The sequence below is a fragment of the Triticum urartu genome, chromosome 3A (genome assembly GCF_056163025.1).
Source record: "Triticum urartu cultivar PI428250 chromosome 3A, HENAU_Tu73, whole genome shotgun sequence".
NCBI lineage: Eukaryota > Viridiplantae > Streptophyta > Magnoliopsida > Poales > Poaceae > Triticum > Triticum urartu.
In genome coordinates, this window is record NC_141875.1 from 485,064,380 (window position 1) to 485,136,468 (window position 72,089).

Here is a 72,089-nt window from a genome sequence, read left to right on the forward strand (position 1 = left end):
ACACACGAATCTGAAAGGTTCAGACCCGTTGACTATAACATCTCTCACAAGCATAACATGATCAAACCCAGAACTCATTGAGTGTTAATCGCATGGTAATGTGAACTAGATTATTGACTCTAGTAAACTCTTTGGGTGTTAGTCACGTGGGGATGTGACCTTGAGTGTTAATCACATAGCGATGTGAACTAGATTATTGACTCTAGTGCAAGTGGGAGACTGTTGAAAATATGCCCTAGAGGCAATAATAAATTAGTTATTATTATATTTCCTTATTCATGATAATCGTTTATTATCCATGCTAGAATTGTATTGATAGGAAACTCAGATACATGTGTGGATACATAGACAACACCATGCCCCTAGTAAGCCTCTAGTTGACTAGCTCGTTGATCAATAGATGGTTACGGTTTCCTGACCATGGACATTGGATGTCGTTGATGACGGGATCACATCATTAGGACAATGATGTGATGGACAAGACCCAATCCTAAGCCTAGCACAAGATCGTATAGTTCGTATGCTAAAGCTTTTCTAATGTCAAGTATCATTTCCTTAGACCATGAGATTGTGCAACTCCCGGATACCGTAGGAATGCTTTGGGTGTACCAAACGTCACAACATAACTGGGTGGCTATAAAGGTGCACTGCGGGTATCTCCGAAAGTGTCTGTTGGGATGGCACGAATCGAGACTAGGATTTGTCACTCCTTGTAACGGAGAGGTATCTCTGGGCCCACTCGGTAGGACATCATCATAATGTGCACAATGTGACCAAGGAGTTGATCACAGGATGATGTGTTATGGAACGAGTAAAGAGACTTGCCGGTAATGAGATTGAACGAGGTATCGGGATACCGACGATCGAATCTCGGGCAAGTATCGTACCGATAGACAAAGGGAATTGTATACAGGATTGATTAAATCCTCGACATCGTGGTTTATCCGATGAGATCATTGTGGAACATGTGGGAGACAACATGGGTATCCAGATCCCGCTGTTGGTTATTGACCGAAGAGTCGTCTCGGTCATGTATGCGTGTCTCCCAAACCCGTAGGGTTTACACACTTAAGGTTCGGTGACGCTAGGGTTGTAGAGATATTAGTATTTTCAGGACCCCGATTCCAAGTCACATCGATCTAGCCGGTAACACCTCATATCACATTGCGGCCTCACGCACGGTATCCCACAGGTGTCGCCTTACCATGGCCCGGGACTGTTTGCGCCTTTTGGCTCACGTATATGATAGTGTCGCTAGCATCCATATGACAGAGAACCCGGGCCGACATGGCTAGTCGTGAACCCAAAGCAGCACAGACCTATGGAGACAGGCATACGTGAATCACATCGAGCATGTCGGTCATCAGCGAGTGAATCCGGGCTGTAGCACTGGGCTAACAGGACTCCGGGGAACCCGGGCTGTAGCAGGCTAGGCAGGACTCCGGATGTCACCGCGTGACATTTCCTTGAAGGGACATACATAGGAACGAAGTGAAACACATGCCGGCCAGTCAAGTGTCCTGAGCAATAGTGCTGGGCTAGCAGGACTCCGGTGAACCGGGCTGTAGCGGACTACTATGGCTCGAGGAACACTAGACTACATTTCCCCATAAGAAAGGCTGCCAAGGATAAACAACTAGATTGTCGGATCCCACTCATACCAAGCATTTCAATCATACATACAATATGCCCGATATGAGTACATACAACATGGCATCACAACAAAACTCTACAACTCAAGTACTTTATTTAAAGGCTCCAGAGAGCCATACATAACATGTTCATACAGGTAGGGGTCACATGACCCGACACTCAAGTCATACAAGCATACAAGCACAAGCGGAAGTAAATAGTCTGAGTACAGACACTAGAAAGCAAGAAGGCTTCCGAAGCATGTCTATCTACATAGGGCCCTCCATGGCCAGGATCACCACCTGGGTGGCTAGTCACTCGTCGACATCAAGGTCTACATAAAACCCATCGGAGGGGGCGGTGTTGTCATCTGAAAACAATAAATAAGCAAACATGAGTACAAGGTACTCAGCAAGTCTTACATTAGAACCTAATATACATGCTCATTCTCAAGAAGGTGGTGGGGTTATTGCAGCAAGCCAGCTTTGACTCTTGGCTAGGCTATCCTACGGAACTCCACTAATAAAATAGTTTTCGCACACGAGTCCACTACTCACCAACACAATACTCCACCGGGGATCCTCCCTCGTCATCCTACGAGAGGGCCATCCTCGGTACTCACACTTATCTTGAGTCTTTTAGTAGTAACCATTAACTTCTCTATGAACTGTATAGGCAACAAAGTAGTCCTTTACCGCGGACGCGGCTATTCGAATAGATGATGTTAACCCTGCAGGGGTATACTTCTTCATACACGCTTTCACCACTTACCGCCGCTTACACGACATGTACTTGGCAACCTTCAAGCGGAAGCCCAACGAGGGTGTCGGCCACGGCCTACCTAAACACTTAAGTCCCTAGCCCAGGTTTATCACCTATCCAGGTTCCATCCGCAGGGAGTCTGGCCGAGGTTACCACATACGACCCCGAACGATGTGAACAGGGTCCCGAGACGCCAAACGGGCGCCCGGCATACCCGGCCACGGTGTATCTACCACAACATAGCCCACCCCTAGGGTCAGCGCTACGCACGGCCGCCAACACATAACCTACAAACACCAGAAACTATTTGCAACTCCTGGACAGAGTACTAGGGTGATTAAGAATCCGAGAGGGTCCATTGGTTTCGGGCCCAACGTATGGTAGTAAATGCATCTTAAATCACACATACAGATCTCAGTTCTTATGGACGGCCTCAACGAAACAACCCACCATGTACTCCTACATGGCCTCTCATCGATACCTTTACCAAATCATGTTCATCACATCCCTCACATTACCGATATAACCATTTCACTCTAGCCCATCACCCAGATGGACCAGACCTGACACAACTCTAAGCATAGCAGGCATAGCAAGGTAGGAAACACATACATGGCTCAATCAACTCCTACACATGCTAGTGGGTTTCATCTAGTTACTGTGGCAATGACAGGTCATGCAGAGGAAAAGGGCTCAACTACCGTAGCACACAGCAGTTTGAATCGCGTTGTCTTAATGCAGTAAACAAGAGCAGAAGCGAGAACATGGGTTTGTATCGAAATGATCAATGGCTGCTTGCCTGTTGTAGTGGTAGTAGGGTACTTCCCTTCAGACGGATACTCGGGGTTATCCTCGGAGGCGGAACCTACCACGAAAGATACACCAAACATAATCAACACATGACAATATGCAACAGTATGATGCATGCTATGACATGGCAAAATGAATGTGTCTTGGCCTAATGCACGCTAAAACAGGATGGAATGAACTCATTTGAATCAAAGATTCAAATGTTAGCTCATTTAACATGGCCTTATTAGTGCATTTTCTTATTCTGCTTAAACAGCAAGGTTAACTTGTTTTGTCATGCATGAAACCATTACAGATGGATAGATTGAATTTTTCTGATCATTTTTCATATATAACTTGTTTGATTTGGAGCTATGGTTGATTTTCTATGATTTTTAGAAGTTTTGGCTATTTTCTGGAATTTCCTATTAAAGAATAAATCCAGTAATTGAATTAATGCGTCAGCATGACATAGGTGTGACGTCAGCGGGTCAACTGGGTCGGCCAGGTCAAACCTGACTGGTGGGCCTTGTCTGTCAGTGTCACAACTAATTAACAGAATTAAATTAACACTAATTAGCTGTCAGTGGGGCCTGGGCCCACATGTTAGTGACTAAACTAATTAAATTTAGTTAAAACTAATCCTAAACTAATTAGCAGACCGGCCCCACCTGTCATAGACTTAGGGGGGTCAACCTAGGCCCACACAGGGGTCAAACAGAGTCAAACTCGCCGACGTCTAGCCGCCGGCGAGGCCAAACGCGGCGGAGCAATGCGGGATTTGCACTCCGGCAACCAAATGGGCGGCGGAGACTATCTACGTGATGCGGGGAGGAAGCCGCGTCGAGTGGTGGCAGTGGGTGGAGCTGGGGTGGTCGGAAACGTCGCCGGCGACGAGTTTGGCGGCGGCCGGAGCTCGGGTGAGGTTGAGCTAGTCGCTAGGGGGCACGGCGAGGGGCGTGCGGGGGTGCTACGGGCTCCTGCGAGTGCGTGGAAGACGAAGGCGTGCTTGGTGGCGTCCCAATGTGGCTATGGCCACGACGACGACGTGCGGTGGCGGCGGCGAGCTTCGGCTTCGATGGCAGAGGTGGTTAGAGGACGCGGACGAGCGCGGGGAGAGGGGGAAACGGTGGCGGAGCTCACAGCGGTTGCAGGGGAGCGAACGACGAGCTCGGGGAAGGGCTAGAGCGAGCGGGGCGGCGAAGAGGATCTCTGGTGGCCGGAGTTGAGAACGAGCTCGGTGCAGCGTCTCCGGGGCGAGCGAGCGCTCGGGGCTCGGCCTACTTGATGTAGTCGACGACGGCGGAGCTTCCTGGCATATCGGGGCAACGAATGGACGGCGGTGGCTGCGGGGAAGCTTGTCGGCGGCGACGGCTGCGCTCGGCAGGAAGATGGGGAGAGAGCCAGAGAGGGGGAGAGGCCACGGGGAGAGTGGGAAGAAAGAGAGGGAGACGTGGGGGTCGGCGTGGCACTCATAGACGCCTCCAGGGCGTCGGCAGAAGCAGGAGTTGGCCGGCCCGCGGCCACGCGCTCCTCGTCCTCCTGGCGAGAGGAGGAGAACGACTGGCATAAGCCAGTGGACTGGGCCGAGCCGGGTGGGCTGGTGGGCTGCAACAGGTAAGTCCCTATTCTTTCTCTCCTTTTTTGTTTATTTATTTATTTATTATTTCTGTAACTTCAGGGCTTTATTAAAAATGCCAGGGCATTACCATAAATCATAAAATTAATCATGGCCACTGCTTAGAATATATCCAGCAGCAAACATTTTAGTTTATGATTATTTGAGCATTTAAAATATTTTATAGCATTTAAATGCCTAAATGCAAATACCATAAGGATTAATCCAATGACCTTAGATGTCCTAGAAAAAATGTGCACCATTTTTGTCAAAGGTTTTAACCCAAAGCAAAAAGGGTGGGCTTTTTAGAAGGGCATTTCAGGTTCATTGAAAAAGTTTTTAGTAAACCCTAGTTGTTCCAGGGGGGTGCTGGGGGTTCTGTCATCCCCATTTCAAATTTAAAAGGAATTTAAACATGATGCACACTCTAATGCTTGAACTAGCTAGGGTGTGACAACTCACCCCCACTCAAAAGAATCTCGTCTCGAGATTTAGGACCCTCCGGAAAGAAGGTGGGGTACTCGAGTCGAAGACGATCCTCCCTTTCCCAAGTGGCTTCTTTCTCGGAATGGTGTGACCATTGAACCTTGAGAAACTTGATATTATGACGTCGAGTGGTACGCTCGGCTTGATCAAGGATACGAACGGGATATTCCCGGTACGAGAGGTTATCTTGTAGATCAAGCGTTTCATGGTCCACTCCACGGATAGGATCCGCAAAGCAACGCGTGAGTTGAGAAACGTGGAAGACATCGTGAACTCTGGAAAGATGCGAAGGTAGTTCCAATTGGTAGGCAACTTCTCCTCGTTTAGCAAGAATGCGAAAGGGTCCGATGTAACGAGGAGCCAATTTGCCTTTGATACCGAAATGATGGGTTCCCTTTAACGGAGTAACCCGAAGGTAAGCCTTCTCGCCGACTTCATAAGTCATAAGCTTATGTTTACGATCATATTGACTCTTTTGATGAGATTGGGCTGTTTTCAATTTCTCACGAATAACGCGAACCTGTTCTTCTGCTTCCTGGATCATATCCGGGCCAAAGAGTTGTCTTTCCCCGGTTTCTGACCAGTTAAGAGGCATTCGACATTTTCGTCCATAGAGAACTTCGAAAGGAGCCTTGCCCAAGCTAGCTTGATAACTATTGTTATAAGCAAACTCCACGAATGGAAGGCAATTCTCCCAACCCATTCCGAACGAGATGACAGAAGCTCGAAGCATATCTTCCAGAATTTGATTGACTCGCTCTACTTGACCACTTGATTGAGGATGGAAGGCGGTGCTAAAAGAGAGACGAGTTCCCATAGCATTTTGGAAACTTTCCCAAAATCGAGAGGTGAAAAGACTCCCACGGTCTGAGTTAATTTCCAATGGAACACCATAAAGAGACACTATTCGGGAGATGTATAAGTTGGCTAGCTGGCTAGTGGTGATACTCTCACGAACAGGTAGAAAGTGGGCTACTTTGGAAAGTCGGTCGATCACGATGAAGATGGCATTATTCCCTCTCTTGGTCCTGGGAAACCTAGTGATGAAATCCATACTGATTTTATCCCATTTCCACTCAGGAATAGCCAAAGGTTGAAGGGTGCCAGCAGGCCGTTGATTCTCTGCCTTAACACGACGACAAATGTCGCAATTAGCAATGTATTGAGCGATTTCTCTCTTCATCCTAGTCCACCAAAACCTCTGGCGTAGGTCTTGATACATTTTAGTACTACCGGGATGAATGGTGAGAGGGGATTCATGAGCTTCCTTAAGGATCAGCCGCCTCAGGTTCCGTGCCTTTGGAACCACTAGGCGATTTCCAAAGTATACGACACCTTGATCATCAATGGAGAAACAATTCGCGACACTCTAATGCTTGACCTAGCTAGGGTGTGACAAGTATGCGGTAACCCGAAAGTTGTTCGGAGTCCCGGATGAGATCCCGGACGTCACGGGGAGTTCCGGAATGGTCCGGAGGTGAAGATTTATATATAGGAAGTCCAGTTTCGGCCATCGGGAAAGTTTCGGGGGTAATCGGTATTGTACCGGGACCACCGGAAGGGTCCCGGGGGTCCACCGGGTGGGGCCACCTATCCCGGAGGGCCCCATGGGCTGAAGTGGGAGGGGAACCAGCCCCTGGTGGGCTGGTGCGCCCCCCATGGGCCTCTCCCTGCGCCTAGGGTTGGAAACCCTAGGGGTGGGGGGCGCCCCACTTGACTTGGGGGGCAAGTCCCCCCCTTGGCCACCACCACCCCTTGGAGATTGGATCTCCTAGGGCCGGCGCCCCCTAGGGGTCCTATATATAGTGGGGAGAAGGGAGGGCAGCCGCACCCAAGTCCCTGGCGCCTCCCTCTCCCTCTGTGACACCTCTCCCTCTCGTTGGTGCTTGGCGAAGCCCTGCCGAGATCCCGCTGCTTCCACCACCACGCCGTCGTGCTGCTGGATCTCCATCAACCTCTCCTCTCCCCTTGCTGGATCAAGAAGGAGGAGACGTCTATCCGTTCCGTACGTGTGTTGAACGCAGAGGTGTCGTCCGTTCGGCGCTAGGATCATCGGTGATTTGGATCACGACGAGTACGACTCCATCAACCTCGTTCTCTTGAACGCTTCCGCTTAGCGATCTTCAAGGGTATGAAGATGCACTCCATCTCTCTCGTTGCTAGTATCTCCTAGATTGATCTTGGTGACACGTAGGAAAATTTTGAATTATTGCTACGATCCCCAACACGCCACTCCATCGCTGACCCCGGCCGGTTCTTCTTCCCATGCACGTCGCCCTATCATGTACGCACGGGCCGCGCTCCTCATGGCGCACGAGCTCCTGCGCTATCGACCGGTTGGCGACCTCTACGAGGACTGGCTCGACCGCATCACCGAGCTTGTCCGCGCCGCACAGGGCTCCCCTGCGCCCTCCCTCTCTCTGCCTCACCGTCCGCCAGCTACGGGCGACGTAGCTCACGGAGCGCCTCCACCACCTCTGCTCCAAGACGGCGCCCTGGTGTCAAGGCGCGCGGCCCCACGACGCGACCCGCCGCGTCCCACCCCCGCGCGTGAAGAAAGAAGTTGTCAAGAAATCTCTCGACCGCAAGAAAACGCTCCGTCGCTCCTCGCACCACCGTGCCAGGACCGGCTGTTGCGGCAAGACCGCGCGCCACCTGTAGTGGCAGGGCGCGGACCCCATCAAGACCAAGCTCCACCCCCAAGGCGGGCCCCAGTGACCACAGTCGGCTGCCACGCTTTCACCCCCGAGCTGCGTAGCGTCGCGTGGCCTGGCAAGTTCAAGCCGGATCTGCCTCCTCGCTACGATGGCACCCCCGACCCTGTAGAGTTCTTGCAGCTCTACGAGCTGAGCATCGAAGCGGCCAATGGCGACGAGAAAGTCATGGCGAACTGGTTCCCCATGACTCTTAAGGATGGCGCCCGCTCCTGGCTCCTGAACCTGCCACCGGGCTCGATCTCCTCCTGGGACGAGATGCGCAGCCGCTTCGTCTCCAACTTCCAGGGTACTCGCGACCGCCCGCCGGCTGCGGATGACCTGCGCCACGTCAGGCAGCAACCGGGAGAGACCCTCCAGAAGTACATCCAGCGCTTCAACAATGTCTGCCTCAAGATCCTCAAGGTGACGAACGAGGCCATCATCTCTGCTTTCTCTGATGGCATCCGCGACGTCAAGATGAAGGAAGAGCTCGCTATCCACGAGGAGCTGTGCACGTCCCTGGAGTTGTTCAACCTGGCAACCAAGTGCACAAGAGCTGAGGAGGGGCGCCTCTCCCTCCTCGAGCTCCCAGCCGCAGACCCGGAGAAGAAGAAAGCCAAGGCCAAGGACGTGAAGCGCAAGGGAGCAGCCGTGCTCGCAGCGGAACCAGACACCAATCATGGCAGAGACCAACCAGAATCATCCAAGAGCAGCCGTCCGTTCTGCGCCTTCCACAACCTGAATACCCACAACACCAGCGACTGTCAAGAGCTCAGAGCCATTCGTGAAGGACGCTTCGGTGGATGCCCCGAGCGCGGCGACTGGGGCTACGGCCGATGAGGAGGACGTGGTGGTGGATGCTGGGACGACCGTGGCCCGCGCCAGGAGTGGCGCGACCGGCCTCATGAGGACCGCTGGCAGGATCAGCCTTGCGAGGGCGCCTCGAGGGATCAGCCTCATGAGGATCGTCCTCAAGGCAACGCCGGACTCCCTCCGCTGCCACCACCGCCAAGAAGGAATGACGAACACCATCAAGACAAGGGGGCTGGGGGCTTTCAGGAACCGCGTGCTATCGCTTGATTCTTGGGCAGAGCCCAGGCCCCAGCATCGCAGCGTATCTTCAAGCAGTTTGCTCGTGAAGTGAATGCAGTCCTCCCCAAGCTCGAAGCCACACGCCCGCTCAGGTGGTCCTAGTGCCCCATCACGTTCAACTCGGCAGATCAGCTCAAGTGTGCAGCTACCGCTGGCGCCCTCCTGATGCTTTGCTCCCCAGTCATCAGCAACGTGCAAGTTACCAAGACCCTCATCGACGGCGGCGCAGGGCTCAACGTCCTGTCCGTCGACACGTTCGACAACCTCCAAGTGCCATATGACCAGCTTCAGCTTACCAAGCCTTTCTCAGGAGTGACCGATGGTTCCACCACACCGATAGAGCAGGTCTGCCTCCCTGTCACCTTTGGGGAACGCAAGAACTACCGCACCGAGCTCATCGACTTCGACGTCGCGCACATCCGTCTGCCGTACAATGTCATCCTCGGGTATCTAGCCCCGGCCAAGGTCATGGCGGTAACCCATCACGGCTACAATGTCCTCAAGATGCCGGGAAGCGGCGGGATCATCACGGTCCCATGTGAAGAAAGAGATGTGGTGTGCTCCCTCGAGCGTGCCTTCCAAGCCGCAGCAATCGACGACCCCAACTGCAAGGGCGAGGGCCCTCCTAAGGTCATTCCCAAGAAGAAGAAGCAGATGCGCCGTGCAGGACCTTAGGAGGGTGGTGTCACAGCCGGAGCCTCATCAGGATCAGCACCCGCTCCCCGGGTGCCTCCCTCCATCGCATAGGAAGGCGCGCCCGGCGCCCTTCTCGGGCAGGGCTCGGGGGCTTTCTTCTGGAAGGCCTCAGACCTTGCCTACATCATGAGGGAGGTGCTTGGGCACCACTTGGAGGCGTGCTTCACGACACGTTTCCCTCAGGAGGGCACGGGGCAAGGATCACCCACTGTTCAGGAGTTCATCACCAAGACCACCCAGGAATTGCAAGACGCAAGGGCCATGCGCGGCGACCGCCGCTCACGAGGCACATCTTCCCATCCAGGCGAGGATGTCGGGCTACGCGTCTGCATTGACGTTCCAGGGCTCAACAGGGCCGCTTCTCAGAAGCTTTTCTGGCCTTCGCGTGGGGGCCGCTGCGAGGTCCCACCGCACAGCTACATTCGCATGCCCTTCGGCCTGCCGAGCGTGTCGTTCGCCTACCAGCGCAACTTGCGGCGCATCCTAGCGGCTTAGGAGGCCATGCACCAAAGCGTCCTGTTGAAGATGGAGATGGTCCTCAAGGAACCATCTAAGCCCCCAAAGCCTCCTGAGGCTCAGGGCCCCGGTGGCTCGTGAGGAGCAACCCCTTCGCGGCGCACCATCAGCTGCCCCAACTCTCCTTCGTCAACATAACCAGGTGAAATTTTCCAAGTTCATTTAGCTAGGAGCGCCCCTTGGGCTGCATCATTCCCAGGCCGCGTGGGTCCGTCCCTGTGGCATGTATCCCTTTTTATGTCTTTAGTTTACCTTGTTGGGAGCGCCCCTCGGGCTGCATCATCCCCAAGCCGCTTGGGCTTGACCCACTGGCACGTATCTCCCATGCACTTATTTAAGCCTGCTACTCTCATGTTTGATCTACCTATGATTACTACCTGCTCAATCGTCGCCTCCCACGGGGCCTCCTCACGCCGGCACGACGCTGGTGCACGGGTCCGTCCCTGCCACGTCGAAAAACCTGAACAGTCGAGCTCTGGCTCGCGGCACGCTCCGCGCACGTCACCTCACCGGGCCCTCAGTGCCTTCACTGAAGGAAATATGCCCTAGAGGCAATAATAAAGTTATTATTTATTTCCTTATTTCATGATAAATGTTTATTATTCATGCTAGAATTGTATTAACCGGAAACATAATACATGTGTGAATACATAGACAAACAGAGTGTCACTAGTATGCATGTACTTGACTAGCTCGTTGATCAAAGATGATTATGTTTCCTAACCATAGACATGAGTTGTCATTTGATTAACGAGGTCACATCATTAGGAGAATGATGTGATTGACTTGACCCATTCCGTTAGCTTAGCACTTGATTGTTTAGTTTGTTGCTATTGCTTTCTTCATGACTTATACATGTTCCTATGACTATGAGATTATGCAACTCCTGTTTACCGGAGGAACACTTTGTGTGCCACCAAACGTCACAACGTAACTGTGTGATTATAAAGGTGCTCTACAGGTGTCTCCAAAGGTACTTGTTGGGTTGGCGTATTTCGAGATTAGGATTTGTCACTCTGATTGTCAGAGAGGTATCTCTGGGCCCACTCGGTAATGCACATCACTATAAGCCTTGCAAGCATTGCAACTAATGAGTTAGTTGTGGGATGATGTATTACGGAATGAGTAAAGAGACTTGCCGGTAACGAGATTGAACTAGGTATTGAGATATCGACGATCGAATCTCGGGCAAGTAACATACCGATGACAAAGGGAACAACGTATGTTGTTATGCGGTCTGACGAATAAAGATCTTCGTAGAATATGTAGGAGCCAATATGGGCATCCAGGTCCCGCTATTGGTTATTGACAAGAGAGGTGTCTCGGTCATGTCTACATAGTTCTCGAACCCGTAGGGTCCGCACGCTTAACGTTCATTGACGATATAGTACTATGAGTTATGTATGTTGGTGACCGAATGTTGTTCGGAGTTTTGGATGAGATCACAGATATGACGAGGAACTCCGGAATGGTCCGGAAGTAAAGATTGATATGTGGATAGTAGTGTTTGATCTCCGGAAGGGTTCCGGAATTCACCGGAAGGGGTTCCGGATGTTTCCCGAAATGTTTGGGCACGAGAACACTTTATCTGGGCCAAAGGGGAAAGCCCACAAGGCTTTTGGAAAGTACAAAAGGAAGTTTTGCGGAGACCAGAAGCTAGACGCCAGGAACCCTGGCGTCTAGGGGGTAGACGCCGGGAACCCTGGCGTCTAGCCCTAGAGTCCGAGAAGGACTCTTGCCTTTCGGGTGAAACCGACTTTGAGGAGGCTTTTACTCCAAGTTTCGACCCCAGGGCTCAACAAATAAATAGAGGGGTAGGGCTAGCACTAAAGACACATCAAGAAACACCAAGCCGTGTGCCGGCAACCCCGTCCCCTCTAGTTCATCCTCCGTCATAGTTTTCGTAGTGCTTAGGCGAAGCCCTGCGGAGATTGTTCTTCACCAACACCATCACCACGCCGTCGTGCTGCCGGAACTCATCTACTACTTCGCCCCTCTTGCTGGATCGAGAAGGCGAGGATGTCACCGAGCCGAACGTGTGCAAAACTCGGAGGTGTCGTGCTTTCGGTACTTGGATCGGTCGGACGTGAATATGTACGACTACATCAACCGCGTTGATATAACGCTTCCGCGAACGGTCTACGAGGGTATGTAGACAACACTCCCCCCTCTCGTTGCTATGCATCACCATGATCTTGCGTGTGCGTAGGAAATTTTTTGAAATTACTATGTTCCCCAACATTCAACCCCTCGCGGAGCAACCAGCAGCAGGCTGGTAACCATAACGGCAGATCATGTTCTTCCTTGTGCTGGCTCGCAGGAATCTCACGAGGATAACACCAGGTGGCACCGCGAGCTCCCACCTCTTCCAAGTAATCCGCGTGCACGTTAAAAGGGGGCTCCTGAGCATCGCGACTCAGGAGCTCTTACTGGCTCTCCAGCCCTCACCCCCTGGCCTTGACCAGGGCACGTGACCTGGCATACCAGCGGCGGCTGAGCTCGCTCGAGGGCTGGGACCTGAGGACATAGAGCACAAAGGAGAGCATAGGAAAGGGGAAGGCTCATATGGGCCTAACCTAGCTATGCTGCAGATGTTCGCGCACAGGTCTGGCGCATCGCGAAGAATCGACCATGGACCGCCAAGATAAGTCACGAGCTCAGATCAACTAATTGTTGGAACCTTGGGGACACGCTCGCCGCAGCCCTATTGAGGCAACGTCGCCTCCCTTTCTTATCTTACCACGGCTGCTTGAGCGCTAAAGGGGACCCCCTGAGCATCGCACCTCAGGAGCTCTTACTGGACCTCGGCCCGCTCACCTCCTGGCCTTGACCACGATACGCGATCTGGCATACCAGCGACGGTTGAAGCTTTCCTGGGGACCGGGACCTGTCAGCGTAGAGCAGCAAGTTGTCACGAGGTTGGAAAGGGAAGACCAAGCCTAAACAGGACTTGCTCTCACAAGGCTTCCATAATTGGGATAATATCAACAAAAGACATTGCAGACTCTTTACACGCCCCCATGGGGTACTTCTCGATTCCTTGCAGGGAACAAAAGATGAGAACCTAGGAGAATCCTATCTACACGCCCCCGCGGCCGACGTCATCATCAACAGTGGGCCGCGGGAGGCCGGCGCCAACCCCATCCAGATCAGCGACGGCGGCGGCCGGACTTTGCGGCCCTGCTTAGGGCGCGGCGAGAGCTTGGGGGCATGTACCGTCGTCGCTCGTCTCCAGAGTCTCGTAGAGATCGGGAGAACCGCTGGACTCCCAAGAGTCGCTGCTGCTGGAGCAGCCGCGAGCGGGGCGCGCCTCATCCTGGCGCTCCCCTTCGGGGCAACACTCCAAGCGGTGACCCTCCGCGTCGAAGACCTTGAAGAACATCATGGAGGCACCGTCGTACTCAAAGTAGATCGCGAGGGCGCCCTCCGCACGGCAAACCCGCGCGACCTCGCCCCAGTCACGGGTCATGAAGATCTTACCGGTGTAGACTACTTCAACCTCTGCTCCGGTCGCCGGAGCGTCGCAGTCGGCATGCTACAACCAGAATTCGAGGGGCCCCCTCGGCGGCATCATGTCAGAGAAGAAGCGCGGGAAGTGGATCCAGGAGCTTGGGGGCAATGCCGCCCACAGCACGAGCTCGCGTGAGGAGCCCGAGGCATTGACCCCAGGAGCGACGGCACTCGCTACCACAGCGCGTCGACCTTGGCCGTGGTGCGCACGCCGACGCTCGTTGCTCCTTCCTCCCGAGCCCCCAGCTTGGACATGCAAGGGCAGCGGATACCCAGGAGGAGGCCGCTCACACCAAGGCCTCGTCACCACCTGCATCGCCGCAGCATCGCGACGTTGGACCGACCTCTTCTTCGGCGGAAGCAGCGCCGGCATGTCGAGGGGAATCTTTCCCTTCTTGTCAGCTGAGAACCTTCGGATCGGCGCCATTGAAGTTGCTACTAGCAGTAGAGCGGGGGGGAAGCAAGTGGAATTGGAAGAAGTGGGGGACGGGGGCTCCGCCCCCTTCCTCATTTATAGCAGGAGAAGGCCAACCAGCGCCCCCACGATCACAGGTAATGATGGTTTTACTTGCATGTCGCAGGGACTTGTCAAGTCAGGCGGTTGCCGAGGCAGCATGGGGAAGCGGAGACGCCCATGACCAATCAATCGCCATGCGTCTACCGAGGTCGCGGGCTTTTGGGGCCCGCGGCGCTCCGCGCTTGACCTTTGGCTTCGCCTTGAAGCCAAGCCCGAGCGCGCCTTGGACCCGGGGGCTACTGTCGGCGTTCTGGGAACGGGGGTCCCCAGACTTGCCTGCCTGCGGCCCACGGCATGGCTGAGCTAGCAGGTCTGTACGACCCATCTTCATCGACGAGGTATTCAAGACCCTCGCGATGGGCCAAGCCTCGCGAGGTGGACGACGCAAGACCTCCTCAGGAGCGGCCTCGCCAAGCAGGCTCACGAGGGACGGAGAGATCAAGCCAAGGCAAACCTCGCGAGGTCCTCGTGACGTGATCCATGACGATCGAGACCAGGCGGGCGCCAGCGCGCAGCGTCCTTGTTTCCTCTTTGGTGCCAAGGGGGCAAGCACAGGCGCGGAGTACCGAGGCATTAAGCAAAGGTTTCCATATCGGTGCAAGGAGACCAAGACCAGCAGGACGGCAAGACGGAGGTCACCATGGAGCCCAAGACGGCGTCACCACCAGAGCCTTTTGTAGGCAAAGACTACGTTTGCTAGGATAAGTTGTACTAGCTGTCCCCTTTCAAATTGGCCGTTGTTGGCTCCCTTCCCGCTCAATATTCAGGAAGAGGACCAGGGCCTATATAAGTAGAACTAGCCATCACAGTAGAAAAAAAGACTCATTCAGAGAGGGAAAAGAAGGACAACGGGGGGGGGGAGAGCTCATTCAGAGGCATCTCACCCACACAAGTTCGCCAAGCACAAGAACACCTCAACCTCAGGAGGTTGTTCTTCCACTTGTACTGTTCATCATCAGCCCAAGAGGCAATCCACCACCACCACACTGGAGTAGGGTATTACAGCACAACGGTGGCCCGAACCAGTATAAATCTTGTGTCATTGTCATGTGAGTTCGTCGAGTTCATCCGCGAGATCTTAGCGAGTTAGGGCGTGGATCGATAGGGAGAAAACCTTCGCGTGCACCCGAGTGTTCGAACCTCGAGGATTTTGCCGGAACCCGTGATCCGACAGAATCGCCCTTTTCCGGTGGTCCGGCCGAAAACTCAGCCAGATCACCCAACAGGGATCATTTACCATTCCACAAGTAGCTAAACAAGAAATCAAGATTAACCAAAGTCAACTTAGACAAAAATCAAATCAAGGTTCTTATTATCACAGATAACTAAGGTTAAAAGTTTGAATTAAACCAGGAACAATGCCACCATAATCTGTTTAACAATGTCATATTATTTATGGAAACTGAAAATTGCGGAAAAGGTTAAAAAAAACTACTCATTTTGCCCGGTGGAAGCAGAAGTACCCGTTTTTCTCGCTGGAAACATAAGCTCAATAGGTACGCCTCCGCCGCCGCTGTCGATGAAGACTTAACATGCATACCTGCAAAGGAGTTTTCTCTCTCCGCCATTGGGACAGACGTCTCGTACCTGTCTAGGGTTTTCTCTCTCCGCGGCGGCGGCCAAGGAGACTACGTTCCTCTCCCTAAGTACAGATCGGATTCCTAGTAGATCTCGTCTTCAAGAGAGGTGATGGGCATCTGAATATGAGATCATCTAGGGGATGAACCAAACCCTAGGGTTGCGAGGTAAGATGACGAAGGTAAACTCATCTGGCTCGAGAGTTGATGGCGGCGGAGAAAAGATAGCGGGGGAAGCGGGGTGACAGCGGAGGTGGAGGCGGCTGAGGTCGAGGGAGGGAGTAAATCAAGTAGGGAGGAATCACTAGATGAGAAGTTGAAGTATCTGAATCTTAGGGAAGAAGAAGAGGAAGATGTGATCTTGGAGGAAGATATGGAGGAACTTGAGAAGGATGCAGAGTTCATGGCGCTAGCCCGGGTGCACACCTCGAGAAAATTCAGTCATGGGGCCTTCTATGGAACGATGAGATCAGCATGGAACCTTGCACAGGAAGTAGAGTTCAGAGCTATAGAAGATAACCTGTTCTCGGTACAGATCGCCTGCTTGGCAGATTGGGAGAGAGTCATGCTTGAAGGACCGTGGATCTCTCGGAACTGTCCGGTGCTGCTTGCTCCGTATGATGGATGGTCAGAACCCAGCGAGGTAGAGTTAAATACCTACCAGGTGTGGGTGAGGGTGATGGGTTTGAAGGAGAAGATGAGGAGTGCAAACATAGCTCGTCAGTTGGCAAGAAAGGCAGGGGCTATGGAAAGAGTTGATGAACGATCCGTTAAGGGCCAAGGTGGGGGCATTAGAGTACGTGTAACTTTGGACATACGCAAACCCCTCACTAGATGCGCCAGTTTGACGCTGAGGATGAAGAAAGTGTATTTTGACTTTGAATATGAAAAGATGCCGTGGTTTTGTGGAGTTTGCGGGTTTGTAGGTCACGTGGCAAAGGAACATGGGAATGGGGTGCATGAGGAGTCTGCTATTATTTACCCCATAACCTTGATTGCGCCGGAGTTCAGAAGGGAGGATCAGAGCTGGCAGGCTGGCACATATGGCAGAGGAGGAGGAGGTAGAACGGGAGGAGGAGGTAGAGGGGGTTTGCAGCGGATACAGACCCTAGTGGACCAAGGAAGGAAAATGATGATTTAAGCAGCTCGGCTAGCAGTCCCTTGAAATCAAATGATGCCCACTCGCAAACTTCAAGTGCTCTGAAGAGAAGACTGGAGTTTGAGGAGAAGGGGAAGGGGAATCAGCTGGCACTGATGCAGGGAATATGGGAGGATGGAGTAGAGGTGAGGAGGGAGGTAGAAATGAAGGAGGGGAGGGAAGAACACGACAGCACATCACAAGACTCTAAAAGGCGTAAAGCAGATGAGTCGACAGACATGGACTTGGCAACATTGGCGGCCTCCCAGCAGGAGGACCGCCAGGCCCAATGATTCTCTTAGGGTGGAACTGTCGCGGGATGCATCAGTCCCGGGCAGTTAGAGCACTCCTGGATATTCAGAAGTGCTATAAACCAGATGTGTTATTTCTTTCAGAAACTCATTTTTCTGACGCAAGGGCCGAACGGTTGATGAGGAAGCTAGGGTTCCAGGCGAGGTTGGTCGACCCGAGTGAGGGGAGGGCGGGAGGCTTATTGATGATGTGGAGGAATGGAGTGTCTGTCACCGATCATTGTGTAACTGCAAATTTTATTGATGTAACCATAGATGATGGAAGGAAATGGAGATGCACGGGCTTCTATGGGGAGCCGGCGAGGGAGAATAAGCATAAATCACGGGAGTGCCTGCGGGCACTGCACCAAATGAGAGATGAACCATGGATAGATTCGGAGACTTTAATGAAATTTTATTCATGCATGAAAAGGAAGGTGGAGCAGCTAGAGAGCAAAGAACCATGCAAGCATTTAGAGATGCTCTATCTGATTGTGAGTTGGAAGATATGGGAGCGACGGGAGACGTCTATACATGGAGTAGAGGAGTGATCAAGGAAAGGTTGGATAGAGCAGTATGCAACTCAAGATGGAACCAACTGTTCCCTAATGCAGGGGTCATCAACGGTGAAATGACCAAGTCTGATCACAGGCCGTTGGTGATTAACACTGAATTATATGCAGAGGCGATTCGGCCCCCTAGTGCAATGAAGAGATTCGAGGGGAGATGGCTCAAGGAGGAAACAGTTGAGGAGGTGGTACGAACGGCTTGGATGAAGGCGTCGTCATTAGGCCTTGGGCCGTTTAAACAAAAAGTAGATTCAGTCCATAATGATCTGCATAAGTGGGACAAAGAGGTACTAAAAGGCCACAGAAGAGAATGGCGAAACTGAAGAAGGAGTTAGAGAGTCTGAGAAGAGGGCCAGCTATGGACGCATCGATTGATAGACAAAAAGAAATACTTCTAACTGTTGAAAACTTGATGGAGCAGGAAGAGATTGATGTTGGGGAACGTAGTAATTTCAAAAAAATTCCTACGCACACGGAAGATCATGGTGATGCATAGCAACGAGAGGGGAGAGTGTGATCTACGTACCCTTGTAGATCGACAGCGGAAGCGTTATGACAACGCGGTTGATGTAGTCGTACGTCTTCACGGCCCGACCAATCAAGCACCGAAACTACGGCACCTCCGAGTTCTAGCACACGTTTAGCTCGATGACGATCCCCGGACTCCGATCCAGCAAAGTGTCAGGGAAGAGTTCCGTCAGCACGATGGCGTGGTGACGATCTTGATGTTCAACTGTCGCAGGGCTTCGCCTAAGCACCACTACAATATTATCAAGGACTATGGTGGAAGGGGGCACCGCACACGGCTAAGAGAACGATCTTAGAGATCAACTTGTGTGTCTAGGGGTGCCCCCTGCCCCCGTATATAAAGGAGCCAAGGGGGGGGTGCGGCCGGCCCTAGGAGGAGGCGCGTAGGAGGAGTCCTACTCCTACCGGGAGTAGGACTCCCCTCCCTTTTTCCCTAGTTGGATTAGGACTTGGGGGGAAGGAGGAGAGGGAAGAAAGGAAAGGGGGGGCGGCGCCCCCCCCTCCTTGTCCAATTCGGACTTGGGGAGGAGGGGCGCGTGGCAGCCCATAGGACACCTCTCCTCTTTCTCCACTAGGCCCATTAAGGCCCATTAGGTTACCGGGGGGTTCCGGTAACCTCCCGGTACTCCGGTAAAATGCCGATTTCACCCGGAACACTTCTGATGTCCAAACAGAGGCTTCCAATATATCAATCTTTATGTCTCGACCATTTCGAGACTCCTCGTCATGTTCGTGATCACATCCGGGACTCCGAACTAACTTCGGTACATCAAAACTCATAAACTCATAATATAACTGTCATCGAAACCTTAAGCGTGCGGACCCTACGGGTTTGAGAACAATGTAGACATGACCTACACACGTCTCCGGTCAATAACCAATAGCGGAACCTGGATGCTCATATTGGCTCCCACATATTCTATGAAGATCTTTATCGGTCAGACCGCATAACAACATACGTTGTTCCCTTTGTCATTGATATGTTACTTGCCCAAGATTTGATCGTCGGTATCTCAATACCTAGTTCAATCTCGTTACCGGCAAGTCTCTTTACTCGTTTCGTAATACATCATCTCGCAACTAACTCATTAGTTACAATGCTTGCAAGGCTTATGTGATGTGCATTACCGAGAGGGCCCAGAGATACCTCTCCGACAATCGGAGTGACAAATCCTAATCTCGAAATACGCCAACCCAACATTTACCTTTGGAGACACCTGTAGAGCTCCTTTATAATCACCCAGTTACATTGTGATGTTTGGTAGCACACAAAGTGTTCCTCCGGCAAACGGGAGTTGCATAACCTCATAGTCATAGGAACATGTATAAGTCATGAAGAAAGCAATAGCAACATACTAAACGATCGGGTGCTAAGCTAATGGAATGGGTCATGTCAATCACATCATTTTCCTAATAATGTGATCCCGTTAATCAAATGACAACACATGTCTATGGTTAGGAAACATAACCATCTTTGATTAACGAGCTAGTCAAGTAGAGGCATACTAGTGACGTTTAGTTTGTCTATGTATTCACACAAGTATTATGTTTCCGGATAATACAATTCTAGCATGAATAATAAACATTTATCATGATATAAGGAAATGAAATAATAACTTTATTATTGCCTCTAGGGCATATTTCCTTCAGTCTCCCACTTGCGCTAGAGTCAATAATCTAGATTACACAGTAATGATTCTAACACCCATGGAGCTTTGGTGCTGATCATGTTTTGCTCGTGGAAGAGGCTTAGTCAATGGGTCTGCTACATTCAGATCCGTATGTATCTTGCAAATCTCTATGTCTCCCACCTGGACTAGATCCCGGATCGAATTGAAGCATCTCTTGATGTGCTTGGTTCTCTTGTGAAATCTGGATTCCGTTGCCAAGGCAATTGCACCAGTATTGTCACAAAAGATTTTCATTGGACCCGATGCACTAGGTATGACACCTAGATCGGATATGAACTCCTTCATCCAGACTCCTTCGTTTGCTGCTTCTGAAGCAGCTATGTACTCCGCTTCACATGTAGATCCCGCCACAACGCTTTGTTTAGAACTACACCAACTGACAGCTCCACCGTTTAATGTAAACACGTATCCGGTTTGCGATTTAGAATCGTCCGGATCAGTGTCAAAGGTTGCATCAACGTAACCATTTATGATGAGCTCTTTGTCACCTCCATATATGAGAAACATATCCTTAGTCCTTTTCAGGTATTTCAGGATGTTCTTGACCGCTGTCCAGTGATCCACTCCTGGATTACTTTGGTACCTCCCTGCTAGACTTATAGCAAGACACACATCAGGTCTGGTACACAGCATTGCATACATGATAGAGCCTATGGCTGAAGCATAGAGAACATCTTTCATTTTCTCTCTATCTTCTGCATTGGTCGGGCATTGAGTCTTACTCAATTTCACACCTTGTAACACAGGCAAGAATCCTTTCTTTGCTTGATCCATTTTGAACTTCTTCAAAACTTTGTCAAGGTATGTGCTTTGTGAAAGTCCAATTAAGCGTCTTGATATATCTCTATAGATCTTGATGCCCAATATATAAGCAGCTTCACCGAGGTCTTTCATTGAAAAATTCTTATTCAAGTATCCTTTTATGCTATTCAGAAATTCAGTATCATTTCCGATTAGTAATATGTCATCTACATATAATATCAGAAAAGCTACAAAGCTCCCACTCACTTTCTTGTAAATACAGGCTTCTCCAAAAGTCTGTACAAAACCAAATGCTTTGATCACACTATCAAAGCGTTTATTCCAACTCCGAGAGGCTTGCACCAGTCCATAAATGGATCGCTGGAGCTTGCACACTTTGTTAGCTCCCTTTGGATCGGCAAAACCTTCCGGCTGCATCATATACAACTCTTCTTTCAGAAATCCATTCAGGAATGCAGTTTTGACATTCATCTGCCAAATTTCATAATCATAAAATGCGGCAATTGGTAACATGATTCGGACAGACTTAAGCATCGCTACGGGTGAGAAGGTCTCATCGTAGTCGATCCCTTGAACTTGTCGAAAACCTTTTGCGACAAGTCGAGCTTTGTAGACAGTAACATTACCGTCAGCGTTAGTCTTCTTCTTGAAGATCCATTTATTCTCAATTGCTTGCCGATCTTTAGGCAAGTCAACCAAAGTCCACACTTTGTTCTCATACATGGATCCCATCTCAAATTTCATGGCTTCAAGCCATTTTGCGAAATCTGGGCTCACCATCGCTTCTCCATAGTTCGTAGGTTCATCATGATCTAGTAGCATGACTTCCAGAACAGGATTACCGTACCACTCTGGTGCGGATCTTACTCTGGTTGATCTACGAGGTTCAGTAGTATCTTGTTCTGAAGTTTCATGATCTTTATCATTAGCTTCCTCACTAATTTGTGTAGGTGTCACAGAAACCGGTTTCTGTGATGTACTACTTTCCAATAAGGGAGCAGGTACAGTTACCTCATCAAGTTCTACTTTCCTCCCACTCACTTCTTTCGGGAGAAACTCCTTCTCTAGAAAGTTTCCGAATTTAGCAACAAAAGTCTTGCCTTCGGATCTGTGATAGAAGGTGTATCCAATAGTTTCCTTTGGATATCCTATGAAGACACATTTCTCCGATTTGGGTTCGAGCTTATCAGGTTGAAGCTTTTTCACATAAGCATCGCAGCCCCAAACTTTCAGAAACGACAACTTTGGTTTCTTGCCAAACCACAGTTCATAAGGCGTTGTCTCAACGGATTTTGATGGTGCCCTATTTAACGTGAATGCGGCCGTCTCTAAAGCATAACCCCAAAACGATAGCGGTAAATCAGTAAGAGACATCATAGATCACACCATATCTAGTAAAGTACGATTACGACGTTCGGACACACCATTACGCTGTGGTGTTCTGGGTGGCGTGAGTTGCGAAACTATTCCGCATTGTTTCAAATGTACACCAAACTCGTAACTCAAATATTCTCCTCCATGATCAGATCGTAGGAATTTTATTTTCTTATTACGATGATTTTCAACTTCACTCTGAAATTCTTTGAACTTTTCAAATGTTTCAGACTTATGTTTCATTAAGTAGATATACCCATATCTGCTTAAGTCATCTGTGAAGGTGAGAAAATAATGATATCCGCCACGAGCCTCAACATTCATCGGACCACATACATCTGTATGTATGATTTGCAACAAATCTGTTGCTCTCTCCATAGTACCGGAGAACGGTGTTTTGTCATCTTACCCATAAGGCACGGTTCGCAAGTACCAAGTGATTCATAATCAAGTGGTTCCAAAAGTCCATCAGTATGGAGTTTCTTCATGCGCTTTACACCGATATGACCTAAACGGCAGTGCCACAAATAAGTTGCACTATCATTATCAACTCTGCATCTTTTGGCTTCAACATTATGAATGTGTGTGTCACCACTATCGAGATTTAATAAGAATAGACCATTCTTCATGGGTGCATGACCATAAAAGATTTTACTCATATAAATAGAACAACCATTATTCTCTGATTTAAATGAATAACCATCTCGCATCAAACAAGATCCAGATATAATGTTCATGCTCAACGCTGGCAACAAATAACAATTATTTAGGTCTAATACTAATCCTGAAGGTAGATGTAGAGGTAGCGTGCCGACCGCGATCACATCGACTTTGGAACCATTTCCCACGCGCATCGTCACCTCGTCCTTAGCCAATCTTCGCTTAATCCTAGTCCCTGTTTCGAGTTGCAAATGTTAGCAATAGAACCAGTATCAAATACCCAGGTGCTACTGCGAGCATTAGTAAGGTACACATCAATAACATGTATATCGCATATACCTTTGTTCACTTTGCCATCCTTCTTATCCGCCAAATACTTGGGGCACTTCCGCTTCCAGTTACCAGTCTGCTTGCAGTAGAAACACTCAATTTCAGGCTTAGGTCCAGATTTGGGTTTCTTCTCTTGAGCAGCAACTTGCTTGCTGTTCTTTTTGAAGTTCCCCTTCTTCTTCCCTTTTCCCTTTTTCTTGAAACTAGTGGTCTTGTTGACCATCAACACTTGATGCTCCTTCTTGATTTCTACCTCCGCAGCTTTCAGCATTACGAAGAGCTCGGGAATAGTCTTATTCATCCCTTGCATATTATAGTTCATCACGAAGCTCTTGTAGCTAGGTGGCAGTGATTGGAGAATTCTGTCAATGACGCAATCATCTGGAAGATTAACTCCCAATTGAATCAAGTGATTATTATACCCAGACATATTGAGTATATGCTCACTGACAGAACTGTTCTCCTCCATCTTGCAGCTATAGAACTTATTGGAGACTTCATATCTCTTAATCCGGGCATTTGCTTGAAATATTAACTTCAACTCCTGGAACATCTCATATGCTCCATGACGTTCAAAACGTTGTTGAAGTCCCGATTCTAAGCCGTAAAGCATGGCACACTGAACTATCGAGTAGTCATCAGCTTTGCTCTGTCAGACATTCATAACATCTGGTGTTGCTCCAGCAGCAGGCCTGGCACCCAGCGGTGCTTCCAGGACGTAATTCTTCTGGGCAGCAATGAGGATAATCCTCAAGTTACGGACCCAGTCCGTGTAATTGCTACCATCATCTTTCAACTTTTCTTTCTCAAGGAACGCATTAAAATTCAACGGAACAACAGCACGGGCCATCTATCTACAATCAAACTAAACAAGCAAGATACTATCAGGTACTAAGTTCATGATAAATTTAAGTTCAATTAATCATATTACTAAAGAACTCCCACTTAGATAGACATCCCTCTAATCCTCTAAGTGATCACGTGATCCAAATCAACTAAACCATGTCCGATCATCACGTGAGATGGAGTAGTTTCATTGGTGAACATCACTATATTGATCATATCTACTATATGATTTACGCTCGACCTTTCGGTCTCCGTGTTCCGAGGCCATATCTGTATATGCTTGGCTCGTCAAGTATAACCTGAGTATTCCGCGTGTGCAACTGTTTTGCACCCGTTGTATTTGAACGTAGAGCCTATCACACCCGATCATCACGTGGTGTCTCAGCACGAAGAACTTTCGCAACGGTGCATACTCAGGGAGAACACTTCTTGATAATTAGTGGGAGATCATCTTAAAATGCTACCGTCAATCAAAGCAAGATAAGATGTATAAAAGATAAACATCACATGCAATCAATATAAGTGATATGATATGGCCATCATCATCTTGTGCTTGTGATATCCATCTTCGAAGCACCGCCATGATCACCATCGTCACCGGCGCGACACCTTGATCATCATCGTAGCATCGTTGTCGTCTCGCCAATCTTATGCTTCCACGACTATCGCTACTGCTTAGTGATAAAGTAAAGCATTACACCACAATTGCATTGCATACAATAAAGCGACAACCATATGGCTCCTGCCAGTTGCCGATAACTCAGTTACAAAACATGATCATCTCATACAATAAAATTTAGCATCATGTCTTGACCATATCACATCACTACATGCCTTGCAAAAACAAGTTAGACGTCCTCTACTTTGTTGTTGCAAGTTTTACGTGGCTGCTACGGGCTTAGCAAGAACCGTTCTTACCTACGCATCAAAACCACAACGATAGTTTGTCAAGTTGGTGCTGTTTTAACCATCGCAAGGACCGGGCGTAGCCACACTTGGTTCAACTAAAGTTGGAGAAACTGACACCCGCTAGCCACCTTTGTGCAAAGCACGTCGGGAGAACTGGTCTCGCGTAAGCGTACGCGTAATGTCAGTCCGGGCCGCTTCATCCAACAATACCGCCGAACCAAAGTATGACATGCTGGTAAGCAGTATGACTTATATCGCCCACAACTCACTTGTGTTCTACTCGTGCATATAACATCAACGCATAAAACCTAGGCTCGGATGCCACTATTAGGGAACGTAGTAATTTCAAAAAAATTCCTACGCACACGCAAGATCATAGTGATGCATAGCAACAAGAGGGGAGAGTGTGATCTACGTATCCTTGTAGACCGACAGCGGAAGCGTTATGACAACGCGGTTGATGTAGTCGTACGTCTTCACGGCCCGACCGATCAAGCATCGAAACTACGGCACCTCCGAGTTCTAGCACACGTTCAGCTCGATGACGATCCCCGGACTCCGATCCAGCAAAGTGTCGGGGAAGAGTTCCGTCAGCACAACGGCGTGGTGACGATCTTGATGTTCAACTGTCGCAGGGCTTCGCCTAAGCACCACTACAATATTATCGAGGACTATGGTGGAAGGGGGCACCGCACACGGCTAAGACAACGATCTTCGAGATCAACTTGTGTGTCCAGGGGTGCCCCCTGCCCCGTATATAAAGGAGCCAAGGGGGGTGTGGCCGGCCCTAGGAGGAGGCGCGCAGGAGGAGTCCTACTCCTACCAGGAGTAGGACTCCCCTCCCTTTTTCCCTACTTGGATTAGGACTTGGGGGGAAGGAGGAGAGGGAAGAAAGGAAAGGGGGGGCGCCGCCCCCCTCCTTGTCCAATTCGGACTTGGGGGGGGAGGGGCGCGCGGTAGCCCCTAGGCCACCTCTCCTCTTCCTCCACTAGGCCTATTAAGGCCCATTAGGTTACCGGGGGGTTCCGGTAACCTCCCGGTACTCCGGTAAAATGCCGATTTCACCTGGAACACTTCTGATGTCCAAACATAGGCTTCCAATATATCAATCTTTATGTCTCGACCATTTCAAGACTCCTCGTCATGTCCGTGATCACATCCGGGACTCCGAACTAACTTCGGTACATCAAAACTCATAAACTCATAATATAACTGTCATCGAAACCTTAAGCGTGCAGACCCTACGGGTTCGAGAACAATGTAGACATGACCTAGACACATCTCCGGTCAATAACCAATAGCGGAACCTGGATGCTCATATTGGCTCCCACATATTCTACGAAGATCTTTATCGGTCAGACCGCATAACAACATACATTGTTCCCTTTGTCATCGGTATGTTACTTGCCCGAGATTCGATCGTCGGTATCTCAATACCTAGTTCAATCTCGTTACCGGCAAGTCTCTTTACTCGTTTCGTAATACATCATCTCGCAACTAACTCATTAGTTACAATGCTTGCAAGGCTTATGTGATGTGCATTACCGAGAGGGCCCAGAGATACCTCTCCGACAATCGGAGTGACAAATCCTAATCTCGAAATACGCCAACCCAACATTTACCTTTGGAGACACCTGTAGAGCTCCTTTATAATCACCCAGTTACGTTGTGACGTTTGGTAGCACACAAAGTGTACCTCCGGCAAACGGGAGTTGCATAACCTCATAGTCATAGGAACATGTATAAGTCATGAAGAAAGCAATAGCAACATACTAAATGATCGGGTGCTAAGCTAATGGAATGGGTCATGTCAATCACATCATTCTCCTAATAATGTGATCCCGTTAATCAAATGACAACACATGTCTATGGTTAGGAAACATAACCATCTTTGATTAACGAGCTAGTCAAGTAGAGGCGTACTAGTGACATTTAGTTTGTCTATGTATTCACACAAGTATTATGTTTCTGGATAATACAATTCTAGCATGAATAATAAACATTTATCATGATATAAGGAAATAAAATAATAACTTTATTATTGCCTCTAGGGCATATTTCCTTCAATTGAATGGGTACAGAGAGGAAGAGCTAATTGGCTGAAGCACGGTGACCGTAATACAAATTTTTTCCATTTGTATGCTTCGGCAAGAAAGAAGAGGAATACGGTCAAGGGTTTAATGGACGAAAATGGGGTATTGCAGGAAGGGAAACAGGAGATGGATGACATTATTAAAAATTATTTTGCAACACTGTTTTCTTCCCAGGTTCAGGTCCCTAATGAGGAGGTCATTGAGAAGGTCACTCCGAGGGTGACAACTCAAATGAATGAGGCACTGTTAGCTCCATTTTTTGAGGAGGATGTACGTTGTGCGGTGTTTAATATAGGTGATTTTAAGGCACCAGGGCCTGATGGACTGCACGTGGCGTTCTATAAGAGATTATGGAGTATGTTAAAGGATGATCTTGTGAAGGAGGTTTTAGAGGCGATCAACTCAAGAACAATTCCAGATGGGTGGAACAGTACAACCATAGTGTTGATACCGAAAGTGGAAAGTCCCACAAGCATCACGCAGTTCAGGCCGATTAGTTTATGCAATGTAGTGTATAAAATCATCTCGAAGATGCTCGCTAATCGGCTCAAGTTGATTCTCCCGGAGATCATTAGTCCTACTCAGAGCGCTTTTGTCCCCGGGAGATTGATTACAGATAACATTTTAATTGCTTATGAGTGTGTCAACACAACTAAGAGGAAGAAAGGAAAGTCTGGTTTATGTGCAGTTAAACTCGACATGCATAAGGCATATGATCGAGCTGAATGGTGTTTTTTGAGGAGAATGATGCAGAGACTTGGGTTCGCGGAGCAGTGGATCTCCTTGATCATGGAGCGTGTGTCCTCGGTGTCTTATAATGTGCGGTATAATTCCTGGTGCACTGAGGTTTTCTCCCCCACCCGTGGGCTTCAGCAAGGGGATCCGTTGTCACCATACCTGTTTTTGATTTGTGCGGAGGTGCTATCCTGTATGCTCAAAGAGGAGGAGAATAATGGCTCGCTCATTGGGGTCAAGGTATGTAGGGAGGCGCCGCAAATTTCCCATTTGCTTTTTGCTGACGATTCTCTAATCTTAATGAAAGTGGATGGCCCCAATGCGGCGTGTCTTCGAAGGGTGCTTGATGACTACTGTGCGAGTTCAGGCCAATTGGTCAGTGATGCAAAATCTAGCATTTTCTTTAGTGAAAACACTCCAATGCAGGAGAGGGCAACAATCTGTCAGCACCTAAATATTTCCAATGAAGCTCTGAATGATAAATACCTAGGCTTACCTGCGATGGTAGGTGTTGATAGGAGTGATTCTTTTGACTATCTTATTGACAGAATAAATCAATTGGTTATTGGATGGAAGGAGAAGATGCTTTCCTCTGGTGGTAAAGAAACGCTTATTAAGGCTGTTGCTCAAGCTATGCCGGTATTTGCGATGTCTGTGTTCAAAATTCCGAAAAAAATTTGCAAAGGAATGACGGATGCAATATCAAAGTACTGGTGGGGTGACGATGACAACCATAAGCGCATACATTGGGCGGCATGGTGGAAACTATGTGTGCCTAAAGATAGAGGAGGGCTGGGATTCAGGGATTTACATAGCTTCAACCTTGCTTTACTAGCCAAACAAGTCTGGAGGCTGCTGGAAAACCCTGACTCTCTTTGTGCACAGATTCTGAGGGCCAAATATTATCCATATGGAAAACTTTTAGATGCTAAATTGAAGAGTGGGAGCTTGTATACATGGCAAATTATTTGTGCTGGGATTAACACGTTCAGGAGAGGTGCAATATGGCGCATAGGAGATGGCTCACAAGTGAATATTTGGTCTGATTCGTGGATTCAATCTAGTGCTGATGGTCGTGTTATTACTCCACGAGGTACGACTTTGCTGTCTAAAGTATCAGAACTCATTGATCCGGTCACTGGTCTATGGGACCAAGAATTGATACATAGTGTGTTCTGGCCGGTGGATGCCCACCGAATCTTGTCAATACCACTGGCTCCGAATGGAATGATGGAAGACTTTGTGGCCTGGAGATTCACAAAGAACCACATTTTTTCGGTAAGATCAGCTTATTATGTTTAATGGGAACACCAATTTGCTCGCTGGTACGAAAGAACAGAGGGCCAACCATCTCAACGGCACCCAGTTTGGGCAAACCTTTAGAGTTTCCAAGTTCCAGCAAAGATCAAGATCCATGCATGGAGGGTTCTACATGGGTTCATTCCGTGTTATGGGGTCCTGGTGAACCGGCACATTGGCACAGCAGATAGTTGTCCTATGTGTGCGGGTGGATGTGAGGATATTATGCACTCACTCTTTACCTGCACGAGGGCAGCTGAGATTTGGAGATGCCTGAAGCTGGACAACTTCATGGAAGAAGCTTGCTCGACTGATAGGGCGGGAACGGCGGCGTTGGACTATATTTTATGTGCTCCGGCTCGGCGGAGTTCGATATCGCATGCTACTGCCCAAGCTCTTATCCTTGTGGGCATTTGGTATATATGGTGGGAACGACGCCAACACGTCCATGGCGAAGATGTGCAAACCCCGGCTCGGTCAGCGTTGTCAATCGCGGCGCTTACCGCTAACTATCTGAAGGCCATGAAGAGAAAGGCAGAACCAAGGAGAGATGGATGGACGAGGCCGCTCAAAGGTGTTGTGAAGGTAAATGTAGATGCATCTTTCAAAGCACACTCTCTCCAAGGAGCTGTAGGTGCTGTTCTACGAGATCATAAAGGTGCGTTCATCGCGGCGCCGAACGAACAGCTTGAACATGTTGCAGATGCAGGGACGGCGGAAGCATATGCACTACGACATGGTTTACTCTTGGCGCAGCAGCTGGGGATAAGCAAACTTGTGGTGGAGTCGGACTGCCTTGAGGTGATCAATACTATGAATAATGAAGGTTTTACGGCTTCAGGTGCTGCGGCGATTTACTCGGATTGTTTGGTCCTCATCATAGGATACACTTCGGTCACTTTTGTCCATTGCCCTAGAGAGGCAAATTATGTATCTCACGAGTTAGCTAGGTTGGCGAGGCCTTCCCCATCACTTTGGTTGGAGGAGCTGCCGGCTTTCATTGTAAAAGGCTTGGTGGATGATGTAACAGTACTATGATCTAATAAAATGACCGAAGTTTAAAAAAAACATGCATACCTGCATTTCCTCAAAAAAAAAAACATGCATACCTGCACCGAAGGACGTCTGACTTAACGTTTGCCAGGTACCAATGCCTTGCGTGTATCCGTCGTTTGATGCGGCAATACATATCACTGGAGTTTCGTTAGACAACCACCTGTCTTTTCTGAAAGGAAAAAAAAAACACCATTGGACAAGATTAGAAAACAGTTTTTTCTTGCAGGACTAGCGGCTGCCCGTTGTACGCGAGTGTGCATCCGAATGAGACCACATTCTCAATCCTTGTACGCGAGTGAGCTCATAATCTTGTTGGTTGCTCGTTCTGACTGCGTTATTGTTGGTTTGATTCTTTTTTGAAAAGAAAATGAAGTTAACCTTGACTATCTTTGCGTTGCTGAAGGCTTGAACGAATTTATGGCATGCCTCGTCATCTGTAGGAACAACCTCCGCAAAGAAATGCAGGCGCAGGTCCACCCGTGTCATGTCCGATGGCTGCGGTGACTTGAGCGACAATGGCCGGAGGGGCCCCTCATACGTGAAGTGCCGCAGCAGCGGAGCATCGAGCTCCATGGTGTGTTGACAATTATCAACCCAGCAGTCGAAATTTGAGAGAGCGAGGGTGGTGACCCCGGGGCAGCGCATGACCAGCGAACGCTGCACACGAGGGTTCCCTACAAAGAGCTCGGATTTTCCGAGGTGCAGGGTGGCGAGCAGCGGCGCGGCGTCGATCACGCCTTGGAGTAGGTCGAGCGAGACGCTGCACAGGTGCAGCCGCAGCTCCACGAGCCGAGGGAATTGACTACGGAACACCTGGTCGTAGTCCACGCACTTGCTGAGGTGCAGCACGCGGAGGGACGTTGACGACGACAGGACGCCTATGCTGAGAGGGTAGAGAAACTTGGACCAGGGTGTGTCCGAGCACGGGCCGTAGAAGAGCCCGATGTGGAGTTCCTCTAGGTGGCGGGCCGCCTGGCCGGACAGCAGCGCCTCGAGTCCTTGGGCCATGCCCTGCTTTGCTTCGAACACGGCGTCTCTGAAAGACGGTGACAGGTAGGCACTGGGGTGGTCGTCCTCTCCTTCCGTGTACCTGAACGTGAGCGTGGTTACGCTGCGGCTAGCGGCGGCGAGAGCTTCCTTGGCGTCACGCATGATAATTTGGCGCTTCTCGTATCGGTCGAGATGGTCGTAAGAGCGCGAGTCGAGGTTGACGGCGCCGGATGCGCGCCAGAGCGAGCGCCACCGCCGCCCGAGCACGCCGGTGGAGGCGCCGTCCTTTGCCGGCAGGAAGTACATGATGTGGTGTAGAAGGTCATCGGGGAGGTCCGAGAGTCGGTCGCCGCCAGCGCCAGGCATCGTTTCGTTTCGTTGGATCAATCGATCGAGGAGCTTTTGCACTACCTGATGGACACAACGCGGCCGATCGACCTGTTTTTATACAGGCATATCCGATTCCGACCGCCACACAAAATTGGGAATGTTTCCAATTCTGCCCGCGCGGGTGAATCGGCCGGCCAGGGGACACGAAATAACGGACATGCACATCCATATGTCATCTCTATTCCTAAAGGCATGTACAATGATGGCATATGGATACATATGCCTCATGACAAAAAATAATTTGAGACATCTACATTAATTTTTTCTCTTCAATGCAAGCTATCATTAGTGAGCCTCATTAAAAAATAGAAAATAAATATTCTAATACACATGCATCTCTACTTTTCACTCTAACCTTTTCAGCTTTTGTCATCGAACCATACTTTTTCTCTTCAAGCACCCGCTTCTGGAGAGGATCCCGCTTCACTATCCAAACCTACTTTACGTCATATCCGATCCTACATGGCATATGAGGCATCACCTTGAGGCTATGCATTACACGTGTCCTAATGGAGTAGTTGATAATCTCCACCGGTCAATTTTCGTCCCATCATTTTCATCTGAGTTTTTTCGTCGGTTAACCTTCGTAGATTTTTTTTGGTTCCGTCCACCACCTCCCCTCCGCTGGTTTTAGCATCGCGACAGAACCAATCCCTCGCTAGCCCCACCTCCTCTCATGTCTCCAGTCGCAGCAGCCGCCGCCGCCGCACCCCAATCCAACCCCGCCGCCGGCGATCTCCTCGCCCCCCTGTGCCGTCGCCCCCAACCTTATATTCCTCTCCCAAGGGAAGGGAAGGGAAGGCAAGGCAAGGGAAGGGAGAGGGAGCGCCCAGATCCACGGCGGCATCAGCGCGCCGTCCTCGACCTGATCCGCGTCTGTCCACGGATGGGAGCTAATCGGCGCAGGAAATCCCCGGCCCCGCGTCCGAGCCCCGCCACCCTCCGCAACGGCTCGACCGCCCATCGACGCGCTGCCCCCGCGGCGCCCGACCAGTTCGGCTCTCGCGGCTGGTGGACGCGCCCTTGCTGTTGCCGACGCCGGCTCGCTGCGCCGCACTGGCCCTCACAAGCGTCTTCTGTCAATGGTTACAACTCACGTTCCTCTCTATTTTCTCTTTGAATTTTCTTTTGAGCCGGTCAGGAAGCAAGAACATGTCGATTGACATGCCAATTGGAGATGATTTGAGGAATTTTTACGTGTTTGGTAGATGGACTTGAGAGGTCAAGGAGTTTCCATTGGGACATCGGGACATGCTCCTCCATCTCCTCCGGTGGACGACATCCAACATCGCCAGGTAGATTACTGTTTTTGCAAATTCCAGTTCTTGATGTTTAAAACTGGATGATCTGCACCAAACCCCTCTATTGTTCTATTTCTGCTTAAATCTGATTTGGTTGTTCAGTTCATGCACTTATGGACTGAAGAAAAAAAATGGAAATGAAGAAGAAAAGAATAGCAATATTATCATATGCGAGGTTTGCTTTTAACCTTGGTTCCTAACCAATATTTGCTTCATAATTCTGCCGAGAGATTCACACTGTCATTCATATTATGAATATAGTTCATAACCAGTATTCTCTTTTATCTAATTATATGTACAGAAAGGAGTAATCTGAAGTGAATTCATGCTATGTTAACAGTCTAACAAACATCTTGGAGGTGTGAATGCTTTCTTGGGTCTGACAAGTAATCAATAATTGATGGTATACTGGGATTTTTCTCATACTTCTAGCACTTCCTCATTGACAATAAAGCAAGTAGTATCACAACAAAGGCTATCCAGGTATTTTTTTTTCAACTATAATCCATCCAGCTTTAGGGACTGCTCAATTGGATCTGCACAATCCAACAAAATAAATGTGCATAGTGTCTGCGACACTTTCATCCGATCATCACGAAGGTAGTTGTAGGAGTAAAAAAGTATGTCATACTATTTTTTCAGTTCAAGCCAAAAGGCTAGGACAGGTAATACTTGTTTTTACAGTACTTGTGCAAAAAGTATGTCATACTGTTTGCTCTAGATGATTTTGATGAATTTTACAACCTTATTTTCAGTTGTTTACCCCAAGAAATGGTCTGCTTTCATGGGGTTTATTGAATCCAGGAAAGAACTGTGAGTAGTAGCGAACCAGACATGAAAAGTTTCAGAGAACTACGAAAACTCCGGTCAGTTTTGTCGGGATCTTGTGACACAGTTCCAGGACTCTATTGACTAAGGAAATGATATATATGTGTGATTTATCCTGTTAAGACTTTTAGTGTTCACTTAGGGGTGAGTGCAACCAGTAACTGAATTTAGACTACGAACTAGAGTATGACAGTAAAGTCAGGAGCATGATGGAGAACACACGGGACATTGAGGACTAATGGTCAACACTTAAATCTTGCTTTACATACAGTTCAGTTCCAAGTAGTCTGATACATAGATGGCGAGGGGAGTGCTGATTTGGGGTTGATTTTGGTAATTATATATTTTCCTTGATGACTGTCATTTTGTTGTCCTACATGTGCTATATGATATGCATAACAACTTGAGAGCACCTTTGCTTCTCTTGATGTGCTTCGTCATACAGTTTTTTAAAGTGCACAAGCAAGCTTGCGAGTGATGACAACTACTATGACCTACAACCTTGAATCTAGGTTTTTGGGGTTGAACATAGGGGCACAGCGCGCTCTCCCATCTAACCAGTGAAGCGTAATGAAGGAAAAGCTACAGTATACAAATCGTCACCGTCATTCAGTTTGTCCAAAACTGAGAAAAGCTCTTTAAAAAAACTGGGAAAAGCTCACGTGATGGAATGAGATGAGATTTCAACATCATGATTGCGTTTTATAATTTGAACGACCAAAGTAGATGGTCCCGTCAGCCCGTGTTTGACAATATGAAGGGACAAACTTGTTGATCCATTATTTTGCCAGGAAAATACAATAATTCGGAGGGCTTAAATATGGATAATAGATCTGACATAATCTAGCAAGGTGAGTGACTCAATTGCACATGTGCAAAATGGAAGTTTAAACTTCCTTGAATCTCTTGTAGGGTTTGGGGGAGATTGTCAGCGAGCCACTGATGAAAGTCCTTTTGCGATGACAATGCTAGAGAAGATTTGAAAGATCTTGGTTGGCGTGGGGCAACTTGTGTATTCCTGGATGGGGGCGCCGTCCGGTGGCAGTGGGGTGTGGCAGTTGCCGCAGCTGGGCACAACCGGGAGTCCAGCTATCCAGAACACCCAACTATTTCATCCGGTGAACTGCGAAGAGCTTCTGTGTGCGTCTCCGTTATATTTAACTACGACAGGCTTATGTTATCTTATCGCGAACTCATTTTTCAGTTTGTGCCCAACGTGACTGCATGTAAATATGTAATACAGCAATTTTGTTCTTCCTTTTTGTTGTTCGATTGACTCAGTATACCATCTCAAATGTCATTCCCTTTATAGCTAGCACATCATCTCCAAAGAATTTATTTAAGTTGAAATCCAGTAATTATATGTTGATCGCATAAGCAGGCTGATGGTGTCTTGGTCGAATTTTTTTATTCCTTCTCTATGGAACTAAAACTGTTCTTTCCTGAATATATTGGATCGCAAAGAACTAAACCTATGTACAATGTCTTTGGGCATATTCTGAATTTGCAGAATTAGCACAAATCTGAAAAGCATATATGCAGCTCCCAGATGTTGCAGGCTAGAGGAAGGGCAGGCACTCATGCGATACCATGTATCTGGTAGTGGTTTCGTTCCCCAGACGCTATGCATTTATTGTCTGGTTTGTTCATATCTGTTAGCTCTATGTTAACCTTCTTTTAGTTACTTCCCATAATTTTCTTTGTAAGAAACCCCAGAAATATATATAGGTGTATTTTCCTGTAAAGATGCTAAATTTTGTTGGTCTTATTTATGGTATAGCGAAACCATTTTTGTGTGCACTTTTGATTATCATGTCAGTGAATTCTGGCGAGAATGAACCAAGTGAGCTTTTGTAGCTGGTCTATTCAAAATGGATGAACGGACCAGTTAGTGTACATATAAGTTTGCACTCTGTCTTCCTGCTCATTCGTGCAATGTGTTCATGGGAGACTTATTTTAGGAAAACATAAAATAATTTTTCTTTCTGTGCGTACTACTCCAGCTTTCAAGTGCCAGGCTTCAATAAATCTGAAATTTCTATCGCTCGATTTGCAGTGTTTATTTTACGGTTACCACTGGGAAATGCTTCCTTTTAATCATTTTTATCTGGTACACACCATTGTAAGTGTATTATTTAAGAAATCAAGTCCATTCTGGAAGAATATTCACTCATGATAGTTTTGAGTTTCGGTAAAGCAGAATGTGTACTTTCATTTTAAAATTGTCCAATGGATAATAGATTGTTCCGCGTAAAAGAAAATGATGCTTACAAAAAATTATGATCGATTAGGATGTAACGATGAGTGATGCTACTTGGGATGATGCTCAATTAGGTAGAGGACACATCAATGGTGGGGTAGCCGTAGGCATAGCTAATAGGTGGAGTAGGAGAAGATGTACATATGATGGTGATGTGAGCACATACATAGGAGTGAAGCTAGCCAAGATACAACAAGCTTGCTGCGAGAAGAGGAATGGAAGAGGATTTGGAGGAGAGGAGACGGGGGCCATGGTATAAATTTAGAGGATTAGGAAAAGGGTGTGCACATGATGGCAAAATGATATGGAGTAAGCAAATGATAGAACAATGGCGTAGCCGAATGTGACGAGGGGGTGGGGGAAACCGGTCAAGATGGCGTCGAGGTGATAGGAACCATGGTGGAATTGTGTCGGAGTAGTAAAAGTTACTCACATGACAATGTGATGACATGGTGGCTTCAGAGAATCTGATGAGCAAAAGAACATGGAGAAAGATTATAGCTTGTATTCTTAATAACATGTGTGACATAGATAAAGAGAGTTAAATGAAACATATTTGATTGATGATTACATTGGTTTGTTATTCTCTAGCAACATGTTTATATGAACTATTTTACCAATGAGAATGCTAGAGTAGGGTCCTATGAAGGAAGACTACTAATAGAATAATAAATTATTTTTCAAAAGGTGGAGAAATTGGATCTGCCTTCTTTTGGGGGAGGGGCGCATCATGGGTGGTGCATGCCTCCCCCCCTTGATGGTGGTGGTGAATTGGCACTAACACTGGGACGTGATCAGGGCGGAGCACGGGGCGCTTGGCGGGGTTCTCGTTGGCAGTCCGTGGAGAAGTACAGTGTTTGAAGAGAGGGTGTCATGGCGAAGATGAGGCAGGCATCATCCTGTTTTAAAGAAGAGGGCTCCAGTGAGAAATGTCGAGTGAGAAGGGGAGGATTTGCCAGGAAAACATAAAGGCCCCTTGTGAAGTGGAGTTTTTTGTGTTGGGACCATGTGTTAGAGATAAGAATAAATTGGGTAACCATATTTCTCCCCAACTTATGGGCTGGATTTGGGGGAGCTTGGACTATTGAGACTATTGAATTTTGGGGAGCCTGCTATCGTCCGTTTGACGTCAGCATAACATACGAGGGAGCAATGAGTTTCGACCTTGAAGACGACGTTAATCCTTTATTTGGTTCATTTATATGCATTGTAGCCCGTAGCGTGTGTGTGTGAAATAGATGAATTATGGTCCCGTACCCAATAAGATGGATATGTGTGTGTGTGTGTTAGAGAGAGAGAGAGATGGGGAGAGAGAGTGAGGAAGAGGGAGTGAGAGAGTGTGTGTGAGGATTTGATGGTAAAAAAGATCGCCAATGTCACTTGATATGTATGAGAATATTAATATTGAACTCTTAAAGTTAATGTGGCCCCGTTGCAACGCACGGACGTTCTTCTAATATACAATAGTTAATAAGATAGTCTTATCTTAAGTCTTGCATTTAATTTAGAGTTGACAAAAAAGATGTCTACAATAGGTCATTTATTAGTCTTATCTTTAATAACCAGCTATTTCTAAAAACATGGTGAGACATAGTATTGTGCTAAGAGATCATCTTTTATCTTCTCTTAAATAAAAGAGAAGACAAGCCTTTTTTTATGATGAGTTCTCTCCCCCCCTCCCCCCCTCATTTTTTATCTTACGTGACACTATTAAAATAGCATAATTGTACATACCCATACAAGTGGCATCATATTTGATTGATCGAGATTAGGGGGAGGAACGAAACCTTCTTCGACTGCAAATCACAATTTGGAAAGTATTAGCAACTTTAGGTTTTTGTCTGGCATGACGCACGCCGCCTTCCGTCCATGCGAAGGCCGTCAGCCGGCAATATATGGTCCCCTATGGAGTTATTAGGTGTTGTCCTCTGACAGTCGATTTGCTGTAAACCTCAGGACCCACTCACCAGTCACCACGCATTTCCCCTGCTCACACCTAGATGGAATGGCGGTGGCGGAGCTAGACCGAATGTCATGTGGGGGCGAAAAGGACTATATGGATGTTGGTGGCCAAAAGCTAAAAAAAACTCTCGCCTAAGCCTTTGAAAAAAAGATCTTCACAAGTTGCTTCAAAGCTTGGGGGGCCACAGCCCCCCTTCGAATACATATAGCTCCGCTGATGTGGAGTGATCTGGTGTCCTAAATCTTAGCATGATATATGTTCAAGTAGAAGAAAGTCATTCAACCAAGATTTTTCCTTGTTAATCTCATGGACCCAAAAGATTGCACAAACCACCGTGCTGATTTTACACACAACATCTAATCTACAAGTTTGTTGCATTATAACATTAGATATTGGTGTATTACATTACAAATAAGAGATAATTCAGTGTTCAAATATGTTGATATAATTTTTTATGGACGAGCCCCGCATGTAAGTGCATGCGTCGCAAAAAATACCAGCCACATCAGCAGCAAATCAAACTAACGAGTTCAGGCTGCAGTTTTAGCAGCACTTGCTAAAACTGCAGCCTGAACTCATTATGGGCGCTAAAACTGCAGCCTGAACCTATTCAACCTTTCGACTAAAAAAATTCAAAAAAATTTAAATAAGTGCAAAAAAATCCAGTAAATCATACATGTACCCGTACTATTGAGAAAATATCTCATTTGGACCAATGATAGGATAGATATTGGAAGTTTTACTTTTCTCATTCAAGTTTTGGTTCAAAATTCATTGGTATTTCTAAAGAAAAGTGAGAATATTTAGTAAACCCTAAATGTATTCAACACTGATCTCGAGAAATCTCAATTCATTTGACTAGAGGTTTGGAGATATTAGCAAGTTTACTTAGCTTATTCAATCTTTAGTTCAAAATTTAACATTAAAAAAATGCAGCAAATCATACATGTGCACAATACTAATCTGGCAAAACCCAATTGGTCCAACGGTGTGGGAGGTATTAAAGTTTTATTAGCTGCGTGACTAATCTGGTCGGTTTTCTTTATACCACCTGAACTTACAAGCGGGGCTCACCGACAAATATCACATCAACTTACTTAAACGCTGGATTAGACCTACCTGCAATGGATTAAACCAATATATGGTGTTTTGTACAACTAACCCTAATAATAGGTGCTTTATGCAAAACCAACACCAACTGTTGGTGGGTTGTGCAATTTCCTCCTTGATGGCTATATTCGCCTACCTAAACGTCTGACTCGATGTACTCTCTAGTAATGTACTTCCTGACGGGTTCATGTGGCTATGCTTTATGCTAAATACAACGAGCATGCACGTTCATTTTCCCTGCAGGGTACAATGAATGAGAAGTACTGCCTTTTGATGTAGGCACAAAGAATACATGCTTTGTGCGTGTTTGTGGACATTTGTGTTGTATTGTGTTAAAAGAAGAATATATGCTTTATTGAGTGAGTTATTTGCTTCGTAGACTTGAATTTAAATGGAACCGACAAAAAAAGAAACTTGTTGGTTAGCTATTGCAACGTCAATCAATTCCAATGTCGCGACAGGGTCCTCGCCTTCATGGGCTCTCGTTAGTGGGAAAAGACCGGGGGCACCCGGCGTTCCCAACGCCAGTCCCCCCTCCCCTCCCCCCGGGTGCTTGCGTCACTCAAATGTATAGTCATGCTGCCCCCAGCTATCCCTCTAATCCTCATCATCACTAGTGTCGACGATCACCCCTACACCCTGCATCTAAACACATCAAGCTTCGGACACACTCCAAACGGTGACATCACGGCCGCGGGATCGCCCTCTCATTCTCGTTCTCAGCCTTCCCTCACTGGAGAGGTCATGGCCTCCCATCATGGACTCAGGAACTTGTTGCTCCTCGCTTCCCTCATCTCTCTGCCCCCGGATGCGTCATGGCTGGCGTCACATGTGTCGGTGTCAGAACTGGCGGATCTCGGGTAGGGGGTCCCGGGCTGTGGATCTCGGATCAATGGGGAACAAGGGACTAGGGACAGGATGTTTACCCAGGTTCGGGCTATCTCTAAGAGGTAAAACCTGGCGTCCCGCTTGTGTATATGAGGGTTAGAGAGTCGATCTACCACTAGATCAGATGAACTAAACCCTAACTAGTAGGATGATGGTTGTTGTTCTCCTTTCTACAGCCTAAATCCTTTAGTTTATATAGACACCAGAGGTGCTAGGGTTACACATGGTCAGTTACTTGAGTATTTAAGTTATCATGTCAAAATTACACTATTGCTTTGGACAATATAAAAGTCCAAATTTCCATGCTATAAAGAAAAGAATATGATATGACATGTTAGTGTTGGGGAACGTAGTAATTCCAAAAAAATTCCTACGCAGGAGGCAACTGGCGACGAGGAGGACGATCCGGAGACCCTGGAGGCAGAGCGGGCTAAGCGCGGGTGAAAAGACTTCGGAGAAATTTCCAAAAAAATTGCCCGTGGATATATATAGCTCGACCCTGTCGGTGTGACCGAGTGGAACAACTCGGTGGCACCGAGATTCATAACTGCAATCAGTTACTGAAACTCGGTGTGACCGAAAGGTTCAAATCGGTTGCACTGAGATTGAAAACCTAGATCGACTTAGTGATCTCGGTATGACCGAAATGGATGAATCGGTCAGACCGAAATGCACAAAGAAGTTTTGGAAGTTTAAGTCCATGACGAATCGGGGACTCCGAGTGCTCCTCACACAGAGTGGTTTGAATCCGACTTAATCAAATTTTGTGATGTAGCATGAATAGAGTTTGAGACGAGAAAAGCATAGAAAGCTAGAGAGGGTTCTTAGGCATTCTTGTCCATACACTTGGAAAAAGAAAAGAAAATCAATCAATTAAAACAACAAGTGGATGTCCTCGAATGATTAAAATATGAAATCAACATGCTCACACAATAAAATGGCAATTGAAATATGTGGCAAAGCATGCACAACCAATTCTAGAATCTATCAAACAATTTGCGATGACTAGGTCATCTATATATGAGTATATTGACTTAGGAGTCAAATGAGAACATTTGATCATAGGTCATACTCACCGTTTAAGCACAAGTGGGGTTACCACTTTTACATAAAGCATTGTTGTGTTCACACCATTAGAGTTGCTTTAGCTCAATTCTTAGAGTAAAGCTCCCCTAGATGTGAGATCCCCCCTAAGAGGGATGAACTAACCTTGGGTTTTGTCGATGATGACTTCATGTAGATGTTGAAGATGTGGATGATCAATGTTGATGTAGATCATTTGGAGCTATCCCTTGGAGTGAGTTGCACTTTCAATACCTACACGGGTTAGTCCCACAAGGAACAAATAAGGATATCCATAGACATAAAGTGATGCACACACAAGATGATGTCTACGAGAGCTTTTAGGTTACCTTGTCCCTTGTCTTACCAACAAGAGGGTTTGTGACTCCTTGAACTAGTGCAAGATGTGGAAGTTTATTGCACTTGTTCTTGCCAAGATGATAAGAGTGAAGTATGTTGACGGAGTCACCCTCAAGAACTCTCTAGTTCTTCTTCTTCGGGATCCACACCATCTTGATGGGAATCCTCGGTGTTGTAGTTGTACTTGATGAAGTGGAACTTGAATTAGTCTTGGGAACCCACTTGACCAAGGCCTTAGGAGCTTCTTCAAATGCATCAATTTCCTCTTGAAGCTTGTCCTTGCCTTTTTGCTTGTGGTCTTGTGGTGGAAGATCATCTTGAGCTTGTGTCCCTTTGAAAGAAGTAGGATCATACATCTCTTGTTGAGGAACAAACTTCGTCTTGGGGTATTGATCTTCTTCCCACTCAACTCCATTGGCATTGAACTTTCGTTCAAAACCAACACCTTGATTATTCCGGTGCCTTCCTTGCTTGCGTACAATTTCCCCGAATTGCTTACTTCCGGCAAGGCTCTTGTAAACACCTTTCTCTATAATTCCCTTCAATAAGCTATTTTCTTGCTCAAGTGTAAATTGGCTAAGAGAATCATTAGTGGAATCAAGAGAACTACTAGAAGCAACAATATTGGATTTAGCATGATTATTGTTACTACTAGAGGAAGAATCTTTCTTGTTCTTGTTACTAGACTTGACTTGAGGCATGTAAGTGGATAAGAGTAAACGCTTGGCAATGTAAGAAGAACTTTTCTTACGAAGATCATCATTGATTGCTTTTAAGAACTAATGCTCTTGCTCAAGGTTGAGCTTTTCAAAGCGTAATTTCTCATGAGTCCTTAAAAGTTCTCGATGATCTCCTAAGATAGTTTCATGAGCTAACTTAAGAGTGTTTAGTTCTTTAGTTAGAGACTCAATCTTCTCCTTATCATTGTCATTCGTTTTATCTTGATTAGCATGATTAATTGACGTTTCATCACAGTATTCATCACTAGAGTTGTCAACAAGTAAATCATCATCACCTAACAAGTCATCTTCATCACTATTGAAATCAACATACTAGGGGTGTGATACCTTTGGGCCTTTAGCCATGAAGCATGTTCCAACTCCTTCATTTGGTGAGTCAAATATGTCGTAGGAGTTGGTTGTCACAAGTGCTAGACCGGCAACACCTTCATCTTGAGTATATTCGGAGTCGGAGTGATAGCTTCTCTCGGAGTGGTTGTCGGAGTCGGAGCCGGATACCCATTCACCAACATGAGCTTGATGTCTTTGTTTTGTGTAGCTCCTTGATGACTTGTCCTTTCTTTCCGAATCCTTGCTTCTCCGTGAGGGTCTTCATTCATAACGATCATCTCTACTCCTTCTTTCTCTAGATGGCGATTCTTCTATTCTACTTCTTCTCTTGGGAGAATCTTCTCTTCTCTTGTAGGGGGCCGTACACTCATTGGAATAGTGTCCGGGCCTTCCACAATTGTAGCAGTTTCGCTCTTGACTAGAAGATCTTTTGTCATTGTAGGACCTTGACTTGGAGCTTCTCTCTTTGCTTCTACTCTTGTAGAACTTGTTGAAGTTCTTCACCATTAAGCTCAATTCTTCATTGAAGGTTTGTTTCTCACTCGATGATGTGGGGGCTTCACATGAGGCTTTGTAAGGACCACTTGATTTGTTGTGAAGTTCCTCTTTATCCTTGAGTGACATCTCATGAGCAACAATTCTTACGATGACTTCCGTTGGCTTGAGATCTTTGTAATTTGGCATCATTTGGATCAATGTGCACATGGTATCATATTTTCCATCCAAGGCTCTTAGGATCTTCTTGATGATGAATCTATCGGTCATCTCTTCACTCCCTAAGCCGGCAATCTCATTTGTGATAAGAGCAAGCCTAGAGTACATTTCAGCAACACCTTCACCATCCTTCATTTTGAACTTGTCAAGTTGACTTTGAAGCACATCCAATTTGGATTCCTTGACGGAGTCGGTACCTTCATGCATATCAATCAAAGTATCCCAAATTTCCTTTGCATTCTCAAGACGGCTGATTTTGTTGAATTCTTCGGGGCACAATCCGTTGAAGAGGATATCACAAGCTTGAGCGTTGTATTGCAGCATTTTCAACTCTTCCGCGGTGGCTTCACGGTTCGGTTCTTTCCCGTCAAAGAATTCACCTTGCAAGCCAATACACACAATAGCCCAAACGGCGGGGTTATGTCCAAGAATATGCATTTTCATCTTATGCTTCCAACTAGCAAAATTAGTGCCATCAAAGTAAGGACCTCTACGGTGATAATTTCCCTCGCTAGACGCCATACTCTCCTAGGTTGTGAAACCAAGGCTATGACCGCCAAAAGCTATGGAAATCAAAGCAAATGGAGACCAAAGCTCTGATACCACTTGTAGGATCGAAAGTATGTCTAGAGGGGGGTGATTAGACTACTTGACCAAATAAAAATCTAGCCTTTTCCCAATTTTAGTTCTTGGCAGATTTTAGCTATCTTAGCACAAGTCAAGCAATCTCCACACAATTCAAGCAAGCATGCAAAAGAGTATATGAGCAGCGGAAAGTAAAGCATGCAACTTGCAAGAATGTAAAGGGAAGGGTTTGGAGGATTCAAACGCAATTGGAGACACGGATGTTTTTGTCGTGGTTCCGATAGGTGGTGCTATCGTACATCCACGTTGATGGAGACTTCAACCCACGGAGGGTAACGGTTGCGCGAGTCCACGGAGGGCTCCACCCACGAAGGGTCCACGAAGAAGCAACCTTGTCTATTCCATCACGGCCATCGCCCACGAAGGACTTGCCTCACTAGCGGTAGATCTTCACGAAGTAGGCGATCTCCTTACCCTTACAAACTCCTTGGTTCAACTCCACAATCTTGTCGGAGGCTCCCAAGTGACACCTAGCCAATCTAGGAGACACCACTCTCCAAGAAGTAACAAATGGTGTGTTGATGATGAACTCCTTGCTCTTGTGCTTCAAATGATAGTCTCCCCAACACTCAACTCTCTCTCACAGGATTTGGATTTGGTGGAAAGAAGATTTGAGTGGAAAACAACTTGGGGAAGGCTAGAGATCAAGATTCATATGGTTGGAATGGAATATCTTGACCTCAACACAAGTGTAGGTGGTTCTCTCTCAGAAAATGTGTATTGGAAGTGTAGGTATGTTCTGATGGCTCTCTCCACGAATGAAGAGTGGGTGGAGGGGTATATATAGCCTCCATACAAAATCTAACCGTTACACACAATTTGCCAAACTTGGTGGGACCGAATGGTTAAACTCGGTCGGACCGATTCAGCAAACCTAGTGATCGTTAGGATTTTCGGTGGGACTGAGATGCAACTCGGTAGGACCGATATGGTTAGAGTTAGGGCATAACGTAATCTCGGTGTGACAGATTACACAAACTCAGTGGGACCGATTTTGGTAATAAGCTAACCAGAGAGTTGGTCAGGTAAACTCGGTGGGACCGATTCGCTCATCTCGGTGAGACCGAAATGTTACAAAAGGGAAATAGAGAGTTTACATTGCAATCTCGGTGGGACCGATCGCTCATCTCGGTAAGACCGAAACGTTACGAAGGGAAACAGAGAGATTACAATCCCATCTTGGTGAGACCGAGATCCCTATCGGTGAGACCGATTTGCCTAGGGTTTGTGGTAGTGGCTATGACATTTGAAACTCGGTGGCGCCGGATAGAAAGAATCGATGGGGCCGAGTTTGACTTTTGGTTTAGGTCATATGTGGATGTGGGAAGGTAGTTGAGGATTTTGGAGCATATCACTAAGCATTTTGAGCAAGAAAGCCATTAATCAACACCTCATCCCTCCTTGATAGTATTGGCTTTTCCTATAGACTCAATGTGATCTTGGATCACTAAAATATAAAATGTAGAGTCTTGAGCTTCAAGCTTGAGCCAAACTTTTTGTCCTTAGAATTTTGAGGGATCCACTTTCCTCATCCATGCCATGCCATTCATTGAGCTTTTCCTGAAATATTAATCTTGGAATAATGTTAGCTCAATGAGCTATATGTTGTTAGGAATTACCAAAACCACCCAGGGATAGTTGCACTTTAAAACTCCTTCATCCAGACTCCTTCATTTGCTGCTTCCAAAGCAGCTATGTACTCCGCTTCACACGTAGATCCCGCCACGACGCTTTGTTTAGAACTGCACCAACTGACAGCTCCACCGTTTAATATAAACACGTATCCGGTTTGTGATTTAGAATCGTCCGGATCAGTGTCAAAGCTTGCGTCAACGTAACCATTTACGATGAGCTCTTTGTCACCTCCATAAATGAGAAACATATCCTTAGTCCTTTTCAGGTATTTCAGGATGTTCTTGACCGCTGTCCAGTGATCCACTCCTGGATTACTTTGGTACCTCCCTGCTAGACTTATAGCAAGGCACACATCAGGTCTGGTACACAGCATTGCATAGGGGAGTCGATGAAAAATCAATTCCAGTCGCCGCAGAGTCCAGAACCACCAGATCCAATCTAGACACCATCACGGAGGGGTTCACCACTTCCATTGGTGCCTCTCCGATGATGCATGAGTAGTTCTTTGTAAACCTTCGGGTCCGTAGTTAGTAGCTAGATGGCTTCCTCTCTCTCATTTGATTCTCAAAACAATGGTCTCCTGGAGATCCATATGATGTAACCTTTTTGCTGTGTGTTTGTTGGGATCCGATGAACTTTGAGTTTATGATCATATCTATCTCTTTTTATCCATGAAAGTTATTTGAGTTTCTTTGATCTCTTATATGCATGATTGCTTATAGCCTCATATTTCTTCTCCGATATTTGGGTTTTGTTTGGCCAACTTCATCTATTTATGTTGCAATGGGAAGAGGTGCTTTATATAGGGTTCGATCTTACGGTGCTTGATCCCGGTGACAGAAGGGGAACCGACACGTATGTATCGTTGCTACTAAGGATAAAATGATGGGGTCTATTTCTACATAAATAGATCTTGTCTACATCATGTCATTGTTCTTATTGCATTACTCCGTTTCTCCATGAACTTAATACACTAGATGCATGCTGGATAGCGGTCGATGTGTGGAGTAATAGTAGTAGATGCAGGCAGGAGTCGGTCTACTAATCTTGGACGTGATGCCTATATAATGATCATTGCCTGGATATCATCATGAGTATTTGAAGTTCTATCAATTGCCCAACAGTAATTTGTTCACCCACTGTTTGCTATTTTTCTCGAGAGAAGCCACTAGTGAAACCTACGGCCCCCGGGTCTCTTCCTCATATTATTTGCCTTCGCGATCTATTTTCCTTTACTTTTATTTTCAGATCTATTAAACCGAGAAATATGAAAATACCTTGCTGCAATTTATTTTATTTGGCATTCGATCTATCAATATCTATAAGTTATTCACGTTTGTTTGCCAATGTGTGGCACCGTTACCCGAAAGGGATTGACAACCACTTTTACACGCCGGGTTGCAAGTATTTGTTATTTGTGTGCATGTATTTTTTACGTTGTGTTGCTTGGTTCTCCTACTAGTTCGATAACCTTGGTTTCTTATTTGAGGGAAATACCTACCGCCGTTGTGCTGCATCATCCCTTCCTCTTTGGGGAAATACCGACGTAGCTTCAAGCCGCCATCATCCTACCGTTGATCTTTCCGCAAGAAGATGGAGGCACTGAGGATCTGGTGAGGTGACGTGCGTGGGCAGGTAGCGAGCGAGAGCTCGATCTCTCAGATTTATCAGCGTTCCAGGGATGGACCCAAGCACAAGCATTGTGCCAACATGTGTAGCCCCCGTTGCGGGATGAGCAAGAGGCGGGTCAGCAACGCGCGGAGGCCGCGAAGGGCGACGAAGCACCAGACGGGCAGGTGATAATCATAAAGCAACTCATGGAAGAGGGTAAAGCCAGTTCTGATAGATGCAAAGAACGATACATGCTGCAGGGACGGACCCACGCGGCTTGGGGATGATGCAGCCCAAGGGGCGCCCCCAATTGAACAAACCAAAAAGTGTCACCTGGCACCGTTGCTGAAGAAGTGTTGAAGTAGCTGAAGACGCGTGCTGCAGAAGTCGCTCCTCATGAGTCGCCCAGGTCCTGAACCTTGCGAGTCTCTGGAGGCCTGGGGGCTAACGAGGATTCGTCGCCATCTTAGACAGGATCGCCTGGTGCCTAGCCTCATGAGCCGCTAGGAAGCCCCTGTTGGGGAACGTAGCATGCAATTTCGAAAAAATTCCTATGATCACGCAAGATCTATCTAGGAGATGCATAGCAACGAGAGCGGGAGAGTGTGTCCATGTACCCTCGTAGACCGAAAGCGGGAGCGTTAGGTTAACGCGGTTGATGTAGTCGAACGTCTTCACGATCCAACCGGTCCAAGTACCGAAAGTATGGCACCTTCGTGTTCAGCACACGTTCAACTCGATGATGTTCCTCAAACTCTTGATCCAGTAGAGGGTCGAGGGAGAGTTCCATCAGCACGACGGTGTGGTGACGGTGATGGTGATGTGATCCACGCAGGGCTTTGCCTAAGCACTACGACGCTATGACCGGAGGAGTAAATTGTGGAGGGGGGGCACCGCAGATGTCTAAGAGAATAACTGTTGTGCCTTTGGGGTGTCCCCCACCCCCGTATATAAAGGAGGGGAGGAGGAGGTGGCCGGCCCTAGGGGTGGCGCGCCATGGGGGGAGTCCTACTAGGACTCCACTCCTATTAGGATTCGCCCCCCTTCCTTCCAACGGAGAGGGGAAAGGGGAAAGAGGGGAGAGGGAGAAGGGAAGGGGGCCACGGCCCCACCCCTTGTCCAATTCGTATTGGGCAGGGGAGGCGCGTGCCACCTCTTGTGGCCTGCCTCCCTCTCTCCACTATGGCTCATGAGGTCCATTAACTTTCCCGGGGGGGGGGGTCCGGTAGCCTCCCGGTACTCCAAAAAATTCCCGAATCTCTTTGGAACTATTCCGGTGTCCGTATATAACCTTCCAATATATGAATCTTTACCTCTCGACCATTTCGAGACTTCTCGTCATGTTCGTGATCTCATCCGGGACTCCGAACAAACTTCGGTCACCAAAACACATAACTGATAATACAAATCGTCATCGAACGTTAAGCTTGCGGACCCTACGGGTTCGAGAACTATCTAGACATGATCGAGACACATCTCCGGTCAATAACCAATAGCGGAACCTGGATGCTCATATTGGTTCCTACATATTCTACGAAGATCTTTATCGGTCAAACCGCATAACAACATACGTCGGTATGTTACTTGCCCAAGATTCGATCGTTGGTGTCATCGTACCTAGTTCAATCTCGTTGCCGGCATGTCTCTTTACTCGTACCGTAATGCATCATCCCGCAACTAACTCATTAGTCACATTGCTTGCAAGGCTTATACTGATGTGCATTACCGAGAGGGCCCAGAGATACATCTCCAATACATGGAGCGACAAATCCTAATCTTGATCTATTTCAACCCAACAAACACCTTCGGAGACACCTGTAGAGCATCTTTATAATCACCCAGTTACGTTGTGACGTTTGATAGCACACAAGGTGTTCCTCCGGTATTCAGGAGTTGCATAATCTCATAGTCAGAGGAATATGTACAAGTCATGAAGAAAGCAATAGCAATAAAACTAAATGATCATTATGCTAAGCTAACGGATGGGTCTTGTCCATCACATCATTCTCTAATGATGTGATCCCGTTCATCAAATGACAACACATGTCTATGGTCAGGAAACTTAACCATCTTTGATTAAAGAGCTAGTCAAGTAGAGGCATACTAGGGACACTCTGTTTTGTCTATGTACTCACACAGGTACTAAGTTTCCGGTTAATACAATTCTAGCATGAATTGTAAACATTTATCATGATATAAGGAAATATAAACAACAACTTTATTATTGCCTTTAGGGCATATTTCTTTCAGTCTCCCACTTGCACTAGAGTCAATAATCTAGATTACATAGTAATAATTCTAACACCCATGGAGTCTTGGTGGTGATCATGTTTTGCTCGTGAAAAGGGCTTACTCAACGGGTCTGCAACATTCAGATCCATATGTATTTTACAAATATCTATGTCTCCCTCCTTGACTCGATCGCGGATGGAATTGAAGGGTCTCTTGATGTGTTTGGTTCTCTTGTGAAATCAGGATTCCTTCGCTAAGGCAATTGCTCCAGTATTGTCACAAAATATATTCATTGGACACTGGTGCGCACCGGTCCTAAACAAACAGTTTTAACCCCTTTCCGCGATGGCATTTGGAACCGTCGCCAAGTGAGTGTGGGTGATAGGGGGGTCCTTCCCACACGACCCAGAAAGCGTCGGGGATATGCCCTCCTGGCATGCACACTCGGCAAAATGAGATCGTGTGCGACCGGCGAGTGCTCAAATACGGAAATACGTACAGTAGAGCTAAAAATACAATTATACGGTGAATTTTTTCCGGTCGCAAGTACATCCCACACAGTCAGTCCCCGCCACACATTTCCATTTGTATTTACATCCCACACAGTCGCTCCAAGGAAAACGTTTCCGTTCACAGGTACATCACAAACATTTTTTCCCGTTAAATTGTTTGCGTTATTGAATGTATCACACACGGTTTGTAGAAGAAATTGTGTGGCAAAGGTTGTCCATCACACATAGTTTTTATGTGATAAACGTTTGCGCAAGGTGGCCTAGCGCAAACAATTTTCAAGAGAAAGTCGTGTGTGATTGTTCATTGATCCAACACGGTTTATTCCTAGAAACTGTGTGCATTGCGTAAGGACATCGCCCACGGTATTTTTTCGACAACCGTTTGGAATAGAAAAACCCAATTAGCAGGCTAATTATCTGATTATTCATAATCCATTTATTAATCTAATTGACATTTCATATTAAGCACACAATATATTTCATTTCCATATTAAGGAAGTAGAATTTCATAATTGAAATACATCAGAGTACAACATGATATAGCTTCAGCACTCAGCTAACCCATTACACAACTGCACCAGCAGCAAGTTCCACATGCAACATGTAGAACCTTTCGAAATTAGCATCATAGACGGTATATAGATAGATGCATCTCATCAGGAAAACTGCTGAAGCGGAAGGTGAATATTGAGCCTTCATTCATTTCGAAGGTCTTTGCAACTTTAGGCCAATGCATGTGGATGATTGACCTTCCGTCCTTCGTCCTCTTCAGGAACACTTCAATATTGAACCGTGGGTGTTGTATGAATACCTTCCTTGCCTCCTGACCATGGAGGTGGTCTGAGAGGTAATCATCAGTTAACTGCTTTGAAAAGGGCTGAAAACAAGGATGTGCATAAATATATTCTCTATATCGGAAATGGGGCAAAGGAATAAAAAAGGCAAGGTATAATAGTTAGTACCATCTTGTAGTGAATTGATGTCTTCTTCATTGTGCAGACAAAGATCTTATTGTTTTTTGTCGCTAATTTCTTTATCCTAGCAATCTTTCTGAGTTTCTTGATTTGATTGATATTCATGGACAACTCATTTTCCCATATGCAAAAAGGGTCGAACAGTGGGTCAAAACCTCTGACAGCGGGACCTACATGTGCAGGACCAAATTGTTAAAACCCAAAATATTAGAATGGTTCCTACAATTGCACAATAATGTGCTATTAGAGAACGGACCATGCACGTGCTAACCTCGATTTTAAACCTCAGTGCTTCCCATTGTTTCCCTGCAACACATATAAGGTAGTTAGTCATCAGGTTAAGTAAGGGTTCGCATGCTATCAATAAAATATGTTGATGAAAAATAAGCACATTGCAGATTCATCAGATTAATTCAAGCCACATGGAAAACCCATTTATTCAAACCAAGCATGATTAAGAACTAGGAAATATAGCACTTGTATATATGTTTCTCATGTATTAAGTGCAGCCAAATTTGATTTATTCCTCACATGCACAACAATACAAAAATCTACCCACGACAATTGGACATCGCATTGCAAGATTGAACCAAGCAGTTAACTAAACACCACAACAAATGAACCAAACATTAACTGAGCACCACATTGCATAATATAACATACTCCTAATAGAAGATCAGACAGTTAACTACAACCAATTGTAGCAATTGTATTTGTTTCTCATGTATTTACTACAGCTAAATTCAATTTATTCCTCACATGGTATACAATAACAGAATGCACCCTCAACTATTGAACATCGCATTGTAGAATTGAACCAAACAGTTAACTAAACACCACAACACAAATGAACCAAACGTTAACTGAGCACCACATTGCACAATGTATAACCGAACCAAGCATGCTTGACAACTTGGAAATATAGCAATTGTATTCGTTTCTCATGTATTTTGTAAAGATAAATTCGATTCATTTCTCACATGGAAGACAATACAAAATTGCAGCCTGAAGAATTGAACATCACATTTGCAAAATTGAACCAAAGAGTTAACTGAAGACGACAACTAATTACCAAAACAGTTAATAAGTGAGCACCACACTGCATGGCATATAGAACATATACACTAGAGCAACAGATTGCACGGTAAAATTAGATAGCACAATTCACTAGAATTTGTGAAGGAAAGGCAGAAGCAGCACACGAAATGGGTAAACCGAGCATGCTTAACCGGCATAGCTAGCAAATGGCAAGGTGCTCCTCCAAGATCTGGGGGTCGGCATGAATGGCAGCCATCGCGACCTCATTCGCGCATGCGTTCGCATTTGCTTCTCCACTCACTACTAGGAAAATGGCTATAGATAGGATTGATACTAATGGCGCACCATGGAAGCAGTGCGCCACTACTATATACTAATGACGCACCGGTTGGTGATGCGCCACTAGTGTGGAAGACACTAATGGCGCACCAGAAACAGGGTGCGCCACTAGTATTAAATTATTATTTTTTCCATTTTTCCATACATACTAATGACGCATCAGGTCGAAGTGCGCCATTAGTAGTTCTAAGTAGTAATGGCGCACCAAGCAGACAGTGCGCCATTACTGTAAAAAAATTATTCTTTTTTTTGCAAAACTACTAATGGCGCATCGTTTCACAGTGCGCCATTACTAGTTTAAACTAGTAATGGCGCACTATTACCCGGTGCGCCATTAGTATATATATATATTTACTTTTTTGCAAAACTACTAATGGCGCACCACCTGCAGGTGCGCCATTAGTAACCAGGGTTACTAATGGCGCATTTGCTGGTGGTGCGCCATTAGTAACCTCGGACCCCAACAAGATATTTTGGACAGCCCCACACCTACCCACTCACTTTCCCCACTTCATTCCCTCCACCTCCTTCTCCAAGCTTTCGGCCATCTCCTCCTCCTCACCTCATTTCCACCATAGATTCATCAAAATTAAGTGGTGAAATTACCTTTTTTTGATAGGTAAGTAAGGGGAAAGCTATCTTCATGATGTAGATCTACTTTTTTTTCTCCCTAGCTCGCTCCAACAACGTGCACATGCACTTTTTGTGGCCTAGCTAGATCTATGTATGTTTGTGGTGTTGCATGTGTTTGTGGTGTTGCATATATGTTTGTGTTTGAAGGTACCGGTATTTGAAATGCGATAGTTGCCAATATTTTGCCGGAATGTTTTGATTCATTTCCGTTTCGGCGAGAATTTTGGCATTATGCATTATTTTTGGTCCTATTTTTAGGAAAGGTCATGCCAAATTTTTTCTTGGTTCTAAAATATCGTTTTGCTCTACCCTGCAGGCGACCATGGTCCGCACGATGACTGAAGGCATCGTGAATAGGTTTTTGAGCTCCGCGAAGGCCGAGATGCTTCAAAAGAATGATACGGAGATAAGATGTCCGTGTCGAAGATGCAAGCTGAAGAGCCTTATTGCGGACCCGGATTCCGGGCAGGTGCGGGACCACCTGCTCTTGCGTGGTTTCATGGATGGCTATCGGTGCCAAGGTGATGAAGATGACTATGAAGTCGTCCATGGGGGCCGGGCAAGAAATGAGGAAGGGCAACAAGACAAGTACCACCGCGGCGAGGGCGGGCGAGAAGACGAAGAATCTCCAGGACATGATCACGACGGTGATGCTGTACACAGTCATCATGTAGAAGATGTCGTACATGATGATGAGGAAGATCAAGACGAAGGGCATGATCATGAAGATGAAGATGCCAGAGCAGACGACGATGGAGGCTGGGTGCAGGACCCTCATATTCAAGAGCTGCTTCTCAAGCAGACGGATAACGCAAGAGCTGCCGCCCGAGAGAAAGCCAAGCTGGATCAACTGGAGATAGACGCTGTTACTCCATTGTATGAAGGATGCAGGCCCGAGGATACCCGCCTGAAAGTAACGCTCATGGCTCTGGAGATGAAGGTAAAACACAAAATGACCGACGCATGCTTCGACAAGAACATGTCATTCTGGCACGAACGTCTTCCCAAGGGGAACAAGTGCCCGACCAGTTTCGAGGAGGCGAAGAAAATCGTGTGTCCTCTGGATTTACCGCACGTGAAATACCATGTGTGCATGAACAATTGTATCATTTATCGGGACGAGCACGCGGAGTCTACCATATCTCCGGTGTGCGGCGTCACTCGATACAAGAAGAGGAAGAAAGCTCCTCAAAAATCGGTGTGGTACTTTCCGATCACTCCTCGTCTGCAGCAGTATTTCGCGGACCCTAAGGTAGCAAAGCTCCTGCGTTGGCACGCGGATAGGGAGGAGAAGAAGCGGGAAGATGACGGAAATGATCCGGAGATAAATAAAAAAGACAAGATGCTGAGTCACCCTAAGGATGCGAGCCAGTGGCAAGCGTTGAACTTCGAATACCCAGAATTTGGGAAGGATCCAAGGAACATCGTGCTGGGCGCGAGCACCGATGGAGTCAATCCGTTTGGCAGCCAGAGAAGCACACATAGCACCTGGCCTGTGTTTGTGTGGATGTACAACCTTCCCCCCTGGTTGTGCATGAAGAGGAAGTACATTCACATGAGTATGCTAATTGAAGGGCCGAAACAACCAGGGAATGACATCAATCTGTATCTGGGGCTGCTGAAGGAGGAGCTAGATACGCTGTGGAAAACGCCAGCCAATACATGGGACGCCGCAGAGAAAGAATATTTCCCTATGAGAGCCACATTGCTCACGACGGTGCACGACTATCTCGGTTATGGATATCTTGCGGGGCAGGTAGTCCACGGATTTTCTGGATGCGTAAGGTGCATGGATGACACAATGTATCGCCAGCTAGATAGAGATCCCGGGTCTTCGAAAACCGTGTTCATGGGACATCGAAGGTGGCTTCGCGACGATGACCCGTGGAGGAAACGCAAGGATCTGTTCGATGGTGAAACCGAACCCCGAAAACGCCCATGTACGAGGAGCGGCGAGGAAATAGACGAGCTGTTGAAAAATTGGAAAGACTGCCCACTGCCGGGAAAGAAGCAAAAGGCGCCAGAGTTGGGAAAGAAGCGAAAGGCGCCAGAGCCGCTGCTGAAGGTATGGAAAACGAGGTCTGTTTTCTGGGACTTGCCATACTGGAAGATCCACCGTGTGCCTCACAGCCTTGATGTCATGCATATCACGAAGAACGTGTGCGAGAGTCTGCTTGGTACCCTGCTCAACATGCCAGAGAGGACCAAAGATGGGCCGAAAGCAAGGGCACACTTGAAATCAATGGGCATCAGGCAGGAGCTTCACGCTAATGATAATGATGATGATGATGATGAGGCGAAGCAGGACACAGAAAGTCGTCGCAAAGGCAAAAAGGCCAAGAAGACCGGAAATGACTACCCTCCCGCGTGCTTCACTCTAAGTCAGGAGGAGATCGAGCAGTTTTTCACCTGCCTCCTAGGAGTAAAACTTCCTTACGGTTACGTGGGGAAGATAAGCAGATACCTAGACCCAGCGAAGCAGAAGTTCAGCGGGATGAAGTCTCACGACTGCCACGTGCTGATGACGCAGATACTTCCAGTTGCAATCCGTGGGATCATGGACGCGCACGTCCGTGAAACGCTATTTGGCCTATGCAACTTTTTCGACATCATCTCTCGGAAGTCGATTGGCGTGAGGCAACTCAGAAGGCTACAGGAAGAGATCGTGGTGATATTATGCGAGCTTGAGATGTACTTCCCGCCCGCATTCTTCGACGTTATGGTGCATCTGCTGGTCCATATCGTGGAGGATATCATCCAACTCGGGCCGACGTTCCTGCACAGCATGATGCCGTTCGAAAGGATGAATGGTGTCATCAAAGGATACGTTCGCAACATGTCACGTCCAGAGGGAAGTATAGCCAGGGGCTTTCTGACCGAAGAGTGCATCTCCTACTGCACGAATTATCTAGGCATCGAGAACCCCGTTGGTCTGCCTGTCAACAGGCACCTCGGCAGGCTCGCTGGATGGGGTCACCGTGAGGGTCGCCACGAAATGCATGTCGACTTCGAGGGTCGACTGAAAGAGCAAACCTAGTCGCGCTACAACACATAGACGTGGTCGATCCTTGGGTGGTAGAGCACAAAACCTTTATTGAGAAGACGTACAATGACCGAGGCCAACAGAGGACGGACGGAGATATACTCAAAGAGCACAACTCATGTTTCACGCGTTGGTTCAAGCAGAAGCTTCTGTCGTACCCTTTACATGAGGATTCTTCCGCGGAAGAACAACTCATATTCGCCTTGTCACAGGGCGCCGAGCACAACCTGATGACCTATGAGGCGTAGGATATCAACGGCTACACATTCTACACCGATAACAAGGACATGAAGAGCGATGGTTATCAGAACTCCGGGGTAACGATGGAATCCTACACCGGTAACGACAAGGACAGATACTACGGAAGGATCGAGGAGATCTGGGAGCTGAGCTACGCTGGAGAGAAGGTCCCGATGTTCCGTGTCAGATGGGCCAAGAGCGTTCTAAAAGAAGACCGGTATTTCACCACCATGGTTATACCCGAAGCCAAATCCAAGACCGCGGGCGCAAATGTCACCGCGAAAAATGAGCCATGGGTACTGGCTTCCCAAGTGGACCAATGCTTCTTCATTACCGACCCGTCAAAGCCCAGTCGTGTTGTCGTGAGGAGAGGCAAAAGGAAGATCATCGGAATGGATGGAGTAGCCAATGAGCAAGACTTCAACAAGTACGGCGCCCCGAAGATCGAACATGACGATGACGATGAAGTAGCAGCACACACCACAAGAAGAAGCAGGACCACCCTACCTAAAGGACGTCCGTTCCACAGAAGAACTCCATTTGCGAAAAAGAAGGGCAAGAAGATTGTGAACAGATAGCTATCTAAGATCGATTGTATTTAAATCGTAGTCTTCATTTCTCGATTGTATTTCATGGGCACTTTTTGATATCATGAATATTTTTAAATTTCATGGGCACTTTTTGAATTCATGAGGACACTTGATCTCGATCCCCCTCCATCTCGATCTCGATTCCCCCTCCATCTCGATCTCGATCCCCCTCCATCTCGATCCCACCCGCACCCTCCCCCGCTCCACCGTCACAAATGAATGCAACTAAAAATCCAAAAAAAAAACAAATTTGATTATATTTTCAAATAACAAATTTGATGATATTTTCAAATAACAAATTTGATGATATTTTTTTAAAAATTATTACTGTTTTTATAAAAAATTATTACTGTTTCATATTCATATGCATTTTCTAAAAAATTATTAGATGCAACAAAAAATAATAAAAAAATTACTTATGGCGCACCGCTGGCTGGTGCGCCATTGCATTGCAAAAAAAAGATTACTTATGGCGCACCGCTCGGGGGTGCGCCATTGCTATCAAAAAAACATTCTAATGGCGCACCGCCAGGGGGTGCGCCATTAGTAATGTCCCCCCTAGCCAGATCCACTTCCCCCCTCGCCAGATCCACTTCCCCCCTCGCCACACCCTCACGCGCACCCCCTCCTTCCACCGCCCGCTCCACCGTCACCGCCCTGCCTCCTCGGGCTCCACCGCCGTCGCCCTGCCTCCTCGAGCCGGGCAGCCACACGCGCCCAGCCTCCACGGCCCCGACTCTGGCACCGCAGCGCTCCCTCCCTGTCCTCGGAGCAGCCGCCCCCGCCCAGGAACGCCGCCGCCGAAGCTACATCAGCGACCGGTCCATAGGCAGGTAGCCACCACCCCTCCTTCCTCCTCCCTCCCCCTCCCTCCTTCCCTATTGCATCCTATGCCCGCTCAAAATCCCCCCTGATTTCTGCACTGGATGAGCACCTACCCTGCTGCTGCCCACCCTCGCCCTGCCTGCACCGGCCCCCGCCTCTGCTCTCGCCCCGCGCATCGCGCTCGGCCTACCGCCGGCTGAGCCCCGACCCCGCCCGCGCGACCCTGCTGCCGCTGCTCTGTCGTGGTTGCACGCCTGCGCCGCCGCGCTGCTCTGCTGCTCTACATGCTGCTATCGCCGCCTCCTCCCCTCGCCCCTAGTGCTGCTACTCCACTTCTCTAAATCCTTCTTGCTGCCGCTCTCTACTACTTCTACTCCATCTTTATGCTATGAGAAATAACTATCATCGAAAGCTTGCTTTGTGATTGAGTAATCTGCTAGTATAATTGTGTGATTGAGTAATCTGCTAGTATAATTGGTGATGTTGCAAATAGAAGTAGAGTACTGCTTGTTGTACTTGTGATCTTGCAAATAGGAGTTGGAGTAATTTAACTTAACTGGAGTAATTTGTTGCATCTGTTGTAGGTGGTCTAGTGCTGCCCACCTACTGCCCATTTCCTCTGGTACCGGAGTTGGAGTTTAGTGTACTGGACACTTTCATAGATTGCTAGGGTACTTCCTCCCCTTTCTCTCCTTTAGTGTACTAGAAACTTCCATAAATTTCAGAAACTTCATATAAAAATTTTATTCACTGCTGCTGATGTACTACTTGTGATGCTGCTGCTGCTGCACTACTTGTGATGCTGCTGCTACTTGGCTAAATTTTATTCACTGCTGCTGATGTACTACTTGTGATGCTGCTGCTGCTGCACTACTTGTGATGCTGCTGCTACTTGTGATTTTGTCTACTTGTGATGCTGCTGCTACTTGCGATCTTCTGAAATGACCCCTTTCTCCTGAAATGTTGATTAATTTCTGTTTCGGTTGAGAATGGGGCACTCCTAGGTCAAGAAAATTAGCAAAGGTCATGCCCAATTTTCTTGACCTAGAAGGTCCCCGATTCTCAACCGAAACAAAAATTAATCAACATTTATAGTTTGACCTAGAAGATGCCCAATTTGTTAACTCTAGTTCAGGTGTTGAATGTTAATCTGAGTGTGTGTGATGGTGACTGAACAGATAAATCATGTCTCCCAATATTTTCAGCTAAGTGGACTCTCACACACACACTATCTAGCTTTACACTTAAGCAGTGGCGAGATCTGCTCCCTCCACACAATGTGCAACAAGCAAACAGGTGGATCTAGGTAGCTTGGCTAGATTAGCTATGAGCCAATGTGGTCAAGTCAAAAGAGATGATGCAGATGGATGGATAGATGGATGGATGGGGATGCAGCACCACTCCACCACCTTCACTTGTCTAGTTTGTGGTTTACCCCTCACTCTCTCATGCACCAGAAGAATATGATACATACATCCACTTTGATAAACTAAAACTAGTAAGAGAAGCAGGGCAAAAAATAATTTTTGTATTTATTTTAGATCACATACACAAAATAACCTACCAGCAATACAAATCTAGTTTTAGAAACATGTGATACATACATCCACTTTGATAAGCTAAAACTAGTAAGAGCAACAGGGCAAAAAATAAATCTATGTACGATATAGGGGTGCTACAGCTATATCCTCCATCCCGTCCCACCGGAGCAAGCAAACCTACAAGCTGCTCCTCATGTTTTTCCCTCTATTAGTAGACCGGAACTTCCCAATGCTGGCTAGTTTGCACCCTCTACAAGTTGCTACTGCTTCTGAATAACCTAACAGCCATCGAAATCTAGTTTGAATCAGAAAAATGAAAGAAAACCCATCGATTGAGGCGGACAACTAGTTGTAGATGAGGAAGGGCATTTGAGGCCCCATCAAGTCTATGAAGATGTGATGGGTCCTGATATATTGACTTGCGGATTTATTTTTTCCTAGACTGCCTCGGTGTCGACAAACCCTAAATGATGAGACCATGATCTTGTTCCTTGACAATAACCAACTTTTTGACCAAACTTTTTTCCTATTTAGAGAGAAACATGGCCCACAACGATGAGGCCGGTGGTTTGGGCGGCAAGCAATTCTGGGAGCTGTCCCAGGAGATGGAGGAACAACCTCACCGCTATGAGGACGCCGCGGAAGACACCGATCCTGATTACACAACCCCTAGTGGCATCGGGGATGACACCACTGATGGTGCCGCCGAGGATGCCACCACTGATGATGGCGGCGCACACACAGATGGCAGCCAACCGAAGAAGCAAAGGAAGGACCGGCGCCCGAATGCGCTCCACACCGTCAAGGAGGAATTCACTCAAGTGGACTCCGACGGGAATCCAATGGAGCCCAAACATATAGTCAAGGGGTACTCGGTTCAGCTCGGGTGCATTCTCCGGAGCACCGTCTCGATCAACACCGAGAACCTTAGGCATAAGGACCGAGGGAATTTGCGCAACCTCCTCTTCACGAAGCTGCACGAACGATACAAGTTCCCCGCCGAATTTGAAAACACACGCCTCTCAGGGAATAAAGTGAACAGTGCCGCCCTCACGAAGATGAGCACGGCCTTGTCTACTTGGAAAAGCGCGGTGAAGAGAATGATTGATAAAGGTGATAGTTATGAGAAGATCAAGGCGAAATATCCTTTGATGAGCGAAGATGAGTACAAGGAGTTCAAGATCAAGTGCGAGAGCAGTGCAACCTCCGAATCAAGTCAGTGGGGGAAAGAAATGCGGGAGTTGAACTTAGGGGAACACAAACTCAGTCCCGGCGGTTACAGAGTGGCGGAGCCTATATGGGACAAGGAGGATGCGGGGCGTGCCGAGCAAGGCCTACTGCCCCGCTTCGAGAAATACAGCGGTGACAAGTAGACCAGGAACTATGTCAAGGCCCGGTACAAGGAGGACCCTATAACAAAGGAGCTTACCACGGATCCGAAGACCAGGGCGCTTGAGCTTCTTCTGGTAAGGAATACACCCCCGCGTAATTAGCTCCATATGGTTGCACTCTAATTAATCCCCAATATTTCTAAATGGTTCACGTTCCTTTCGCAGGACACTGAAAGCAGTAGCGCCGGGTCGTCTAAGAGCTCCCCTTTTGACACCCCTTTAAATAGGGCGTTGAACGTAATGAAAAACAAGGATAAGCTCACTAAGCCGACGTCAGCTGGTCGTGTGGCCGGCAAAGGCTTGTCCACAAAATGGGGGTCATACTATACCGCTGGTGTGCGGAAGGAGAAAAAGACCAGCTCGGAAAGCCAGACGCGCGAGGTTGAAGAACTCAAGGCACAAGTGGCGCGGATTCCGGAGCTTGTCCAAGAGCAAGTGCAATAACAACTTGGAACGACACTCAACGCCATGGTGCCTACGTTGATTCATGGGCTGACGACATGGATTGCGGGCGGCCAACAGGGGCCTCCCCCGGTTCCCAGCTTCACGGCCAGCAACTCGTACAGCGCGTAGGCGGCTCCATTGGTGTCTCCGGCGGCGGCGCCATTGGTGTCTCCGGCGGAGGCGGTATTCGTGTCTCCGGCGCCGGCACGGGCATTGGAGCTTAATGCACCCGGGTGTACGTCGGCCGGCACCTCGCCAGCAAGCGCCCCCTCCGTCAGTTGCATGCCCGCCGTTGGCGGTGCCTCGACATTAGCCGAGCTCGACGGCATCACGGTAACTAAGCCTCTCGGCCGATGACTTCATCTCCTTGCCTTTGACTGGGCATCCATGACGCCCTGTACATGTTTTCGCAGGGCACCGCCGACGTTTCTTGCACTCTTCTGCACTTCGTGGGCGCCGAGTTGGTCGATGTCGCCAAGGGCAGAATCGTTCAACCGGGCAACCCCATGTTCCACGGTAATCCGATGCCACCCACAATGTATAGGGTTGAAGTGGTTCGGGTGCTGCCAGGCTGCGACGAGCTGTTACCTCCGATTCGACCTGCTGGGGCCGACGAAGAAGATGAGATGACCCTCAGCACCTGCGTAAACTGGCCCCTGCTTTGGCCGAAGAGCCAGATTTGTTTGGGGGCGGAGGAAACCACCCCACAGACAAGACCGCCAGTCGTGCCGGCGCCAAGCCATGGCAAGAATGCCGCAACGCTACCGAACCTGCCGGACATCCCTATGGCACAGGATCCGGACAGCCCTATGGCACGGGATCCGGACGGCGACGACAAAGATGACGGTACATTTACCAAAGTTGATAAGTACTTTGCCGAACATGGGTACGCTGACGAGTTCTGCGGGCCTCTTTCTCAAGAACCCAACCAAGACGACCGCGATCTAGCTGGTACGGCGGAGAAATCCAATTGCAACAGGCGTCGTCTGGCATTCAGTTCTCAGGACACGCCTCCAGCTCCCGCCTTCACCGAGCCTCAGATAGCTGAGGTGCGAAATATTATCAGCCCCAACACGCTCAAGAAGGCGGTCTGTGAGCAGAACTCGGTCCCATTACAGGAGATCAAGAAGAAGGGACAGAAACGAAAGACTAACGAGGGCGCCGGTGCGAGCCAGCCGGCACCGAGTTCGATCCGTGCTCAGGACGGGCCACCTTCACCTAAGGATATCTCGAGGAGGGTGCATGTGGTGGGTAGGGCGATGCTACCGCTAAATATGCTGAATGCTGCAACCGGTGCTATGCGGAGTCTGCACGACAGTGTTCTTTCTTTGGAGAAGCGGCGTCTCAGAGAGAAGGATGTGGCATACCCGGTTTTCGTGGCCAAGGTGCCAGAGGGCAAGGGCTTTGTGGATGGTGACATCGGGGGTACGATCGTCCTGCGGTTTGATGACATCTTTGCTATGTTTAACCTTCATCCGCTGCACTACACCTTCGTTCGGCTGTTTTCGCTGAGTATGGAGATGCGGATCATTAGAGACAAGACCCCGGACATCGTGATAGTCGACCCCTTATACATGCGTGCCAAGCACTTGAGCAGCGCTGGGGACTGCCAAGTTGCGAGTTCACACCTCGAAGGCGTCATTCTGGCAAACCCAGATAAGGATAACTTCCTTGTGGCTTACTTTCCCGAGTAAGTCATCCCTTAACCGCCCCGTAACATATGATTTCTTAGATTTCGATCGTTCTTTTTTTTTCTAACATTCCATGTTCTGTGCAGTGACACACATTGCACACTCATCCTCTTAAGCCCGAAATATTCCATGGCCATGTATTTAGACCCGAACCGTAACTCCAAGATAAACTACACAAATGTCAAGAAAGTTCTTGATGATGTTCTCCCCGCCTACGCCAAATCTGGAGGCACCTTCACCAGGGCAGTTCGTAAGTACGGCAAGCACATGTTCTCACACAATACGAAGTTCTGCTGCGTCAAGCAGCCGCCTGGCGGTCAGAAGGATGCCTACTACGCCCTCCATCACATGCGGGCGATCGTAAGGGACCATCATCAACTTCTGCTACCAGATAATCTCAAAGATTGGGCCGCGAGCTTGTCGGCAGTCCAGGACGCGTACCTCAGACAAGAATTCTTTCCCATCCAGTCGGAGTTTGCGGACACCATCCATCAAGATGTCCTTCATACCTCGGGGCAGTTCTTCCTCAGATATCAACCGTCCAACAGTGAGATAGATGAAATGCTACAAATGCAGGGTGACAACGACCACGATTTCATGACCATCACGACAGACGGCGGCTTCATCCACGTTCCTGTCCGATGAGTCGAGTCGAAAGTAGTGATGTGTAGTTCTGAAACATTGATTGGCTCATGTTGTAATTATACTTTAATGAATTCGTATGTCTCTTTGGTTTGGACAGTCGTTCAACTTAGATGTAATCGATGCTATTTATTAGTAGGACCATGAATCGTGCTATTAATGTCTTGCTTTTCTCTTCCGATCCTTTTGTTGCATACTTACATATTGCTTATGTATTGTCTGTTGTTTGGCTTGTGCATAGAGATGCCGTCGTATGTCGTGTACAAGGGTAAGGTTCCCGGAGTCTACGACGACTGGGAGGAGTGTCGGAGACAGGTTCACCGTTTCAGCGGTAACAGTTACAAAGGGTACACCACTAGGGCGGAGGCCGAATGTAGATACGCCCGCTATCTAGAGGGAGAGAGGAGGGAGCGTTGGAGGAACCGGATGAAGACCAGTTTGATCGCGATGATGCTCATCGTGATGACCACAGCTCTCTTCTATGTGATGGTAGTTTAGATGATCGATATCGACTTGTAATGTGAAGGCAAACTCGATACTCGCGGTCTTGAGACTTGTAATGTTTTATCTTTGTTCGGTCTTTTGAATTCGGAGACTATTATGATGAATTGTATTCGGAGATTAATCTTCTATTGTATTCGATGAATCTGGTGTTGCTGTGTGCTGCTATCTATATTCTGTCCAATAATATATTTTGTAACCTGTGCAAAAATCAAAAAAGCAAAAAAAAACCTAATATTCATACTAATGGCGCACCACACAAGACACTAATGGCGCACTGTGATCATCACACTAATGGCGCATTAACTGCTGGTGCGCCATTAGAATGCCAAAGCACATGGGTACATATGGCCGCTTGGGAGGCATTCTAATGGCGCACTGCAGGCTATACTAATGGCGCACTACGTGGTGCGCCATTAGAACACTAGATACTCATGGCGCACCGGTGGTGCGCCATTAGAATTTAATTCTAATGGCGTGATGCCAGTGGCGCACCGGTAGTGCGCCATTAGAAGGCAAATTCGGTGCGCCGCTAGCATGCCTTTTCCTAGTAGTGACTGCCAAATGGTCCTTGAGATCTTGGCTATACTGCATGCACCATGGTTTGGGGCGGCGCTTATTTGGTGGAGGGGTCAGTGATTTGGGTGGAAGGTGTCGCGCTCGCGCCGGTGGTTGGGGCATGTGGGATGTGGAAGGAGGAGGAGGATGGGGGTCGGGTGTGGATTACCTGCCCGGATAGACGAGGCCGAGCAGTGTGAAGGAGGGTCGCCGACGAGGAGGCGGCGCTGCAAGCAAGGAGTGACGGTTTCAACTTGGAAAGGAAGGCGAAAAGAGGGTAAATGTGGCTTTTGGTAAGGGGAAGGGGGCGGGGAGGTAGATATTTCCGCGGAAGCTAAAAATCTGGAATCGCTTCAACCAAAAAACTGGCGCGCAAAGTGTCATTAGACACGGTCCCTTATTCAGAACTGTGTCGATATGTGGACATCACAAATAATTCAGATAGCTTCCCCCGTGTGTGATGAGTTTGAACGCCAAAAGTTTTGGTTCGAATTTCCATGGTTACAGTGGTCATCCACATCATTGCATAAATTGGATACACAAAGGAGACTACAACACACCTACACTTCTTAATCGAGCAAGTTCAGCAATTAAAAAGAGCTAGCTGGCCTAAAAATTACTCTAACAAATTAAAGACCGGTGCTCTTAATTAAACAAAGCAAAGAGTACTGCTACGGCTAGTGGTCGTCGATCTCCGCCGCCGCCTCCATGTCCAGCTTGTGCCCGACGGTCTCTTGGAGAAGGGGCTCCATGGCATCCATCACACCATACTCGGCAAGCATCTCGCCATCCGCGTCCGCCATCTCTTCAGAAAAGGCTGCCATGATATGGGCATGGGCGGACGTGATCTGGACTTGGACGGGCTCCGTCGTCGCAAGGTAGGCGGCAGAGGAACGGACGGCTGCTCGAACGCTCTCGGCGATTGCCATCTCTTCGGCCGTGGGTTGCCGACCGTTGTTGGAGAAGCTTCGTCTGATTTGTGCGGTGACCGCCAGGAGCTGGGCATGGGCGGCCTCGACATGGCCATGGGCGGCTTCCATCAGGGCTAAGGCCGACGCTGCAGAACAAATAGCTGCTGTGCCGCTCTCGCTAGTTGCTATCCCCGAGGCAGATGTTGCTGCCGCCACCTGAGAAGCAACAGCAGCCGTTTGGGCTGCCTTTGCCTCCCGGTCACAGATTGCGGCCGCGCTCATGCACCTTGTTAGCACGCGGATGGCGGCTGCGGCTGCGCTCTCGCCGAAGTGGGCCACCGAAGTTTCCCTCATGACGCGAGTCAACGTGCCCATCTTTCATCGGTGATGATTGAACAATGAAATGATATTTGGGGAGCGAGCTAGTGTGCTTGAGACGCCGGTTGTGGACTGTAGTTGACGCACCTTCTCGCGTAAGCCATAAGCATACTATACACCGATGGAGCTCCAGGATATTTTGTGCTGCATCTCACACGGTTGCTGATAATAAACTATGTGCGATCTACTTGATTTTTCATCTTGATTTGAATTACATAATGGGGTCACAACGGCAATGGATGGTGTTTGAATTGCTAGACCTTTTATCTGGAGTGAACATGCAACTATATGTGTGTCGTAAAAGAATTGGAATTATTCAGGGTTCGTTTGAACATTTTATACATTAAATTGGTTTTCTAGCAATTTTGGGTGCACAATTCAAAATTAAACTACATGCACATGCTCCAGTGCATATAAATTGGTTGAAAAATCAAATATGTGTTCTTGGGTGCATGCTTAGGTCCCATGCAAGAAATGGGAATGAATTTCAAACAGCAGAGCACCGTTGATTGCCAGCAAAACATTGAGATGCCTGGTTTTTAAATTCTAGTAAATCCTAAACTCGTCTGAAATTCATGAAACTTGGCATGCTATCATGGAGCGGCATCGACATGCCGTGGTAAAAAAATTGTCCCATTTGGGGCATGTTTGGGTATATGCTTCTCACAAACTGGAGCTTCTCACAACAAGCATGATGGTTTTCGATAGGGAACGTCCCACCTTTGGGGATGAAACAATATCCATTGCCTCTTATTGCTTTCAAATTTTTTCTCGTGTCAACATAGAACAACAGGAGTGTTGTGTGAATTTTTGTGATTTTTCGGGGTTCGTTTGGAAATTTTTATGCATTAACTGAGTTTTCAATGCATTTATGTGCATAATTCAAATTTGAACTACATGCACATGCTCCAGTGCATATAAATTGGTTGAAAAATAAATCTGTGTCCTTGGGTGCATGCTTAGGTCCCATGCAAGAAATGGGAATGAATTTCAAACACCAGGGCACCGTTGATTGCCGACAAAACATTGAGATGCCTTCTTTCAAATTCTAGTAAATTGAAAACCTGTCTGAAGTTCATGAAACTTGGCATGCTATCATGGAGCGGCATCAACATGCCGTGGTAACATTTTTGTCCCATTTGGGGCAGGTTTGGGTATATGCTTCTCACAAACCGGAGCTTCTCACAACAAGCATTATGGTTTTCGATAGGGAACGTGCCACCATTGGGGACGAAACGATATCCATTGCCTCTTATTGCTTTCAAATTTTTTCTCGTGTCAACATAGATCAACAAGAGTGTTGTGTGAATTTTTGGGGTTCGTTTGGATATTTTTATGCATTAACTGAGTTTTCAATGCATTTATGTGCACAATTCAAATTTGAACTACATGCACATGCTCCAGCACATATAAATTGGTTGAAAAATTAAATATGTGTCCTTGGGTGCATTCTTAGGTCCCATGCAAGAAATAGAATGAATTTCAAACACCAAGGCACCATTGATTGCCGGCAAAACATTGAGATGCCTGGTTTTTAAATTCTAGTAAACCCAAAACCCGTCTGAAATTCATGAGACTTGGAATGCTATCATGGAGCGGCATCAACATGCCGTGGTAAAATTTTTGTCCCATTTGGGGCAGGTTTGGGTATATTCTTCTCCCAAATCGGAGCTTCTCACAACAAGCATGATGGTTTTCGGTAGGGAACGTCCCACCTTTGGGGACGAAATGATATCCATTGCCTCTTATTGTATTCAATTTTTTTTCTCGCGTCAACATAGAACAACAGGAGTGTTGTGTGATTTTTTGTGATTTTTCAGGGTTCGTTTGGACATTTTTATGCATTAACTGAGTTTTCAATGCATTTATGTGCATAATTCAAATTTGAACTACATGCACATGCTCCAGTGCATATAAATTTGTTGAAAAAACAAATATGTGTCCTTGGGTGCATGCTTAGGTCCTGATACGTCCCCAGCGTATCTATAATTTTTTATTGTTCCATGCTATTATATTATCCATCTAGGATGTTTTATATGCATTTATATGGTATTTTATATGATTTTTGGGACTAACCTATTAACCTAGAGCCTAGTGCCAGTTTCTATTTTTCCTTGTTTTTGAGTTTTACAGAAAGGAATACCAAACGGAGTCCAATTGACGTGCCAATTTTTGATGATTTTTATGGACCAAAAGAAGCCCCCGGAGTAAAAGAGTTGGGACAAAAGAGTCTCGGGCCGTCCACGAGGGTGGGGGGCGCGCCCTACCCCCTCGGGCGCGCCGCCCTATCTCTTGGACGACTCAGGGACCCCCCTGACTTGTTCTCGACGCCAAAAATTCCTATAAATACAGAAAACTCCAGAAAATAACCTAGATCGGGAGTTCCGCCACCGCAAGCCTCTGTAGCCACCAAAAACCAATCAGGACCCTGTTCCGGCACCCTGCCGGAGGGGGGATCCCTTACCGGTGGCCATCTTCATCATCCCGGCGCTCTCCATGACGAGGAGGGAGTAGTTCACCCTCGGGGCTGAGGGTATGTGTGATGGCCTGGCTTATTAGGGATGATAGACTACTCATATCAATAAGGAATTCCTTCTTTTTCGGGAGCCCATTTGGATAGAACTCCAAAGTTAAGCGTGCTCAGCTTGGAGTAGTGTCACGATGGGTTACCGACCGGGAAGTTGCTCCCGGGTGCACACGAGTGAGGACAAAGTGCGCAGAAAAGACTAGTATTGATCTGTGGGGCCAGTCTAGATCCCGCCAGGAGTAACGACCATCGGAGGGTGTGTCCGGGGCGTTACAAGTTGGTATCAGAGCCAACCCTCGCGGTTACATGGATGTTTGCGGACAGGTGCGTGGTCATGTTGTTCATGACATTTGTGACCCGTCGTGGCACACGGCATGGTACATGTACCGGACTGGATGCACATACATATGTGCCAAGAGGGAACGTTCCTGTGGCCCGACGAGGACGTCGGTTCCTCTGAGTGGGGGTGTATGTGATGGCCTAGCTTATTAGGGATGATAGACTACTCATATCAATAAGGAATTCCTTCTTTTCCGAGAGCCCATTCGGATAGAACTCCAAAGTTAAGCGTGCTCAGCTTGGAGTAGTGTCAGAATTGGTGACCGATCGGGAAGTTGCTCCCGGGTGCGCACGAGTGAGGACAAAGTGCGCAGAAAAGACTAATATTGATCTATGGGGCCAGTCTAGATCCCGCCAGGAGTAACGACCACCGGCGGGTGTGTCCGGGGCGTTACAGTATGTACCAGTAGCTATGTGTTTGATCTCTCTCTCTCTATCTCGTGTTCTTGATTCGGCACGATCTTGATGTATCGCGAGCTTTGCTATTATAGTTGGACCTCATGATGTTTCTCCCCCTCCACTCTCTTGTAATGGATTGAGTTTTCCCTTTTAAGTTATCTTATCGGATTGAGTCTTTAAGGATTTGAAAACACTTGATGTATGTCTTGCATGTGCTTATCTGTGGTGACAATGGGATTTTCACGTGATCCACTTGATGTATGTCTTGGTGATCAACTTGCGAGTTCTGTGCCCTCGTGAACTTATGCATAGGGGTTGGCACACATTTTTGTCTTGACTCTCCGGTAGAAACTTTGGGGCACTCTTTGAAGTTCTTTGTGTTGGTTGAATAGATGAATCTGAAATTGTGTGATGCATATCGTATAATCATACCCACGGATACTTGAGATGACATTGGAGTATCTAGGTGACATTAGGGTTTTGGTTGATTTGTGTCTTAAGGTATTATTCTAGTACGAACTCTAGGATATATTGAACGAAAAGAATAGCTTCGTGTTATTTTACTGCGAACTCTTGAATAGATCAATCAGAAAGGATAACTTTGAGGTGGTTTCGTACCCTACAATAATCTCTTCGTTTGTTCTCCGCTATTACTGACTTTGGAGTGACTCTTTGTTGCTTCTTGTTCTCTTCACTTTTTTATCCTTCGAGCTTCGGCTCGATGAGCCCCTCAAAATTTCTGAAATTTTTAGCAACTCAAAATAAAAGTGAACCAAACTCAACAAAATTGATAGCAACTACTCCTACAAGTGCCTAGAGGCAATATCATGCATCAAAACTACTTTTGACCACATAAATTTGACATGCAAGCTCAAGAACAGGGTCACCTAAGCAGCAAAAATTTGCAATGAATAAAGCACTGGAACAAAAACTAATTGGACCATTGGAGGAGTCACATACCAAAGAACAATCCCCCAAAGCAGTTTTGTGAATGGAGCTTTGAACTAGGAGATCAAAAATGGCAGCAAGATGAGCTAGAACTCGTGCTTGAGCTGGTTAGTGATTTTTGTGGGAGGAAGAAGGAGTGTGTGGTGGCTGGAATAAGTGGAGGGGAGCCACCATGGGCCCACGAGGCAGAGGGGCATGCCCAGGGGGGTGGGCGCGCCCTGGACCCTCGTGGCCAGGTGCTTGCTCCCCCTGATGTGTTCTCGGTGCCAAATATTCTCAAATATTCCAAAAAAATCATATTTAAATTTCAGGGCATTTGGAGAACTTTTATTTTCGAGGTATTTTTTTATTGCATGGATAATTCAGAAAACAGACAAGATATACTATTTTTTCTTTATTTAATATAAATAACAGAAAGTAAAAAGAGGTACAGAGAGTTGTGTCTTCTAACTTCATCCATCTCATGCTCATCAAAAGGAATCCACTAACAAGGTTGATCAGGTCTTGTTAACAAACTCATTTCGAGTAACATGAAACCGGAGAAATTTCGAATAACACTATGTTACCTCAACGGGGATATGCATGTCCCCAACAATAAGAATATCATATTTCTTCTTGACAGTAGGAAGAGGAAATTCAAAATCTCCAATAATAATTGTTGAAATTTTTCCAATAGAATTGATACGGTGGACTTGAGGTTGTTTCCTCGGAAAGTGTACCATATGCTCATTACCATTAACATGAAAAGTGAGATTGCCTTTGGTGCAATCAATAATAGCCCCCGCAGTATTCAAAAAGGATCTTCCAAGAATAATAGACATACTATCGTCCTCGGGAATATCAAGAATAACAAAGTCCGTTAAAATAGTAACGTTTGCAACCACAATAGGCACATCCTCACAAATACCGACAGGTATAGCAGTTGATTTATCAGCCATTTGCAAAGATATTTCAGTAGGTGTCAACTTATTCAAATCGAGTCTATGATATAAAGAGAGAGGCATAACACTAAGACCGGCTCCAAGATCACATAAAGCAGTTTTAACATAGTTTCTTTTAATGGAGCATGGTATAGTTGGTACTCTTGGACCTCCAAGTTTATTTGGTATTCCACCCTTAAAAGTGTAATTAGCAAGCATGGTGGAAATTTCAGATTCCGGTATCTTTCTCTTATTAGTAACTATATCTTTCATATATTTAGCATAAGGATTCATTTTAAGCATGTCAGTCAAACGCATACGCAAAAAGATAGGTCTAATCATTTCAGCAAAGCGCTCAAAATCCTCATCATCCTTTTTCTTGGATGGTTTAGGAGGAAAGGGCATGGGTCTCTGAACCCATGGTTCTCTTTCTTTACCGTGCTTCCTAGCAACAAAGTCTCTCTTATCATAACGTTGATTCTTTGATTGTGGGTTATCAAGATCAACAGCAGGTTCAATCTCTACATCATTATCTTTACTAGGTTGAGCATGAACATGAACATTGTTATTAACATTATCACTAAGTTCATGTTCATTACCAGCTTGTGTTTCAGCATCAGAAATAGAAATGTCATTGGGATTCTCAGGTGTGTCAACAACAGGTTCACTAGAAGCATGCAAAGTCATATCATTTTTCTTTTTCTTCCTTTTAGAAGGACTAGGTGCATCAATATTAGTTCTCTGAGAATCTTGCTCAATTATCTTAGGATGGCCCTCAGGATACAAAGGTTCCTGAGTCACTTTACCTCCTCAAGTTGCAACTCTAACAGCAAAGTCATTATTTTTACTATTCAATTCATTGAGCAAATCATTCTGAGCTTTAAGTACTTGTTCTACTTGAGTGGTAACCATAGAAGCATGTTTACTAATAAGTTTAAGTTCACCTTTAACACTAGCCATATAATCACTCAAGTGTTCAATCATGTAAGCATTGTGTTTCAATTGTCTACCAACATAAGCATTAAAATCTTATTGCTTAACAATAAAACTATCAAACTCATCTAAGCATTGGCTAGCAGACTTACAACGAGGAATATCACCTTCATAAAATCTATAGAGAGAATTTACCTTTACTACCTATGTTAGGTTATCAAGACCATGTATTTCTTCAACAGGAGGCAAATTAAGACCATGTATTTCTTCAATAGGTGGTAAATTCTTAACATCTTCAAATTTTATACCTCTTTTTCATAGATTTATTTGCCTCTTGCATATCTTCGGGACCAAGAAATAGAATACCCCTTTTCTTCGGAGTTGGCTTAGGAGTTGGTTCAGGAAGTGTCCAATTATTTTCATTAGTCAACATATTATTCAATAGAATTTCAGCTTGATCAACAGTTCTTTCCCTGAAAACACAACCAGCACAACAATCCAGGTAATCTCTGGAAGCATTAGTTAGTCCATTATAAAAGATA

At 47.0% G+C, this 72,089-nt stretch overlaps 2 protein-coding genes across 7 annotated transcripts; one reads left to right on the top strand and one right to left on the bottom strand.

The window, feature by feature from the left end:
* Positions 1 to 30,319: 30,319 nt before the first annotated feature.
* Positions 30,320 to 31,527, bottom strand: LOC147980208 (F-box/FBD/LRR-repeat protein At5g22700-like). Its single transcript, XM_087515516.1, has 2 exons — positions 30,550 to 31,527; positions 30,320 to 30,340 (listed from the first exon to the last, which is right to left on the bottom strand). The coding sequence occupies exons 1-2, from the start codon at positions 31,525 to 31,527 to the stop codon at positions 30,320 to 30,322; spliced, it is 999 nt and encodes a 332-aa protein (XP_087371642.1).
* Positions 31,528 to 32,163: 636 nt separating this feature from the next.
* On the top strand, positions 32,164 to 35,057 carry LOC125544522 (uncharacterized). Of its 6 annotated transcripts, XM_087547430.1 has the most exons (6): positions 32,164 to 32,636; positions 32,760 to 32,846; positions 32,955 to 33,027; positions 33,154 to 33,335; positions 33,608 to 33,718; positions 34,593 to 35,057. In XM_087547430.1, the coding sequence occupies exons 1-3, from the start codon at positions 32,228 to 32,230 to the stop codon at positions 32,972 to 32,974; spliced, it is 516 nt and encodes a 171-aa protein (XP_087403556.1). In that variant the 5' UTR covers positions 32,164 to 32,227; the 3' UTR covers positions 32,975 to 33,027; positions 33,154 to 33,335; positions 33,608 to 33,718; positions 34,593 to 35,057. The 6 variants fall into 6 exon arrangements, with proteins under 6 accessions (XP_087403556.1, XP_087403554.1, XP_087403557.1 ...); XM_087547428.1 differs by having other exon boundaries at positions 33,154 to 33,718; XM_087547431.1 differs by lacking the exon at positions 33,608 to 33,718.
* Positions 35,058 to 72,089: the final 37,032 nt, after the last annotated feature.

Bases quoted from the DNA above. Each gene is read 5' to 3' on its own strand.
- LOC125544522 (XM_087547428.1), top strand. From the start codon at position 32,228: ATGTCTCCAGTCGCAGCAGCCGCCGCCGCCGCACCCCAATCCAACCCC. The intron at 32,637-32,759 runs GTTACAACTCAC...CGTGTTTGGTAG, and splicing joins ACAAGCGTCTTCTGTCAATG to ATGGACTTGAGAGGTCAAGG. The intron at 32,847-32,954 runs GTAGATTACTGT...TTGGTTGTTCAG, and splicing joins ACGACATCCAACATCGCCAG to TTCATGCACTTATGGACTGA.
- LOC147980208 (XM_087515516.1), bottom strand. From the start codon at position 31,527: ATGCCTGGCGCTGGCGGCGACCGACTCTCGGACCTCCCCGATGACCTT. The intron at 30,341-30,549 runs GTTAACTTCATT...TTTTCCTTTCAG, and splicing joins GCAACGCAAAGATAGTCAAG to AAAAGACAGGTGGTTGTCTA.